Genomic DNA, 63,738 nt, shown 5'->3' with positions numbered 1-63,738 from the left:
GGATAACACAGAAAAGACAATGCAAGATACATGGTGTAGGGATAACACAGAAAAGACTATACAGAAACATGGTGTAGGGATAACACAGAAAAGACAATGCAAGATACATGGTGTAGGGATAACACAGAAAAGACAATGCAAGATACATGGTGTAGGGATAACACAGAAAAGACAATACAAGACACATGGTGTAAGGATAACACAGAAAAGACTATACAAGACACGTGGTGTAGGGATAACACAGAAAAGACAATGCAAGATACATGGTGTAGGGATAACACAGAAAAGACAATACAGAAACATGGTGTAGGGATAACACAGAAAAGACAATGCAAGATACATGGTATAGGGATAACACAGAAAAGACATTGGAGGACACATGGTGTAGGGATAACACAGAAAAGACTATACAAGACACGTGGTGTAGGGATAACACAGAAAAGACAATGCAAGATACATGGTGTAGGGATAACACAGAAAAGACAATGCAAGATACATGGTGTAGGGATAACACAGAAAAGACTATACAAGACACATGATGTAGGGATAACACAGAAAAAACAATGCAAGATACATGGTGTAGGGATAACACAGTAGAGTCTGTCCAGCAGATTGTTACAAGCAATGTCTGTAACAAGCAGGTTAAGGAAGGGCATCTCACTACTGTCCTGTACCCATGACGTTTTGCAAGTTTGTACGCATGATGGGGGCACAGATGAGGGCAAGGTGGTCTGCGCTGGGGATGGGGACACGCCTCCACCCCCCCCCCCCCCCCCCCCTGTGCCCAGGCCTGACTACCGGCCCTTTTACAGGATCGTAGAAACCATATTTCTGTTTGAGAAGTCGTTTAAAAGTTTATTCTTTAGTTAATGTCACAAACGTAGTCCCAACTTTAATGAAGACAAATGATGTGGCTTGCCGTGGTATGATCGTAAATCCTGTTCATAAAACGATAATTTATTTTGTAAACAAGATTTCTTGGCTTAAGGAAGCGATTAATGCTACAGCTTCCACACCGTCAAGATACTGTCGCATGATAGTCAACATTTCGTGTTCATGACGGCAAGATTAGCCTTTACGAAATTGTCATTGAAAAACCTGAAAGGAAAAACAACAACTTAAACCTATGCTGACAGACTGTAAACTTACTCTCGTTGTCCGTGTCTTAATGCAATAGATATGACATTAATGACGTAAGGACAGTACCATAATCATATCACGAAGTATATAACGCTAACACTAGCACGAAGAGGGACAAACTGCATACAAAAGCACTAAACAGCACGAAATAAGACGAACCCCCCCCCCCGAAATAACACGAAAGATTACGAAATCTTACGACAATCTTATACTGTGTCCAGCGCTATTTAAACAGCGATGTTCGCGTCATTCGTGATATATTTACGTATATGCATAACAAAATAAAGAGTCGTTTTGGACGCGAGCAGGATGTTGCATCTTCCTTTTGGAAACTGTAAAGGGAATTGCTTATATAGACATTTTTCGTCCACCATATTCCTCAAGGCCGTTAAACTCATCTTTATGCAGCCATCTGTGCTCATAACACGATACTTTCCGCTCGCAATAGATGGCTGGTTAGCGTCTCGATGGCTGTAATCCCGTGATGGGTGTAAGATAACGCAGTCGTTGTTTTGTGGGTGCCAATGTCGGTAAACTTCCGTATTTTTTTGTTTATAACCAAGCTTTTTGTGGTTTGTTTTGTCAAGTTTATGACACCTAGCGAGTGTCACTGAAATCACAACAGCTCGGAATAAAACAGCCTATTAAGTAATGAGTTTGGTACTATAGTCCTCTTGTACCCTTCTGCATTACTAGCATTTGTAATCAAAGGTTCGTTGAACCGCGGTTGTACTCACTAGCGTGAAAATCGTATACTCGAACTCATTGAATCTCGATGTATTGTACGCGTACCCGGGACCTTGTACTCACAGTGCAAGCCTGCTGTGAGTACTTCATCATTTTATAACAAATATAAACTGTAAGTCATTGGCTGTATTTTTTCGGCTAACCATACATCCATAGCTTACACTTATTTTTAACACTGACAAATATTGCTGTTTTATTTGGCAAAAGTACCATTTATCATTTGCTGTTCAAATCATTTGGAAAGTGTAATTCATAAAAACGGTGTGGAAACAAATTATTCGTAATGAACGAAATGTCCCATAGGATTATACAAAACTTATAAAACAATAACACGAATGTGGGAATTCTGTATTGACAGATCTGCATATAGATACACGAAGAATTACTAATTGTGTTTCTCGTCAAGCGTAATCATGTCAAAACTGTGAAATATGGTAGTTGGTTCTGAATAATTTCTCCTATTATAGCAGAAAACATCCCGCTGAGAAGTAAGTTTTTTTTGCTATATTGGAACCCTTAACTCTCCTCACTACACGGTTAAGAAACACCCCCCTGAATTACAACGTTCACCTACATTTATGATACCTGCAACACTCTTTACATTAGCTACATGCCCGTAGGCTGAAAGCAACGAGAGTCGCCTATGTAAATTTATTTGAATCATTCGAAGAAGAAACCTTAAGTAAGATATTTTCGTTTCGTTTAGTTTCCTTTCTCTTATGAAGTTTATTTTTTACTACCGCAAGCCTCTGTAGTAAATAAGCATCAGTGTCATAAACACAATACAATATAATGCAAGGAAATAAATGTAAAACGCTATGAGTTCATTGCTCTTTGTATGTCATCATATAATCTATCATTCAGGGGCGTGGGTGAGGGTGAGGGTGTACCTCACACACATTTCGTATTAGTATTAATCGCATACAAAAGCAAGTGAACATTTACAAAACCGTCGATCGTTTCCCCTAATCAGTTGGACAACAACTTGGCTGATTAGAAAATAAACATCTTGTTTTGATATAAAATTTAATAAGTGATTGTATAAGGATTCACAAAGAAACCTTAATGTTTAATTAGATGACAATCACACATGTTGACGACCTTTCTAAATGAAGGTAAATAAAACAATGACGATGGATGGATAGATAGATAGATAGATGGATAGATGGATAGATGGATAGATGGAGGGATAGATGGATAGATGGACGGACGGACGGACGGAGGGACGGACGGACGGAGGGACGTACGGAGGGACGGAGGGACGGACGGACGGACGGAGGGACGTACGGACGGACGGACGGAGGGACGGACGGACGGACGGACGGACGGAGGGACGGACGGACGGACGGACGGAGGGACGGAGGGACGGAGGGACGGAGGGACGGACGGACGGACGGACGGACGGAGGGACGGAGGGACGGAGGGACGGAGGGACGGACGGACGGACGGACGGACGGAGGGACGGACGGACGGAGGGAGGGAGGGAGGGAGGGAGGGACGGACGGACGGACGGACGGACGGACGGACGGACGGACGGACGGACGGACGGACGGACGGACGGACGGACGGACGGACGGACGGACGGACGGACGGACGGACGGACGGACGGACGGATGGACGGATAGACGGATAGATCGATAGATCGACAGATCGATAGATCGATAGATCGATAGATAGATAGATAGATAGATAGATAGATGGATGGATGGATAGATAGATAGATAGATAGATAGATAGATAGATAGATAGATGGATGGATGGATGGATGGATGGATGGATGGATGGATGGATGGATGGATGGATGGATGGATGGATGGATGGATGGATGGATGGATGGATGGATGGATGGATGGATGGATGGATGGATGGATGGATGGATGGATGGATGGATGGATGGATGGATGGATGGATGGATGGATGGATGGATGGATGGATGGATGGATGGATGGATGGATGGATGGATGGATGGATGGATGGATGGATGGATGGATGGATGGATGGATGGATGGATGGATGGATGGATGGATGGATGGATGGATGGATGGATGGATGGATGGATGGATGGATGGATGGATGGATGGATGGATGGATGGATGGATGGATGGATGGATGGATGGATGGATGGATGGATGGATGGATGGATGGATGGATGGATGGATGGATGGATGGATGGATGGATGGATGGATGGATGGATGGATGGATGGATGGATGGATGGATGGATGGATGGATGGATGGATGGATGGATGGATGGATGGATGGATGGATAGATTTCAATTCATTATCACCTTTTCCCTTTCATGGCCCTATGACATCAACACTGCACTCTAAATTTATATTTAGTTGTGTGAATAACAGGACTCGCCTCAACACCACAGTTTGATTGAAAGTCAGATATGAGAGGCAAAAGTGAATAATTCGTCACTTAATGTCAACAATATGTGTGTTTAATTATTTGTACCTCTTTCTCTCTCTCTCTCTCTTTGTTTTTACTGTCTTGATCATGTTCAGTTGAACGCATAGTAATACAAGACAATGATTTGATAATACCATTATATCTTCCGGAGTACTTGATAAATTATACAATCTCATCACAATACTCTGTGGCTTAAAGCAGACAGGTGTGTGTATGTGAGTGTGTGTATGTGGGTCTGTGTGATACTCTTCAAGTTATATACAGCTACAATACATCTCATGACGTATGGTAGATTTTAATTCATCTTTTTTAAAATATTTTTGTTACCACGCTTGGTATCTTTATTGGTAACATTTTTGTGCTAATTCGAACATATTTGAATACAATAAGGTCAAAAACCTTTTACAAGTAATGATAGGTGCATACAAAAACAATGATGCATCGAAATTAACTGAACAGTATAGTGCAATTTTTAACTGCTCGTAAGAAATAAAAGATTTTAATTCATCTCATTGACGTGTTTGTTCCCCTTTCGGTTATGTAGCTTGGACGAACATTTTAGGTAATATTTCTAAAATCATGTTCCCATTGTAAACCATCCGTGTACGAGTGAGATTTTGCATGTCTTCTAACGATATGCTACAGTAAATTCTAGAATAGCGTCATCGTTATATGTAAACAACAAGAACAGCATAATGTAGTATATGCAAATTACTTCTCTAACACATCTGTTATAGTTGTCGAAAAATGCTATCAAAACACCATATTGTTTCTTGATGGTATTAAACATTTATTTATGATGAAAAATACATTTTATTCATGATGAATAAACATTTATTATAATTTGTGGAACATTTTAACAATGCATTTGTTACTGCATTAGTCGTAACAACTTTGAGCCAAATTCAAGGCACGAATGTACAAAATATGTATCCTTGACATACATCTACACAATCAAGAAATTAAGTGGCATTTTATTCGCATAACAATATTTTATTCAACTCTTTTATTAAATATAAGGATTTAACATACATTTCGATCTGGCAAGTTTTGGCATGTGCCATTGCCCTTACTTCAAACGAAAACATTCATTCATCAAGGCCATATTTTCTTGACAACAGACCAAATTCCACCCTTTACGCAACCTCGTAATCAGAAGAGAAAACGGTGCGGAGCAGAGGGGGAGGGGGAATAGGGGATTGAGACACAGTGGCACATTTCCCTGACGATGTAAAAAGAACATCACCCTTCTCGGTAACATATGCAAATCGATCTAATAACCTTGTAGATTGTCGGTAAATGCTACCCATTTTCCTCCCCTGCGGACCGAATTCTTATCTATACCACCAGACAGCTGTTATATATCATTGTTGTGGTAGAGGCCTGTTGGCAGATTTACAACAACTGATGCAGCGTTGTAGTTTTCAACTAAAAGTTACACTTTTACTAACAAATATAAGATATGAATTCGAATCATCTTTACACAGCCAAACAAAGAAAGCGGACAGAAGAAAAGAACCCGTTAAAACCTTTGAAAAAATTGCATACTAATCTAGGATTTTTTTTTTAAAAAGGTCATTATTTTGTCAAAATATCTACTAATCGTGATTGATTTATGATATTTTTGGTTAACATTTTGCTTTGAAAGTAGTCTTACTCTAAAACATTATCAATTACAAATTTAAGCAGATTAATATTTAAATGTCCATATCTCCTGTTTTTCAAAAATATTAACCTTTTCACATTTTTGCAGACAATTTTCATTGACAATATTTTTCGGGAAATTAATGTTTAATTTGAACAGAAAGTTAAATCAATTTAAAACATCACTTTTTCAGAGATGATTATTTTTGTAATGTTTAATTTCAGATTTTGTAGAAATACAAAAAAAAAAATTTGACAAAATAAACTATCGGAAATACTGATTTCCAGAACAAAATTCCTTTGAAGAACGTTTTTCTCACATGCATGAACGATTGCCTATCAAGAATAGAAACCATTAAATACCCTTTCAATCGATCTCTCCATCTTCCAACAAAAAAAAAATCCTGAAGTACTAACCAATTTACCATTAACCAAAGATAAAATATACCAGCTATATTTACATTTAACAAAATAGGACAATATTTAACTGGTTTTGATTAGGTTTAAGTACTTTTTCTCTTATCTGAAGAGCATATTCAAACAGATCTTCAGAAACAAATCTTTATCCGATATAACAGAACAAAAAATAAACTCATACCTTTAGCGTTCTTCCTTGCTGTCTCATTAATATAAAACTCCGACGCCTTTCTTTCTATGTCGTTCCGGTCACGCGTGTCGTGTTATTATTTTTTTTGTATTTTCTTTTCCGAACACAATTCTTCTTTCGATTGTTAGGATAGTCCCTCCCGATGAAAGCTATACCGTGATAAATGAACAAACTGTCTGATATTTAGTGATTATAAGCAATTTTTGTGTGTGTAGGCGATGTATGTCATGTGACATACTTATTGACCGTTGATTGGTTGTATTCTTTTAAAGGGCTGATATAGGCTATATTGAATAAGATATTGTTTTTAACCGTTGGATTAAAAGACGATATATAGCGATGATAAATAACAAAGCGCTTTACCAAACTGAGTCATCAGGACCTCATTTGGCGGTGCTTCATATATGTCTATTTCTGGTAGCTAGGGAGTGAGGGGGGGAGGGGGCGTGCCAGTCAGCCACAGTACTCTGAATGCCGTGTAATCATAGAAATCACTGAGGTGTAATTGTTTGATAAAGTTGTGGTCATAAATTTCATTCCAAATCATTGCTATCAAACTATCATCTTTCATAAACCATACACAGTTTGTAGTTTGTTGTGCATGTATATGTAACTGTTAACAGTGATTTTATATTCAAGATTACTCATGAAAAGTGGGTCACGGTGGTGGAGGCTACCTTAGATGGGTCAGGACGACGTGGAAATATTATAGCGATATACCAAATTAAAAAAAAAGAAGAGGTACAGCGAATAAGACAATAGGTGTAACACATCCATTGTTCACGGCAACAGGGAATGAGACAATAGGTATACCACATCCATTGTTCATAGGTACAGGGAATATGACAAAAGGTATACCACATCCATTGTTCACAAAACAGGGAACGAGACAATGGGTATACCACATCCATTGTCCATACGTACAGGGAATGAGAAAATAGATATACCACATCCACGGTTCACAGGTAGAGAGAATTAGACAATAGGAATTCCACATCCATTGTTCGCAGTACAGGGAATGAGACAATAGGTATACCACATCCATTGTTAATAGGTGCAGGGAATAAGACAAAAGGTATACCACATCCATTGTTCACAAACAGGGAACGAGACAATAGGTATACCACATCCATTGTTCGCAGTACAGGGAATTAGGCAATAGGTGTACAACTTCGATTGTTCATAGGTACAGGGAATGAGACAATAGGTATACCACATCCATTGTTCATAGGTACAGGTATGGGTATAAAACATCCATAAGGAATAAAGTAATTATGGATTAAAATACAATTTATCTTAAACAAATGTGGAAGATAATAGCATAAGGTTAAAAAAATATCTAGTTTTTGTTTTCCTTTCCGTCAATAACAGAAATGATTGCTTTTATTCCTATATCACTACTAATTTGTGAAGGGAATATGGATACGCAAGAGCTTGATATCCTACGGCGATCAAGTGTCCATGTAATATAATATGCTAAAACAACGAGGTACATTTATTGGAGTTTTCCCAAATTCCCAGGTAGAGATGTCGCCGTAACCATTAGCCTTAAAAGCTTGACTTTTTCCCCCAACGAAACGGCTTAATTGACAAAGATACGATCTTCTCAGGTTATGTCTGCATATTTTTTACAAGTGGTCTAAAACAGAATAATAACAACAGCACACCCGGCCCTTTTTTGTGTGTGATTTCCTGACAAAGGGTTCACGCCGTGGTCTAAATAGAGCAACACACCTCACAGAATTTTAGAAAAGAAAAAGAAAACATAAAGAAAAAAGAGTTACTAGCAACGCTTAAAATCATCATAAGTGAGATTTGATATTTGTTTTTAGGCGTTTTCGTGCTAAAATCGGTGCAAATACGTTCAGACATCACGTGCATACTAGTAAATAATGTACTGAATCAATGAACGAACGTAAAGACTTTTTATTTGGTTGTTTTGAGATTCCTGGTCAATGCGTGTGGAAACTAGGGCGGCGCCAGATAAGACAAGGCAAACGCAATATTTATATTATTATGGCATTGATTCCTGGAACTGGAAATATGGAGCGGGAGAGGGGATGGGGGTGAGTGAGCGTAGAAGAAAATACACCGTCTTTATTCTCGACTGTCAACACTGGTTGTCAATTCTCCATTGGTCAGTACTGGTATACGTCATCGGTAAACAGTTTGTGTTTACGTCAATGCGCCCCCTCAAGTTCGTCATCTTGAAAGTGAATTGGTTTCAATTTGAATGTGGTCAATATTACATCACAGCATGTAAGTAAACCATTAATACAAAAATTATACGTTACCTCTAATAGAGATTGTCCATCACAAGTTGAAAATTGGATAATTGATATGTGAAATTATGCATTCAACACTACCCTTCACTACGTTCAAATAACTTTACGAAATAAATAATGCTATATATTTGCTATTTATATATCTATTTATATATATATATACATATACATACATATATATATATATATATATATATATATATATATATATATATATATATATATATATATATTTATAGGAGCGGCACGATAAATAAAGCTGTTACTAGCACACGAAACCCTTTGGTAACAAATTCCTGTACTTGCACTCTTGAAATAAGTATTGGCTGCTAGAAAATTAGACAAACTTCAGATTTGTTCCAATATCTTTGTACCAGCCTAAATCGTCCTGGTTAAATGTACTAAAGTTATTCTTATGAGTAGGTTCTAGATGTTCCTTTAAATATTTAAGTCTTCTGTAAACCGTGGAGATGGAATGAAGGGAGAGGAAGGGGTTGTTCTGATTTTTTTGTTCTCCTTTTTGATTGTAAAGTTCTGTATTTTTTTCAGGGGGAGTCACTACCCGACAAGCCATGTAAGTTTTTTTAGTACGCTTCCTTTCAGAATTTTTGTTCTTATCTCCTTCTATGTTATATGTTAACTTATGTTGTGATAGAACTAACATATATGGAAAAGGAAAAGAAAATGTAAGCTTGTTTTTAACACATTCAGCCGTCGTTGTTTACCATCTTTTTTTACGAAATAAAGAATATTTACAATCATACAAAAGATAAGAAAGATCCATCTATCCATGTTAAAATCATTGTGATATTGTCTTTACAAGGATTTCAATCTTGACCTCTTTTATCCTGAAAGACATTTGACCCTTACCAGTGATCTACATAATATATCTGACGTCCCCACTTCTTGTGTTCCAGTTCCTGTACAACCTGTACTCACTATAGGGAATCAGCATCATAGGCCTACCGAGTATGATATTTAATCAAGCGCTCTCTCTTCTCTCTTACATGCTATCATAATCGAAAAGATTCCTTTTGCTTCCGGTGAAGAATCAAATCCGAAGCCGGTCGGATTAGCGATTTCCTGCCATGTTTCGTTTGACAACGTTATGCAATTTACAGCATTGCACACCGTATCGTAAATGTTTGCCATTATTTATTTCGAATGCTCAGCAAGGTTCTTGCACAAATGCAAACCTGCCTATTAAGTAAAAATCTTTAAATTGACAGTTATATATACATGTCTCAATGGTTATTACTATTAGGCTAAACAAGTTGGATCTACATACCAAGAGTGAAGTTCAACAGAGATATATTTTGTTATCGTGTTGACAAAGGTTTCGACCATTAAACGGGTAATCATCAAGTTGGATCTACACACCAAGTGTAATAATATAATATGAGAAATATTAATAGCGCATAATCAGCAATACTGCTCAAAGCGCTTTACAAATGTCAATCCTAAAAACAAATAGTAAAAAAAATCCTTAATATTAAATATATAGAACCAATAAGGCACAACATGTAAAAGCCTTAAGCAACAATATAAAAAAAAACCTACTAAACGATCATAATTGAGCCCTAAACGCATATAGTCTAAAACAAATTCAGAAATATGTAAATAGTAAAATAGTTCAAAAAAAGGATACACAAAAGATTAAAGCATATTCAATAATTAAATATAAATAAGTATGAGAAACTATAGTACAATAAGACAAATATTGTAAAAGCCTAAAACAGATAGTAATAAACAACCAATACTAAACGATAAAAAATAGAACACTAAACAAAGTAAAAACAATTCTTAAAAAGAAAGGCTAAGATTTCAGTTAATAGATCCAAACGTAGTATGCATATTACTAATTAAATCACAGTCAACTACACAGAGAAAGCGAGTCTAAAATTTTAAACTTCACTCGAATCTATTGGCACCCAATGCAGTGATTCCAGTAGTGGTGTGACATGGTCTCTTTTCCTTTTCTTACAAACTATACGAGCAGTATTATTTTGAAAAAGTTCCAGCTTGTGAGTTGTAGAGTTGGGGAGTCCAAAGAGCAGGCTATTTCCATAATCCAGACGGGACGTGATAATAGCGTTGACCAATGTAGCAGTGGCATCACGAGTCAGAAGTGGGCGGATATGTGATATCTGGCGGAGATGCGAGTCGCACGTCCTAACAACACTGTTAGTATGGGGGATCATGCCTAATTCTGGGTCTAAAACGGCTCGTATGTTACGGGCTGATACACTTGCAGCAACCTTTGTAGTTCCTATAGAAATATCTGTGACGTGTGACAGCAACTTCTTTGTACTTCTTTTACAGATAATTATAAATTCGGTTTAGCATAATTCAACTTCAGGTGGTTGTCTGTCATCAATTCTAGTATTTCTGAGATCGCACTATCCAGTCGACGTAGCACAGTATCAGCATGATCATTTGGATCACATGAAACATATAACTGCGTGTCGTCAGCATACATGTGTAGGTTAATTCCGTGTTTCTCTGCAATTGCGAAGGGTGGAGATGTATACAATGGATACATGTATGGACCCAATTCCGAACCCTGTAGAAAGCCTGTTAGTAAGTCCTTACTAGCTGAAGACTTGCCACAACTAAATGGGTACGTTGTTTCAAATAGGACACAAGCCATGACTGTGCGGTCAGGGGCGTAGCGAGCGGGGGGGGGGGGGGGGTGTGGGGGTGTCACACCCCCCCAATAATTTGGTCGCTGTCGGCAAATTTTGGGTCTGTCGGCAAAAGGAGAAAAGGTGAAGAGAGCGGAAGGGGTAGAAAGAAGGAAAGCTGAATAGAGAAAAGGAGAACGGGAGCTTCTTCCGTGCCAAATTTGACTTAAAATATGCACCAGATTGCATCTAAGGACGTTTCAAAACTAAAAATTTTCCAAAGGGGAGGGGTAGACCCCCTACCCTTAGACCCCTCCCCCATTTCAGTCACCACTTCCAGATCCGTCGGCAAATCAAATTTGACTTAAAATATACACCAGATTGCATCTAAGGACGTTTCAAATCTAAAAAATTGCCAAAGGGGAGGGGAAGACCCCCTCCCCTTAGACTTCTCCCCCATTTCAGTCACCACTTCCAGGTCCGTCGGCAAATCAAATTTGACTTAAAATATACACCAGATTGCATCTAAGGACGTTTCAAAACTACACACTTTCCAAAGGGGAGGGGAAGACCCCCTCCCCTTAGACCCCTCCCCCATTTCAGTCACCACTTCCAGGTCCGTCGGCAAATCAAATTTGACTTAAAATATACACCAGATTGCATCTAAGGACGTTTCAAAACTACACACTTTCCAAAGGGGAGGGGAAGACCCCCTACCCTTAGACCCCTCCCCCATTTCAGTCACCACTTCCAGATCCGTGGGCAAATCAAATTCTCCACACCCCCCAACAAAAACCCCTTCGCTACGCCCCTGTGTGCGGTACCTGTGACTGCAAACGATTCAGTAAGACGGTGAAGTAAAATATGTATGGTGTCAAACGCTGAAAAGTGTGAAGTTCAACAAAGATTTATATTTGAGTTATCGTTTTTACAAAGTTTACAGACTTTGACCTCTGTTGACCCCAAATGACCATTGAACTTGTACTCATCAAGTTGGATCTACAAACCAAGTGTGACGTTCAACCATTGACTATTTGAGTTTCCGTGTAACCTAATATAACCGTTGACCTTCACACAAAAAAAATCAGAAAAAAAAATCGGTTTTGTAAACTTGATATGACAGGTCCACATAACAGTTATGGGGTTAATCCACCATGAACGTTTTTGAGTCACCGTGTTTCGAATGAGGTGTCACACGCACTCCGTCATCTTCGCGCAGATTCACATAGGTCCTCAAACCAAGTTTTATTTCAATCGTGACAGTTCGTTTATTATTTTTGTGTCACTTGTTGAATTCATCCTTTATTGTTTATTGTATGATTTTCATGAGCAATAAAAAAAAATGCAAGGTTAAATGCAAAAAAAAAAAAGTTTTATTTCAAACTTTGACCTTTGGTGACCCAAAATAACATTTTACCTCTTCATAAAATAATAGGCACCTTCTACTCAATGTGATACATCCACATGCAAATTAGGATATCTGTTGGAGATTCCCTTCTTCAGACATTGTGTTTATTATGATTACACATGTTGAGCTCCAGTGACCTCAAATGACCTTTAACGTTCTCAAAACGATATCCTCTTTGTACTCAATATGGGGTATTAAATTTATCGAAGATTCCCTGTGTGTTTACGAGCGAAGCTGCATTCTTCCTTATCTTTTTTAGTCCTATATGTTAAAACGAGGGATGATTCAGTTGCATCATACGGACGTCGTCCACCTGCCTTTCGAATTTGAAACGTTCACATCGGAAAGCGATTGATTATGATCCGAGTCTTCCAAAAGCTTTGCTCTAATTAATTGAAATATACAAATATATGTTAATAAATCAAGCAGAATAGGTGCATGTTTCCATACTCATTAAATCATTGTAAGTGATTAGTGATTAGTAATAACTCTACACATTGTACATTAGCTTAGTGAGTGTGCGTGAAGGACGACATATGTAGTGCAGTTTATTATTGTACACAAATGACTACATTAGTACTGTACCCTAGGGCTTGTACAAAAAGTAAGACATTAGTACTGTAGCTTATTGCCGTGTACATATGACGACTTTAGTACTGTGGCTTAGGGCTTGTATGACAAGGGTATAGCTTATTGATTGTACATAAAGAAAGATATTAGTACAGTAGCGTATTGACTGTGCACATATGGTGATATTAGTAATGTAGCTTATTGATTGTGCACAAATGATGACATTAGTACTTTAGCTAAGTGAGTGTACACAAAAGACAACCTTGTACTGTATATATCTTAATGAGTGTACCCAAATGACGACATAATTACACAAATGACGGCATTAGTACTGTTGCTAATTGATTGTAAACAAATGATGATATTAGAACTGTAGTAGTTTTTACAACACACAATATATTATTTTGTTACCTCTGAATGTAGAACATGGTTTATCAGTTCAGATAAGGAATCGCAGTATTAAGACTTACCCTTCCGTTTGGTCGGTCTGAAAGCAACAAATGGGTAAGAATATGATTACATACAACATTAACATGTAAAATCTGATCAACAAGAAGAAAAGACAGTTAGCATGTTTTATGTAACAAACACAAGGTTAAACACATTGAAACTGTGAATAGTGATCTGATTCCAGTTATTATATTATTCAGTTGTTTACATCATTCACTTTGCATTCAAAGTACACCTATACAGTGAATTCCAAAATCATTTAGCTTAAAGATCTTTCATTTTAACATTGTTGCGATTGCATAACTTCTTAAAATATGTGCTACCATGTTATCACAAGAAATTCACCATAGTAACCACACTATCTTGTTGTGAACACAGTTAAAGGCGATATCGCTCGTAGACTTTTTTTTGAGGGCGCTGGCATTATCGAGGTTTCAGCGAGGTTTAATGGGACCCCTATTAATCACGTGACCTCGGTTACAAATTTAGATCAGTGAATAGCACAGGCAAGCGTATGCGTAACAAGCCCGTACCCATGCACACAATGTTATAACACAGCATTTCAGATTACTGTATTGTTTACCGCAAAGGATTTTCGTACGCGATAGTTTGTTGTTTGTGTGCCTTTTGAGTAAAGAATACTGTACGATTTTCGTACAAATACATTCGATTAGACTAGAGTATAGTGACAATCATGGAAAAGGGATCAGGGCAAGGAGAATCGGGCGAAAGAAAACGACCTTATCCTGGAACGAGCGTAGGTTCAATTGGAGGAAAGCCATTGTTGCATGGACCTGACAAAAAACAGCAGTGCAAAGAAACAACAGCGACGAAGAGATGCCACGAAGATCTATCTTCTACGTTCCTATGTAAACTAGCAAATGGAGAAAGAACTCTACAAACATGTCCACGATTTGACTACTGTTAGCAACGCAGATTTCGCAGAACATTTGCTTCAGGATCACACAAAAAGGTAATGATTTGCTAAGCTAGGCTAAAACTGTATAGGGTAATACTAGTACATAGTAGTAGTACAGGGTATTGTCTTAGGTAACTGTCAGTATTGCGAAGTACAGAAAACTGCAAAGTTCGGACAACCCTAAGAAATACACGATTTCACCATGATAACCTGCAAGCGAGAGCCAATATCACTAAAAACTAGGAAGCTACAGTTATTTCCTCTCCAAAATGACCCGTGCGCAAGTATGTACGTACATATCTGTCAATAAAATGAAGATAATTTTTGGGGTATTTTAAGGCTTAGGTGTTCGAACTTCGCAGTGTCTATGCTATTGTATTTGTAACATAGGCCTACATGATTTGATGAGCCTAGGCTTTGTAACTAGGCCTATCATTCATTATTTTTCCAATGGACCTAGCGTATGCTAACCTTATCATACTTATCCTAGCACAAAATAGCAGTAAGTTGTATTACTGAGTCATCATCACTGTTTGTGAATGCTTGTCATGAGGATACTGTATAGGCCGTGGCTATTCTTACGACTAGTGGTAACAATTATTTATAAACTATTCTTACGACAAAGGCAAATTCATGTGCTGTAAAGTAAATAAAGCAACTGCGCATGTAGTAGGGGTAACCCTAAACATAACCCTAAACCTCAATCCTAACCCTAACCGGAAGTTATTGTTACTCCTCGTTGTAAAATTAGTACTCCTAATCACTGGTGGATCCAGGGCCTTTGTTTGGGAGGGGCCAAGGTGGCATTAGAGTGATATGGGGGAGGGGTGCCCCCCTCCCCTTTGGAAAATTTTCTATTGCTGAATGCCCTCAGATGCAATTTGGTGCCACAAAATTGTACAATTGTGATGTTAATTTACTTCTAAAAAAAATGTTTCCCAGGTGTAATTTTCTAAAATATTTATAAAACAAAGTTCCGATCATCTTTCTCAAGAAATTTTATTTCTCATAGGTTATAAATTTCTTACAACCAGCCTGTAACTGCAAACTGGTGTTAAACTGTAAATCCTCATGCTCATACATTTACATAGCTCCCAACTCTTGAGAAGGCAAATGCTGGTCCATGCCACGAATTGCCGTCCTGGGGAGGGGTATAATGGGAGGGGGTGTCCCCCCCCTTTTGAATTTTTTGGAATCCTGGTGATGCCTACATGTAAAATGGTGGCACTTAGAAAGGCTTTTGTCACCCAAAATTTTCTGAGAAATATGCATTTTTTTGTGTGTAACATCAATAAATTGAATAGTAGGTGATAATTCATTCTTTCCCGTTGCATGAAAATGTTCGCTGCTCGCCCCAATGAAAAGAAATATAGACTAATTTCAAGTTCAAATGATGCTGTAAAGGAGGTTTTATACTCTATTATGCTAAATGCTAAAGAAATGATGGTTGCTAAGTCAAAATTTGATGCAAATTATTTTATGTATACTTGACAATTACAATGCGGTTTTTTCGGACGCTTGTGCGGGTCAGCGGGTTAGGTGTTAGAATGCGGGTCTAATTCCCGCGAATTGCGGGTCAGTTGGGAGCTCTGCATTTAATTTTAAACCAGAATACGAAATGGTTTAGACTAGTCTACCACTGCTATTCCTCTCGATTTTTTTAATTTCCAATCATATGATTTAGCGGATGTTCGGAAACACTTTTTAGCTCACCTTTGGGGAGGGGGGGGGGGCATGGCCCCCTTGGATCCGCCAGTGCTCCTAATCATAAAAATAGCAACTGCCCATGCGTATCGGAAATTATTCTTACGACTAGTCGTAAGAATAGCCACTTTTTACTGTATACAGTTAAAAATTAAAATATCCTTCCTAAAGAAGACTGACAGGGACGGGGGGTCTTTAGTTTCACTCCTCATATTTATGCCATGGAAAGCTGGGCCTTCTCATCACCAAAAAGTAAACTGTTTTTGCCTCAACAAATTGATGGAAATATATTTTCTAACCACTAGGCCTAGGTGATCTGTTCATCCCCACCCCCTCCAGGTTCTAAATTGTTATCAGCTGTCCTTGTTTGAAGAATAATTCTTGTGAATGAGCATTTGAAGAAAAGCCTCACCTATGCCCAGTCATAATTAACTAGGCATATAACATAACCTATAGTATTAGTAATAAGTATCTGAATTTAGTGTTCATAGTAACTGTATTCCCTAATTTTGTAATATACACCAGTGAGGAAGGCCTACTGTGCTGTACAAGTACAACCACATGGACCTGCAATTTTTCCTATAAAAATAATGCATCTACATAAATAATTTAGAATCACTCCTAACTGATTCACATGTTTTCACACCGCTGCGTATGCAACTAGACCTTAGGTTTTTCTAAGGTCAGCCACAGCCAGCATATATGCAATCAAGTTTTAATGGTTCATTTGGGCAACAGGGTGTTATACTGTTATCTACTGACTGTCTGTCCATATTCCAGCAATCATGTGTACATTTCTGTGTTTGGGATTTTTGAAGGAACCCAACTGCTATGCAAGAAATTAGGTAAATTAGCCTCACAAATTGAGGGACCATAGTACATATAGCTATACCTATATAAACCTTTATATAGCCATGCCTGGAGGTAAGAAAGTACCAGTTTTTTTTTTGTGTAGGCTTGATGCTCATACTTTATGATGCTGTGCTAAGTTATCATATTTTTTTATATATAGTCAGTACTATGCTTGTTTTTGTTCAGCTTCTTGTGAATGATCTGATGTTTAGTGTTCAAAAATTATAATATCTATTAAATTTGGTGGCCGAAACTATCTCTTGTGGAGAGTAATCTAGCGTTAAATTAATGGTAGTCTGAAATCAAGCTATTCATGTAAACAGGAATTTTTCACAAAGGTGGGCTTATGTCATGGAGTAAGCTAGCATCTCAATTCTCATTCATGAAACCAACTGCTCACATAAACAGGAAGCTTACACAGTAGGTAAAAAATGAGTGTACATCAAACTTTGATCAAAAGACTGGACATCTTTTAGCGATATGAAACCAATCAGTTCACTAAGACAGGAAGTTTACATAGTAAATTTTACATTGACATGTGAGCTCAAGTTGTTGGGCAAGCAGTTGGGCACACAAAATTATCCTTACAATTCTTGAAAGGTACCGCGGTTTATGGATATGTTGAAGAAGAGTATGAAAGAATATCTCATCCTTATCTGGGTTAAAATCAATGTGGGTTAACAATATGTTATTATTGAAATCTGCCTAAGTGTTTGTTTGTTACTTTTCTCTTTCATACTTTTCCTTGGGTAGGTCAGATAAAAACATGTATGTTTGTAATGATTTAGTCATTACCAGATTCATTACGCATACAATTAAGCTTGGGGTGTACAGTAAAATTACTGTTTCAGTTATATGATTTACGGACAATTTTTTTTGTTTCATTGTATAGGTTTCAAATGCATCTTTTCCGGAAAGATGTTGAAAGTCAAACAGAGGCATTCTCAGCAGCTGTCACCACAGAAAGATCAGTTGACACTCAGAAAGGAGAAGGTAAATTTATATGTTTATCCTTGCATGAATTACAGACTGGAAGAGCAGTGCTAATCTTATCTGATCTGATGTGATCAGAAAAATAATACAATTTCATTCTCATTAAATTCCAAAAGAAAAGAAAAAAATGGTAGCATATTGCTCATCCACTAAAAAGCATACATGTGTATGAAAATTTATAAAAGTAAGTGGGCCTGATATTATCAGGATCTTCTTTAGAGGCAAACTGACTAGTAACAGTAAATTCAAGAGACACAATAGAGCCTGGAACAGAGAGGACATGGTGAACACAAAGAAAGAAGTTAATGGTGTATTGAACAAAAGGAGTCAGTGAAAGCAGAGGTATTTAGATAAACTGTGCTAAACTGCGTACAAAGCGAGGATTAAGTAAGGAGAGAGGGTGAATAAACTATAGCAGAATACAGAGATGGAGCAGGATAAAGTTAGTCATGTCCCTGTATATTGAGCCCATTCAGTTGAATGGTGCTAGGGCATTCCGTCCGCTCTCTCTATCTCTGCTGTGGTGTACTGTGTCTGAGATGGTTAAATACGAATTTAGTTACCTGTTGGGACATGTCTTTAATGGTATGATTGGGCAGCTGAAAGTGTTCCCCTACTGGAGTCTCCATTTTCATGGTATTGACTTGTGACTAGAACTGCTTCTTGAGGGTGGTCTTGGTTTCACCAACATACTTGTAACTTCAATGCCCTCTAAACTCAATGACACCATTTAAATTGAAATATCAGTTTCCAGTGCTGCATAAGTGTGATAAGTTCTAAACAAAAGGTATATTTTTAGTCACAGCCATAGAAGCTATAGCAGGATACTTGCAATCTAGTAACTCTTGTTTTATGTAATCTCTACAGATACACCTGATCCAGTTACTTCAACACCTCTCAAGAAGCCATCTGCCAATGTTCTGTCCAATGTCACCAGTAGGATTAGATATGGAGCAGCATGGGAGAGAAACCTCAGACTATACGAATACACATTGCCACATTTACATGATCCTGAACAAAAGAGATCATACGTATGGCAGGGACAAGCACTTTTCCCAGACATTTGTTGACAGGTTGTGCGACATTCACAAACGTTGGATTAGCAGCTATTGATACATCTGCATCACCAGATTGAGATAAATTGCTTTCGTCCATTTCGTTCGATAGTAGCTATAACTGTGAATCAGGAGCTTGGCCACCCTCTAAGTCAAGGTTGGGGAAATTCAATCAAGAAGTAACAATCAGAGAATGGCCAGCTTTATATTATTGTATATAGGCCTACACGCACAGAGTGTATAAATATCTGTATCGGTTTATTTATACTGGTGTTCATTTCCGTTGCCAGGAGGGGATATGATTTGAGCGTGGGGGAGGGTGTGGGGGGTGGGGAGGGGGTCCCATTTGAAGTGTCCAAACGATGCTAATGTTTACATCTATCTTCTTGAATCACATGTACCCCTATCGACACGATCAATCAGTCCTGTCTCTCACCTCCTCTCATGCACTGGTGTATTTATTTCCTGGCAAGATAACAGTTAGGCATAGTAAGGGTCAGAGGTCATCACAACTTAAAGAGTTGTGCGAGTCCCTGTGGTCTCTTACATCCTGGTAGCAGTAGAGAGAAGAAGCCTAATAGATCAGAAACCATAATCATCTTCTGTTGTGTCTTATTTTCCAGCATCCTTGAAACATTATATCCTTCCCCTTTGATTTGTTGATGTCATAAAGCCGTATTTATGTTGTGCATTATTTAATTCCAGTATTTAGATTGTATATTCTTGTGTATTTGACAGTATCCCAGTGATCTCAATTTTTCTGCTCTTGTTTTTTTTTTCTCTGTACTTTCATATCATATCTATCTCTACCCATAGCCTCCATCTCCACATTTTCTTTACTTTCTTCCTCCATCCCTTCATCTGTCTTTCACTCTTTCTTTTTTTGACCTCTTTCCTCCCCTCAGTTTACCCTGTATGTTTTAGTTTGCCGACTCACCGCCCCCCCCCCCCCCGCATCTCACCCCCAAAAAAAGTTCACAAGGTTGACAAGTCTCCCCGTGCTAGTCCCAAGCTATACACCCTTGTTGTGGTGACCGTTCAATATACTTGCGGATCAAATGGAAAGCCTCACCCCCACCCCTTATTCCCAGTGTAATGAATCCGCAAATGGAAGATTATTCAGAGTTGTTCGTGATGGTTCAATGATCTTATAGTCAGGCATAGGCCTATATGGTTCTCTTTGTCCTTCATTGCCGTCGAAGTTTGAAATGAATTAATCGTGCTAGGAACTTCTGGGCAATGTTTAATTTTCTGTGGCAAGAAAAAAAGCTTCCCCCAATCTCTCCTGGTTGACATATAGAGCCCGTACGCCTATATGGTCACACAATATTATAGATAAGTATGATCCATGCAGACAGCTAGTATATATATTTTTTAATTCAATCCAGTTTCAGTTAAAGTTTCGAGTTGTAATTCGAGTCAGTCGTGATGAGGTGCCCCATGGTGGAGCTGGGTAACCCACCCCAACCCCGTTGCCGACTTTCTGGCATTTCGTTGGGAGCCGTTCGGAACAAGAAGCAGGATAGTCAATTCTGGGAGTACAGTACGCTGGAAAGCAATACACTGACGTGATTTAGAAAAAAAAGTGTTTTGCTTTGACGGCCGATGCTCATCGAGACACTTTTCAATGGAAATAACTATTAGTTTATTGTTCATGTACTTATTCCCTTTTTGCCAATCCTTTCTAAAGAGGGTGGAGCCGCCCCTTATGGCAACGTATTTTCCTTCCCTTTTCCGTTCAAGTTTCGTTATTTTTTAATTCGGGTCAAAGGGGTGCAAGGACAGGGTTTACGTGCACCGGTTAGGAGGACAGGGTGTAGCTAGGGCAAGTGCTCTGTGATCGCCTAAAGGGCCCGTTGCCAGGAGTTCAAAAATAATTAAATATACATATTTATCTATATATGGTATATGACATAAAATGCTTTGACTTTCCCTCCTGATATATAACTAAAATTTATATCTAAAATACAATGTAAGCTGTGACTCTGTCTATGTATAATTAATACCTAAAGTGGCTGAAATACCAATTGTTTACACATGACGGACTTGACTTTACGTTTGATACCCAATAGTTTGTAATCACTTCAGTCATTTTTTTTCACTCATTCGCGTTTGTCTTTTTGTGACACCAGTCAGCGTGAATCAGACATAAAGCTCATAACTATTAGTTTCTTGAGCTGTTTCTTGACTTCGACTGCTCACCATGTAGGCCTAAAAGAGTAAAAGCAGGGAACTGCTAGAGTAGCAGCTCCCTGGTCAAACTATTACGCCTGATGCAAAGCTCGACCGTAACTTATACTGTACAGCCCATTAGTTGTGAAAAAGTTCTGAACGTAAAACAAAGCACAGAGTTTTGTATCACACAATACACACGAAAACGCGGCGTAATACCGCACACTACTGACCAGGGAGTTGTTCCATAACAACTCCCTGTACTGCCACAGACAAGAAACTATGCAGGAATTTCGCCAAGGCCACCGTTCAAGTAACCGAACCCGTTTATTGCTTACTAGCCGTAAATACGGGATTGGTGAGAAATTACGAGACAACAGGATGAACCGATAGAGGGTAGTATTGATATTATTTTTGAATCGGGTGGTGTGAAGGACAGAATTTACGAGGAAATTACGAGCGATCCCACCTTTAAGTCATGACCGTAGTAGCGGAACCAAGGTGCGGGGAGGACATGACATGTTGGTGAGGGCATCCCCAATCATGTTTACTCTTGGTCCCCCAGTCGGCTCCTCCTCCCTACACGGGAGTGTACGTTCATATTTTCTTAATGTCCATTGTTGAAGTCCCTTGTGGTAACACATTAATTTGTTTTGCAATTAGTACAGGTGATGTTCATGGGAACATGTGACACATAGCCAATTGCCAGTTAAAATGCATAACATATTTACTTCCTCTTACACGGCAGTCCAAGAACGGTGGATCCCATCTTAAAATGGGGGAATTTGACTAAGATTTTTCGAACTTTGTCCTCTGTGACGTCTAAGGCAAACTCAACAGCAACGGGCAGTGAGGTACGTAGGGAGCTATCATAAGGATGGGGAGTGGAATGGGAAGGGAGAATAACAACCGGTGGTCACTTTGGGTATCTCTACTTTTTATGCTTCGTTGGGCCACTGCAGATGGTAAACTTCAACATTTTATCTCGAAATTTTGACTGTTCACCCGCTTAACCTCGCTTTTGTTTATATAAATTCCACTTTCGTCTCTAAGTTGTAATACCTAAATTTATGTTTCTTATCATAAAATGTCGATCGTTTCGACCTTTGTTACCTCTTTGCTTGATTTCGTCCCATAGAATAAGAAATGATGTTATTTAACAATTTCAACTTTTTTTTTCTTTTTTTTTTCTATATTTCTATATTCTCTAACCTTCGACTACTATACCTCAAACTTCCAACCATTTCCTCAAACTGACGTCATTTAATCTCAAAACATCGAGTTGTTTTTAGTTTATGAATATTATTTGCGCTCTATGTTTTGGTTTGTCAAATACAGGTTTTACTACAGACCAAAAAGTGGGGTGGAGAATTAAGCCCACGACCAGACAACCTCACCAGGCCCTGCCGTCTCTGGGGTCATCAAGGTAAATAGTTGTCCTAAACTAATGATATTTTAGGGAAAGAAAATGCGGGAGAACGGAAAGCGTGTATTCATTGATGATACACTAAAAACCCATATTTTGTCCTACCCAAATAATATGGGTCACATAATTGTATAAACACATACAAATCCTTACATTTTACTCGTAAGTACAATGTTTTCTTTAATATTTTACCAAGTTTACCACAATATCTATAGAATCCTTGCCTGCTCGTAGAATAATTTGATAAATTAATCTGACGAAAAGTACAGGCATAATTACCACTTATAATGGGATACTAAATTTACCAGTTTACTTACCACTTCTTCATTTGCCTTCTCTTTCTGTAATACAAGTGTTAGACATGAAGTTCAATATTATCACGCACATAAACAGAACATGCAAAACTAACACGGAAAGAAAACGTGAAATGAAATATTTTCTACTAAATTGGAAGTGACCTTTATCTGTGTATTTATTTCCTTTATTACAGTTTGTTTCTTGTAAAGAAGATAATTTGAGAGTATCTGTTTGCCAACGACAATCACATAAAAGTGTAATACAGAACTTAAAACGTTATGTGTTTATAAGGGTTCTCTATACTTTGGGTTTGTTCATAATTAATTCTGCAAGAGGTAATAAATCATTCATAATAAATCTCAAACCACCAGCTTGGCTTTGATTGTAGAGAAGATGTCTATAAGATAGGAAACCATGGTAATGTGGAGAGTTATTACAGTATGGCAAACAAAAAGACATACCTCAAACTTCTTTAACTGAAAGACAAGATGTGAAACAACCGACAGGCTAATGTTGTCACTAAGTTAAAGATACAAATTTAACATAATATGATAAACTAATTACTGCTTAATTGCACCATAGTGATACGATTAATATCATGGGAATTAATCGCTCATTGTCTTAAAAATGCAAACATTGTCCTGTTTCTTAAATATCCATTCCTCTGTTTATTTCTAACTTAGTCTACAGTTAGCATAATTTGTAGGCAAGCATACCAGCTAATATACCAGACATGCAGTGACCGGAAGTGGAAATGTAAAGGCAATGTAACTTTTCCCCAAATAACAGAACCCTTTATTCGTTCCTTCTACTCATGATACAGCTGCAAAACACCATTGCCTGTCTATATAGATGAATATTCAGTGTAATACACTGATCGACTTGGCATAAGGTAATTCTAACACTACATTCGTGGTTTCTTTAGAAGACTTGGCCTAATTATAATATACTGATATACTATTAAATAAATTCTACACACATTTTAAGCCGTTTCATTAATAAATACGAAAAAATAGGCAATTGATTCTACTTCTTAACATCATCCTGATACATCCAGGTCATTGCTGTTCTGTCTAATATATCCTCTGAAAAGCCGTGGCGCAACCACCTCCTCCTCCCCCTCCCCAGAAGTAAAACGTAATTGCGCCACTCCTGAAAAATATGAGTCGTTGAACGGAACCAAGTGTTGTTGACTTCAACTGTTCACATGCCTGTTTGCACTGGATTGAAATATATTTTACTAAGTTATGTATACTTACAAGCCAATTATATATATAATTTTCTAGAGGACCTTGTGTTTTACTCTGTGTGAATAAACAAATAACAACATGATAAGTACACCTTACTTCCCTTGATATGTATGCAAGAAGACCTTAGCAAGAACTTGATGGGTGTTATTAAGACGTATCCCAGATGAATTTGACTACGTTAGTTCTTCTACTATGTAAAAGGTATATTAAAATAAGTCTATTTAAAATGATATCTTCATATACCATATGTTACCAGGACATACCTCCCACTGTCCAGTGTCGTAATTAATACGCTGTAATCCTGCAGCTGCAACACCAGGAATCCAAACAACTGGAAGAGACCGTAAAAAGTGTTTTCTTTAGTCTTGTATCTATGAAAACTTGAAGGTGTAAAACATTTAGTACTAGCCCGTGTTGTCATTTACATCCGTTTTGAAGACTATACTTGATAAACCTAGTAATTCCCGATTCAACAGATGAATTGTGCGATCTGTATTTGTAGCACAAGTAACAGTCTTCTTGACATTCGTTTAGTACCCCCTCAATTATAGTACTGGCGTCCTGTTCTCAACACATACTTGCTTTAATGATGTTCTTAATCGTGTAGTTGCAATGATTAACACAACTTCATTTAACGTCCTCAACATTTAATTGTAAAGATTAATTTATTGTTAGATTAATTTATTAAACTGCAGTCTTACCTGATGGTTTCTGCTGTAATGTGCTCAACTTGTTCTCAAATTCAAACGGCAGCAGAATTCTCTCAATCCTTTGAGAAGAAATTGTATTAATTCGTCAGTTTTTTTGCCATTAGATACACTAAAAGGTGTGCATTATGATACTCTTATTGTTAAGTCTGCAAATACGGGTTGAATTATTTTTTATCGTTTTCGTTCCATTTCACGTCTACTGCTGCCTGCGCAAATGAAGGAGCACATCAACTTATTTGTTTGGTAGATAAATCAATCAATTCGCTTATAGCAGTACATACTGTATGTAAGCACGAGATGGTTCGACGTATTGCTAAAATGTCTTCACATATAGTTATACTCTAACAGTAATTATTCCAACAAATAGGTAATTGAATAAATGTAATTCTTTCTCAGACGATATGAATAATAGGCGACTGTTCAATATAACAACGCTTACTTGATTTCAGTCGGTGGACTTCTGTGACACGCATATTGTAGGATACTTATCAATTTGGTTAAGTCCCATTGTTGCCATTTTTCGTTTTCAAAGTACAAACTTTTCAAGGTGTTAATCGGAGGTAAAACTGCTCCAGAGCTAAGATTAATAGCTACACCGTTATCTTCAACTGACATGAAGCTGTCTCGCAGTATAACCATTTCAATGTCAACCTATTGAAGAAATTAACTACATAATAAGTTTGAGCAAACATGAATGAGGAACCTTAAAACATTATCAACGTTATTTTGATCATTGACTAACTAGGATAGATCACAAGGTTTTTGCAAAGATTGGCTAACAATAATACAGTTTACAATTGATATAACTATAATAGGTGTGTCTGTCATATCGTGTGAAATAAATCCTAACATGAAAATCGAAAATTGAAACATGACAGTTGTCTCAAATGAGCTTAGTTAATTTATATTGATAATATTGATATGACGATGCTTAATGTGTGTTTTTTGCTTCATGATTCTTTTTAATTAAGTAATGCCTATAGGTCTGAGTTGAGATAGGTAAGTCCTTAACATGATGTGGGTCGGAAAGCAAACTGCTAATTGGCAATGGAGATGAATATCAGCCAAACAAAAATGCTTCATCTCTGTAACAACAAAAAACGTTTTCATTCATTTAATACAGTAACTATAAAAATATTTTTATGTTATATTCATATCTCAATCGCCGTAACTTGAAGCATTTAAAGTTTACAAATTATTCTTCACAAATACGCAACAAATTTACATATTTCATGATAGTTATTCAACATCACGTGTGTGATTTCGAAGTCCATTATTTTACCTAATTATTAATCAGTTAAATCGTATCTATATTACAAAGTGTTAATACACTTTGCAGTGTTCTTCTGTAGAGTTTGAAAATTTCTAAATGAAGTGGACACTAGTTGCAGGAAATTTTGTTTTAACATTTCACATATCATTGCTTCAACAGAAACAAGTATTAAGAAAAGTAAACAAGAATTTTAACTCACTGAAAGTCAAAAATAAGTGACGTCGCTGTTTGAAATATTGTTCAATGATCGAAACATCATGCATTTTTAAGACAAGACTGAACGGTTAACATATTTCACAATTTTTTCACTTGTAAGATGTATATATGAACCTAGTGGATAGTTTGGCTAATGTGAAATTTAAACAAAATAGAATGAAATAACGAATGTAACTATCTATGGATCGGTCACCTTTATTTTCAATGTCTCATATTTTCAGATCCTTCCACCACCTGTTATGGTTTGACAAAAGAACCTTAAGTACATCATTTCATTATTGCTTATTCACACTGAATCGAAAGTAAGGTAATTTAAATCAGAAAATTCCTTTAAAAAGTTTTTCACCTCGTCTTCAGATGCTTTCATCAACCTCTTTACTATCCCATCGTGTGTATATCGTGTTTGGTCCTCCGAAAGAATATCTGTCTTACACAAGGCATTAAAATGAAAGAAAAAGGTCGATTTATGAGTAACAGTCTTACAATCGTATTTAATTTTATTCTGGGTCAATAACTTAAATTTATACGCAAGTGCAGTACAGGAGACTTGCTAATACAAGCTGAGAACGAGTAGCTTCTTACATCAAAATTTAAAATTTAAAAATCAGCATAAACAGGTAGAGTATTTACATTTTGTTCATAATAATTAAACAGATGAAACTAATTTGAAAAATGTTGTTATTATAACAGGTCGCTTTCACCAAGATCTCTAAACATATTATGGGTCCGTTTGGCTAACATCATTACATTTACTTGGTTTAAGTCTGATTGTTACTATTATCACCAAAGCTACACCGCAAACTGCTCTAATTTGTAGTGAAACTATGAAATATAGTACTGCGTTCCCAATACAGTTAATTGAAAAACGACAAAAAGTGCACTAGAATGTTAGTGCTATCCAGGTTTGTGGCTATGAGTCCTCAAACATGGTAGAACAGGAATCGCCGGAATGCATTTCAAGAATTCTATACCAAGGAGAGTTGAGAGGTCATAAAGAGCATCTCAGAGAGGCTTAACCAAACGTGTACGGGGGATGTCATATGTAAGAGATGCCCTATTATTGCAATGGAAGACCCCCATCCCACCCCTCAATGGTACACGTTGGAGTTAACACAATGTCATATCAATAATGGGAACATGGACCAGCCATTGGTGCAGCTATAGGAAAAGTTGAAGAAGAAACTTAAAGGTTACATATTGCAATAGCTTCGAAGTATTTTAAGTATAAATCCATTAAGCAGAGATTCATAATACGGGGAAATGATTTCACCATGTAGAGTTATCTAAGTCAGCGTCGACAACAGTCTGATTGCAAAAAGAAACCCTGAACCGAATTAATTAAACAGAAGTATTTTAGATACTTCGGAGTAAGATTGACATTTGTGATTAATCAATAATTTACCTCTAGGTCGTCGGCGGCGGCGGCGGATGCTGCTGCGGCGTCTGCTGCTGAGGCTGCGGTAGAACACGATCAGAAGTACGACGATGCAACTCATCATCACAAATAACACAACAACAACAACAACAACATCCCAACTAGTTCGTCGTTCCTCCTCTGAAATACCAAGAAATAGTCAAAATATGAACATCAACAATTCCAGATACAAGTTGACATCATCTCCAGATAACAAATCAACACAGCTATAATAAATAGGTTCATAGTAGCCCAAACATGCATGTGAATGATATACAACGGTATGTCAAATCGGTATCAAGAACTATACACCGCATACAAAGTAAAAGTACATTACTTACTCGTTGATTTTATTAAACTCTGTCCCTTTATTTGCAACGCTTCTCTTTCAATTCCACATCAAAATAACAAATGCATTCGATCAGTTTATGTTTACTACGTTTACTGGCATACCACATACAATTTAACCTGCACATAAAATAGTTATGGGGAAGTTTTTGCATTTTAATGTAGTTCTTACCCTGAAAAGTTACACCAGTTGATGTAAATTTCGTTGTAACACCGTCAGTGCTGTAAACACACGTGTACGTGCCCAAGGTAGGATTTTCAACCGTGTTTATGACAAGAGAGCTATTTTGCAATGTGAATCCATCAGGGATCATAACTTCACTCATACCTTTAGTTCCAAATGCAATAATTTCTTCCGTTTGACCTACTTTTTTCCATACAAAGAATGACACATCTTCCCCGCAGTTTATAACCACTCTTTCATTAGGAGTTACAAGCAGAGGTTCGCTAGATGCTTCCAGTGTCCCGCTTTCAACCAGTATCGCAGATTCAGTGTTACCTACCTCAGACACCTCGCTTCTCGCTGCGCAGACGAATAAACGTAATGAGAGAGAGGTTTGTAACGAAATATCTACAACAGTATCGTAAGATTGTAATTCATTGACACTGGTTGCTAGAACTTTCGACTGAGAAGAGATCTGTCCATCCCGAGTGTTAGTTTTTAACTTCCATGACAAATCATCTAATACTGCACCTACTCGTAAAACATTACAACTTAAACTGGAAGCGGGGTTTAATTTTAAAAAGCATAATGATTTCTGGTCACATCCAGTAGCATCAATGGTTGGGTACGGTTCAAGTGGTCTGTCTGAAAATTGTGGAAAGAAAGACAAATTGAAGTAATATTGTCCAGCAAGAAAATATTAGGCTTATATATATGGATATGTTTTATGAATTTAGTTGGTTTCACAACAAAAGGTCGCATGGAAGTCGGTATTCTTTGTTAAAGATCTTTTTTACTCATGCAGTTCACACTAACCTGCTAATTTATTGTTAATCTTGGCGACCATACTTTTCGAATAATTTATATTTCAATAAGAAATTTCAACTGTAGCTTGTCCCTTACAAAGATATTCTATTTAGATTATTTACTGAAGATAATATAGTAGCAACTGTAGTTAACAAATGACATCCAGTCGCCACGTAGACACCGTATGATATTCAAACATTCATAGCTTCATTTTAGGGCATTAATGTGCTGCAGTGTGGTTGGACCGTTAGATATATATACTCCCAATGCAGCTGGCTTCAGCGCTAGTACTATTTCAATAATATATATTTTTACACTGTTGAACCATTGTAACTCTATTAGTAAGCTACTAATCACGTGAGACTACTTTATCATGTGTATGGTTGTACACCGACAGTTTCTCACATGTTCTCATCGTTCCAGCGTTTGTATGATAACATTAAGCAACGTCTATATAGTATGAACATGACTGAGTGAGTATATGATTAAATGTATGGACGAATGGATTGACGAATGAACGAACAAACCACCGTTTGTCAGCTTGTAAACCTTTACGTTAAAAGAGAAACAATGTATGGAACAGGATAATGAAATATGAAAGGAGAATGTGAAGATCATCGAGGAATAATTGGCCAAACTAAAGTCATATAATTTGCATCATGCTTTTCTTCTCAACAAGCACGAACGATTTCAGAAAAGAAATAATCTTCAAATAGTAGGAGTAAAATCGGTCATTGTCTCGTTTGTTCTCTTATTGGAGGATGACTTGACGTTGAATAATTTGCAGGATCAAGAAATAATCAGTAAAATTTCGGAGTATTGGTCAGGGTCTTTGGAAATTCAAACTTATTTCCGATGCGTTCATTACTGAAAAATTAAACAATTCTTTTAAATGGGAAAATACTGAACTATTGAATTATGATTCCTCCTGCTCAAGAAATACTTATAGAACACTGCTTACTCGTAGTTACTCGCCATGCTATTTCAATCAACTGTTTTAGTTAAATGAATTTTCGAAACGTTAGTAGCAATGTTTTATCGTTTCAATACCAGGATACTGCTTCTTTCTTTTAATGTGGAAGATTTGGGGGGGGGGGGGGAGGGACATGAAAACATGCTTTGACGGATTGAGAATTCACTTCTAATTTCTTGTAAGGTGTCAAAACTACTACTTTTGCCGGATTTGTTTCAACATTTAACAATATCTTGGTTATTAAGTTATTGTCTTATGAATCAATATCCTTATTTATAACTTCTTTATTTTCAACAGGAAACTAGTTTTCTTTGTAAGAAAATCGCTGAAGAGCGACCACCTGTTAAATGGTTATATGTGCAAAGTATAAGTTTTATGTTTATAAAAGTAGAAAGCAATATATGACTCCGAGAAAGGCTCATATAAAGTATGAGGAATTAGGACTTTCCTTTTAACATTGTAAAATGTTATATGAAGGATTATTTGAATATATCTGTGTTTGCAAGTTTTCCTCTATATGAATGCCTATAGATAATGTATTGTCTGCTTCTTTGTTATATTTGTAAACACACCCACCACAATAAACTGATGCAAATGAACATGAATGTTGTTATCAAAGAAATCGACTTACCATAGACAACTACACGAACATCTTCAAAGATAGGATCTTCATCTATAGTGGCCAATGTCGTTACTCTGTAAACATGATTATGTTTGGTGGAAACTTTGTTGATTATAAGAGATCCATTGGGTTGAACACCGTATTCTCCGGACTCATGTCCAGGCCCAGATACAATACCTTCTGTGAGGGATATAAATGGCCGATCATTGCTAGTCACACTGGTTGAATTAAACCAACCTGTTCCATATAAATCACCAGGATAGTTGCAGGATATCGTACCTTTCTTTCCTAATTGCAGATATTGCGGAGACTGGCACTTATCTGATGAAACAACCATGCCTGTAATTGAAGGAAAAAAGACGTTTACAATGTTTCATACCATATCCATTTTCCCACTCAGACCGAGTTTCAAATGTATAAATTGGTAAGTCAAAGTAACATAGAACTATCATATATATGCAAGCGTTAATAATTTTGACTTGCATTCAACTACTGTTTAAAAATATCATCCAATTGCACCCTAAACAAACCAAAAAATTTCATATTACATTTACATCAGTATGCCAGAAAGTTCCATCATATTTGCGAATGTCACCAACCTCCCCCCCCCCCTCTATTGGGCGTGTGCAAGTGATGTGATAGTGTAAGTACTACTCCAGACATAGGAAACCCTAATACCTCAGTGCAGGTCTTTCATTCACTTTTTGTATCTTCATGTGAACATATAACCCTTCCCTTCCCCTTACATCTATAACCCACCACAGTCCCCTCCCATTCCCCCTCTCCGAGATAAATCCGTTATTGAATCTTACCATTCAATATGAGCCAAATGATAGCAGGGATCATGAAATGGATTGTGGTAGACATCTGAAAAAGGAAGAAGTGACACTTCATTGAACTGACATAAGATGATCGTAGGCTCCTTGCCACCCGCTGTTGATGAGGCCACCATTGCTTCTTACTCATAGGTAGACCATTTGTCAAAAGAAAATCACGAGCAAGGCAGCAAGAAAACCTGTTTTCGATAGAATATGAATGTTCAAATCCTCCTTTTCACTGTCATCGTTTCCTGTTATACTTTTTTTTCTTTGGTGCTGCAACCAAAAAATGAGCTGTTGAGCCGTCACTCATCAGCGAGGTTATATTCATTAATGTATGGTCAAAGAAACCTTTAGTTGCGAATGGTCACTTATCGACTTTGGTAGACGGAAAAGCTGGATTGTAAAGTAATTAGTTTAAATCATTTGTATCAGGGTGAAATCAATAGTTCTGACATATTGAACAAAGGGGGCATTTCATGTCAAATGGACATATTGATGGTGAAGTCTGTAGTTGAATCTTCTCCTAAAATAACACCTTTCTTGTATGATTGGAGCACCATGAAATTATGAAAGTGTGAACATTTCAGTTGCATTGCTTCAAAATTGTCCGATTTATGCCCATTTGAAATTTTGCAAGAAACTTTGTCGGCTATGTGGCATTTCCTTAATTTTCCTCAGTAATTGAACATCCCAGTACCCTCTCATTACAGAAAGCGATAGAGCTTAACCCATACAAAACGTAATGCAAAATTGAGGTTGTTTCAATACTGTTTTGTGGAGTTGTTTTAAAAATGCCACAGTATCCAATTTTCGTATTCTTTTCCTAAAATGTGCCATTGTGGGTGATTAAGCCCTCCTATGGTATTACTTCAGGATACTTGAGTGTTTTTTAAGGTTATTGTGACTGATCCAGTCAATATAAACACACGCTCACAATGATTTCCTGTGTTATACTTTTACATTATGTAACTCCGAAGATGATAGATTGTGTTGCAATCCAGTACGATGAAGGGTTGTAGTAGCAAACTAATCACATAGATAACAATGTGAGAACTATGAATATCACTTACCGGTACTTGTTCTGTAAGTATATAGTTCTTTCTATACACTAAATTTCAGGTTCTAGTTTTATCCAACTAATTTATGAGATTGTAAAGTTGCTCTGAAGTGGAAAATCTGTCGTATTTGACAACTGTAAATTTAATATTGGTCAGGTTGAAAGAAGCTAATTTTGTATTCTAGAAGAGATCTAATATTTGTACAATATATTGAGGAGGTATTGACATTGACCGTGTAACATGATATAACATTGAATTACAATTGCAGGGCTAAAAGTATTTGCAATGGCAAAACATTACAGTGAAAATATCAAGCTTTGATTGAGTTTTGGTTGAATTGAGTGATTTACCATTATATCATTAAATACTAGGCACATAAACTCCAAAAATATTTGGTGAGGGTCGAGCAACAGCGATCAGTGATTTGACACAGAATGATAGAGAAATGAAACAAGCTTTTTGTCCATACTAAGTCAACGGATATTCATTGATGCCCAACTTACTGAACTAGGTATAGCACCGTGTCTCTTTAACCTTAACCCGCGATATCATTATATTGCAAGGGTCACCATTTACAATGAAACTTGCCCTTCACCAACTACCTATGTTTATTTTACTTTGGTGCCTTTACAAATGGGCTAACCATTTATAGATATCACAATAACATTTCGCTCAGTGATATAATGTTCACTCAATGTAATGGAATCACGGTATAGGCGAATCCATTTAGCCCGCATTGTAATAGTTATTTATACTAGTGTAGTGGTTGAAGTATATTCAGTTGATTCTGTACATACTTTAGGCATAGGCTAGTTCATATATTAAGTTAAACCTTCTGAAAGAGCCTTGTGAAACGATCGTATGCTGATTGTATGATGCAGAACTTAATGCTACATTGGGTTACAAGTATCATGTAACGTTCGTTTATGTTTGAGAGGGAACCTTTCACAATGAGATATGTAAATCACCTAGTGCTACACATACATTCGGGAAATTCCACTTGGTATTTTTAGCACTGCCTCGAGACTGCAGCTATATTGATACTGTTTTGGGTGTTGTTCAGTTCGATTTGATATGCAAAATCTACTACAAAAAAGAACACTGTTGAAAATCAAAATTTCAGCATTGGCCAAGTTTTTGGTACCAAACCAGGTCATAAATTTAAACTAGCCTCTTCATTTAACAAAACAAAGTACAGTACGTAGCAGAAGCAATATGACTAGGCTATGAGGAATTGCATATGAAATTCATGATAATACACGGTGGCATAGCTACTGTACATATTGCCACATTATGAGTCATAAAAATGTAATAAACATACCATATCAAAACTGCACAAGGTTTACCAAATTACAGCGTAGTACACAACGGACCTTTTATCCAGTTGTAGAAAGGAACCTTCACTCGGTTAATCTAGTCGAGGACACAAGCTTACTTGGACTTCCCTACAAAATACTACAGCGTACGTCCATGTAAAAACGAAACTTACAGCTATTGCCTACTGACATTAACCTACAATTCACTATCTATCACCAAAATAAAAAACAAACAAATAGTAACATCAATTCCATACCTTCAAAAATCCCATTCTATTGTACACTAGGCTTCGTCACTAAGCTTTGTGTACTAGGTTTAGATAGTATCGTAATAGCATATGTTATTTCGGCATTCCATACGAATGATCTCTGAAACGCTACGCGTATCGTGGTGTTGATATAGGATGTGCTACTTCCGTAAACAGGATGTGATGCAAGGAGGTTCTACATGGAACCTCCTTGCTGCAACCTTTATTTGAACAGGTCTTGCTACTACTCGTAAGTGACAATGCTACTCTTGAAAGTTGGCTCTACTACTATTCTAAACAGGCGACGCTTCTACAACTTCAGGCGGCGACGGTACTGTAAATTGTTGGCGCTCCTACTACCCTAAACGGAAGGTGCTTCTATTCCAAATTTGGAGTCGCTACTACCCAAAACAAGAGTTGCTACTAAGCTGTAACTACGTCAAGATTCCAAAACAAGTCTCCTTACATGCTTCATTATTCCCTTTAGGGATATGTGTTCTAATGGTTTAGCTGAATTAAATGTTAAATGTTGCCGCACTTATATGGCTCTGATTGGAAAATATAATTGCTAAACCTTTTGTCAAGCTTTGGCAAACTTTAGTACATTGATCATTAATCTGACTTTCGGTTATTAGTGTATGTGGTTTGATTTCTTAACAACGGGTCTGCTGGTTGGGTGACCTTCTGCTGAGGTCACTCAATTAGCAATTTTCCTCATCAAGATTTACTCTAGAGAACTGCCATATATAGGGTAGTTGTGACAAACTGCTTTTGTGGAAATATTCGATAAAATGAAGTGGTAATATATGAGTATGGTTTGGGTAATGTAGCGAGAAGTTATAGCCCCTTTAGGCATGTGCATACGTTTCTCTTGATCTTAAATGTAACTACTTACTTCCTGTTCCCAGTATATTCACCCAGACCCACATCAAAGTCGTACGCCCCACGTTGGGCGCTATGTTATGTTAGGGTTCTCCGGCTCAGTTAGTACAGGGCTCAATTATTAAATAGGTAGAACTGCAGATAACGATAAACACCATATATATAATTTTAGAATATAAACTTTATTTTTCCACCCCCCCCCCAAAAAAACACAGCATTTAATTAAGTCATAACTTCCTGAGAAGGGATGAGAAACTCTCTGTGACATGTGGAATATTTACTTGTAATTAATAAGGCACATAGAAGAGGGCTATGACTAACCGCATCTGTATACACATGAGATGCAATAGGTTGTCATCTGTGGTCAAGCATGATGATTTCACGGAATTAAGACAAAGGACGACTATAACATGGGTAAGGGATGAATAAACTCGGGAACAGGAAGTAAAGCAGTTACTCTTAAGACAAAGAGACAAGAAGTATAAGCTCTCTATAGTTTGCATTAGTTTTTATTTGGTTTCAAGTTACATGCAGCTTTTATTAAGCGTTTATCATTTTCTTCTTTGTTAACCCCCCCCCCCCTCCCTCAGCCAATGATTGTACGCAGAATTTTACCCTGTTTTGTTTACTAGGGCCAGCTAGATTGATATGAGCCGCACATGTGTTTTGGTGTTTAGCGCCCTCATATTTTGCTTCCCGATAACATCAATTGTGGAGGTTGACGGTGTAGCCAAGTCTCGTAAATAATATACCATAGTTAACTGTATCGGTGTGTAACGTCGGCCTAGTCTACCTGATCAATATACAACATATCGTTAGGCTTCGCCGAGTAACACTGAACAGTATGTGTATTGTACAAGTGCGAAACGTGCACAATCGCAGCTCCGCAACCCTTAAATTTTCTCTTGAACTCGTCCAAATATATGCATAATTGCAAAATAAAAATCAACATGAAAGAAGAAATAGATAACTTCCCCAAACATATAACAACCCCACTCCCCTCAATAAAATGATTATGCTTTTAAGCAACATATATTTCACTTAAAAATAGTGGACATGCTGTTTCTTTTTTTTTACAATGTGAATGCTTTACTAAAGAATATTGAAGTTCAAATAGAACAAGACACCATCATAGATGTAGGCATATAAACGTATTGCAGCATTTTTAACAGTCTGTCACAGTACATTGTTGTCTACTTACAAGTAGTTTTTTGGGGGGCTATAATACTAAATTGTTTTCATTTGTAAATAAATCTCTATTTTATAACTCTCAGATGCCTTCGGTGATGTATGATGACTAACATGTGCATACTTTAAGTTTGTCAAGAAATACAATTTATCACTTCATAACCTCAACAAAAATCATCCATAACGGTACTGTTGCCATGGCTTCGAGAGTTAGGGATTGTGGCATATTTGCAAAAGTACCTAAAATGACCGAACTGGTTGAGGTCGAAGCTTGCCCCCCCCCCCCTCCTCACACTCGAACTCTTTGCTCCCGCTGCCCACTCATCCCCCAGATGAACAAATGTGGTTACGCCACTGCCAAAAGGGTAGCAGCAACACATACTGTACAAACGTACACACAGTAAAACTGACTATGAAGGTGTTATTTATAAAATGCACTTATTTGTCAAGTAATTGACAAAATACCACTGAAAAGGTTGTGGTTAGACGTTTTTCATGTACGTTAGCCAAAGGAGGTTAACAAATACAACAGAGATTAGTAGCGCCAATGCGACCTAGCCAACATATCCATACACAGGTATGGAATTATAGGGCTAATAGTAACATTGAGGATTTACTTACCTGGTGTTTGTGGCCTTTGAGGTGTGTTCCTCGGCAGTTCGTTACGTCTGCTAGATGAGGAGATTCCTGTAAAACTAGGAAGTCTTAATTAATCTGTAGCGTTCTCATCATTCCTCTGCTCAGGCTAACCAATCGCAGTCATCAAGTTATAGTTTAAAATTTATGAAGAAATTATTTTTAAATACATACATTTTACGTAGTATTCCTTGCTCTTTGGAAAGTTTCTTATCAAGTCCAATTTGAAATAGAGAACTCTCTGTCAAAAGTTACAAAACAGTGACAAAGCCTATAAATATAATATATTTTGTATGGCTAGTTTCAATTTCCAGTTCACAACCATCAATCAGCGAGAGCGCCGAGCTGTTAGACGCTCTAAGAGCAGCTCTTTCTTGTTGCTGTAACATGGATTACACTTTTTGTAGTGCGGTAGAAGTCTATTAGTGTCCTCTTTAACCCTAGCCAATCCCTTTTCCACTTATGTTATGAATACCTGAATTAAAGAATAATGTGTTAATGTGCAAAGAGGTAGAGGAGATTATTTTTTACCTGTTCTGCTTGGAATATCATCGGAGTGTATGAACTTAAATACAACTAAGTCGAAGGCTCTCAGAACCATGTCCAGCCTGTCACAATTGCTAATAATAGTATGATGATGTATTGCTATATAAGATTTACTTAAAATTTATAATATGTTTATTTTACAGAAGATCATACATGGACTATATTTAAAGTATTAAATCTAATGTTGCAATGGTGCTGGGATTTCATCCTCTCCCCGTAATCTTTAATTTTCAGCCTTGTTCTGTTTCTGAAATTTCTCATAATTGTTTAGAATACTGCAGTTCCTTCCCTTAACATAACAAATTGGTTATTTACTGTCGTTCTTTTCGATCGATAGAATTTATACATAGGCGCTTTAATCATTAGCAACGAATCCCGCGATGATTTAGGAGTAGTTTAAGGCCGTCTTGAAAAATTCAATTGGTTTCCCTTTTTTCAGTGCAATGTACATGCGACACGTTTTTTTCAAGCTCGCATAATATTTCCGTGATTTATTAGCACTATAAATACATACATATTTACATATATACGTATATATATATATATATATATATACATTATATATATATATACATTATATATATATATATATACATTATATATATATATATATATATATACATTATATATATATATACATTATATATATATATATATATATATATATATATATATATATATATATATATTGTTATGATGCAGCATGTTACTTTAAAGGTTAACTACGCGCTAATTGAAGTTATGCAATTCTTAAATGGTGTATTATTATGCTAATTTGTAAACGAAGAGCACAATCAGTGCAGTTCTAAGCTACGGTCGAGTAACCTCACCGAATGTCATATTAGTTTTCAAGGAGTGGCTCGCTCTTTTCTCCCAGTGGCACCAACCTGTACGTCACGCCACGTAAAACAACGATGTCTGCATAGCCCTTACAAAACCTACCTTTTCCGTTCCGGCCTTTCTTCACCATGCCAACCACGCTGTGTGTGACTTACTCTTAACTCTCTTTTGGATACCATTCTTCTGAACTTATTATTTACCTTAGCTGGTCCTGTTCTCTATACCGGAGCTGTTATTTATACGAAAAGCGCCTTCCGGAAGCTTCCAGACACACCCGCACTACGGTTACAGACTACCCTGGGATTTGACACCCCGACGGAGAGCGCAGCGGTAGCCGAGGTACCTTGCGTGCGCGCTAAGTTAACTTTAAGTATTAAGGTATGTAAAGTATTTATGCTAAGTTATATATTTTTGTTACCAAGAGACACGCATTAGATTCTTTTAAAACAAAACCTCTCTCTCCACCCACCTCTCTCCACCTCTCTCTCCACCTCTCTCCACCTCTCTCCACCTCTCTCTCTCTCTCTCTCTCTCTCTATATATATATATATATATATATATATATATATATATATATATTTATAAATATATAGTGGAAAGTGGAACGCAGCTACATAATGAATATCGACAAGGTGCAACACTTTTTCTGAATATAGAGGATGAAACTGTAATGGCGTCGAAAATATGAGGCGCAATAATTGATTAAGATTAAATTTGTCTCAATGTTGTGTTTGAACACAATTTATTAAATTGTTAAAAAGTTAACACGACTTTTAATCAATTATGTTTGAAGTGTAATGCTAGTTCACATCAAGCTATATCATGCATACAATTTAATTTGTGGGGTTTCTAAAACTTTAAAAGGTATGGACTAAGATTATGCGTCCTACATATTCCATTTAAAATAAGCGGCACGATAAACAAAACTGTTAGTATCACACGAAACCCTTTGGTAACAAATTCCTGTACTTGCACTCTTGAAATAAGTATTGGCTGCTAGGAAAATTAAGACAAACATCACATTCGATCCATTACACTTGTACCAGCCTAAATCGTCCTGATTAAATGTTCTAAAGTTATTCTTATAAGTAGGTTGTAGATGTTCCTTTAAATATTTTAGCCTTCTGTAAATCGTAGAGATGGAATTCTGGAGGTATTTAGCCTCCAAAATGGGGAGCTTTGCAATAGTTGGATGTTCTTGCGGATAATTTTATTCCAGTGATATAACTTACTAGAAGGGGTTATTTATGTTGAATTTGTAATTTCTTGCCAGGTGTTTTCTATTTTTTAATTGTGCCATTTGAACTGATATGAACACCGAATCATAACCTCTACTGAAGAAATACGTTTTGTATTTTGTTAGACGGTTATTGATTAATTATGTTATCGGCAATTATTGCTTTCACTTGTTATAACTGGGGTGGGAGGGGGGGGGGGGCTGGTGAGTGAAGGGAAAGGAAGGAGAGGAAGGGGTGGTTCCGTTGTTTCTTGGGTCTCTTTTCTAAATGTAAAGTTCTGTATTTTTTTCAGGGAGTGTCACTACCCGACCAGCGCTATAGGTTTTTTAGTACACTTCCTTTCACAAGTTTTGTTTCCTATCTCCTTCTATTTTATATGTCATACTTATCATGCGATAGAACAAAAATTATTGAAAAAAAGAAGGAAAATGTAAGCTTGTTTTTAATTCAGCCATCGTTGTTTATCATCTTCTGTACGATACGAAAATAAAGAATATAAACAATTATACAAAAGGATAGAATGATCCATCAATCCATCTGTAGACTATGGTGATATTGTCTTTACAAGGATTTCAAACTTTGACCTCTTTTAGCCTCAAATGACATTTGACCCTTACTAAGGGTAATTACATATCTAACATTCCTACTAATTGTGTTCCAGTTTTTCCGCATCTTGTACTCACCATAGGGAATCAACATCCTAAGCCTACCGAGTATGATATTTAATCAAGCTCTTTCTCCCTCACATGCTATCATAATCGCAAATATTACTTTTGCTTCCGGCGAAGAATCAAATCAGAGAGCCGGTTGGATTAGTGCTTTCCTGCCGTGTTTCGTTTGAGAACTTTATGCAATTACAGCAGTGCACACCGTATCGTAAATGTTTGCCATTATTGATTTCGAATGATCAGCAAGGTTCTTGCACTAATGCAAACCTGCCTATCAAATACAAATCTTGCATTTTGCAGTTTTATATAAATGTCTCAAAAGGGCTTCAGTTTTACCGATATTAATATCAACAAATAACCTTTGATCTTTACCAATTTCAAAATAATTCTTGTGCTCACGATTACCATCGCATATATTCCATTCACCTTCTGAAGATATTGTTTTTACGAAGTTCTGCTCTTAGTTTTGTAAGATGTTGGATAAAGCTTCCTTTCCCTTCAGAAAATAACAGACACCTTCTACTCAATATGATACATCCACATGCTAAGTATGAGATCTGTTGAAGATTACCTGATATTGTGTTTATTATGAATATACATTTTGACCTCCAGTGACCCCAAATGACCTTTAAAATTCTCAAAAACCTCTTTGTACTCAATATGGGGTATTAAATTTATTGAAGATTCCTTGCGTGTTTACGAGCAAAGCTACATTCTTCTTGATATTTCTTAGTCCTATCTGTTAAAACGAGAGATGATTCAGCTGAATCATGTGGACTTCGTCCTCCTGCCTTTCAATTTTCAAACTTTCACATCGGATGGAAATTTTTCATAGTCCGAGTCTTCCAAAAGCTTTGCTCTAATAAAATGAAATATACAAATATGTGAATAAATACGACATAGTAAATGCATGCTTCAACACGCATTAAAACATTGTATCATAGCTCAGTGATTAGCAATTACTCTAAACAATATACATAAGCTAAGTGAGTGTGCACAAAGAACGACATGTGAAGTACAGTTCACTGATCGTAAATAAACGACGACAATTGTACTGTATAGCTTACTGACTGTACACAGACGAAAATTGTATTGCAGCTAACTGATTGTACACACATAACGACATTAGTACTGTATAGCTTACTGATTGTACACAGACGACAATTGTATTGTAGCTAACTGATTGTACACACATAACGACATTAATACTGTATAGCTTACTGATTGTACACAGACGACAATTGTATTGTAGCTAGATGATTGTACACAACGACATTAGTACTATATAGCTTACTGACTGTACACAGACGACAATTGTATTGTAGCCAACTGATTGTACACAAATAAGGACATTAGTACTGTATAGCTTACTGATTGTACACAGACGACAATTGTATTGTAGCTAACTGATTGTACACAAATAACGACATAAGTACTGTTTAGCTTACTGATTGTACACAGACGACAATTGTATTGTAGCTAACTGATTGTACACACATAACGACATTAGTACTGTATAGCTTACTGATTGTACACAGACGACAATTGTATTGTAGCTAACTGATTGTACACACATAAGGTAATTAGTACTGTTTAGCTTACTGATTGTACACAGACGACAATTGTATTGTAGCTAACTGATTGTACACACATAACGACATTAGTACTGTATAGCTTACTGATTGTACACAGACGACAATTGTATTGTAGCTAACTGATTGTACACACATAACGACATTAGTACTGTATAGCTTACTGATTGTACACAGACGACAATTGTATTGTAGCTAACTGATTGTACACACATAACGACATTAGTACTGTATAGCTTACTGATTGTACACAGACGACAATTGTATTGTAGCTAACTGATTGTACACAACGACATTAGTACTGTATAGCTTACTGATTGTACACAGACGACAGTTGTATTGTAGCTAACTGATTGTACACACATAACGACATTAGTACTGTATAGCTTACTGATTGTACACAGACGACAATTGTATTGTAGCTAACTGATTGTACACACATAACGTCATTAGTACTGTTTAGCTTACTGATTGTACACAGACGACAATTGTATTGTAGCTAATTGTTTGTGAACAGATGACGACAGTTGTATTGAGGTATACTTGTAGTTGTTAGAAATTGTCTACAACACATATTATATGATGTTGTGACCTCTGAATCTAGAACACGGTTTATCAGTTCGGATAAAGTACATAATTGAACCGCAGTTTAAAGACTTACCCTTCTGTTTGGTCGGTCTGAAAAGCAAAAAAATGGGTAAGAATATTATCACAAACAACATTAAAATATGGAATATGATCAACATGAACAAAGACACCTAGCTTGGTTAATGTAGCAAAACACAACATTATAAACATTGAAACCGTGCCTAACGATCTGATTTGAGTTATTCTATAATTCACATTGCATTTAAAGTCAACACATACAATGAATTATAAAATTATCTTACTTAACTTTCAGCTTAACAATGTTGTAATCGCATGAGTTTAGGATCGGTGTTCTACCATGTTATCATATAAAATTCACCATAGTAACCTAACTACCTTGTTGTGAACATATCTACCATTTAAAGTCATAATCGTAGTGGCGGCATCAAGGAGGCGGGGAGGGCATAGGGGTTGGGGAGGGCAATGAGGGCATTCCCAATCATGTTTGCACCCAGGCCTCAGTCGGCTCCCCTCCCGTCTACGTTTATAGTTAATACAAATCAGTTGTTAAAGTCATAATTTGTAACCACCCCCATCCCCCGCATAGCAAATACATAGCAGGTATTTATTACTTGCCTACACAGCAATTTACATCTTAAACAACTTTACTAAGTCAAAGGCAAACGTAAGAGCAACGGACAGTGAGGTACGTATAGGGGCGCTATCAAAAGGACGGGCAGTTGGATGGGAGAATTATAACCAGTTGCCAGTTTGGGTATCGTTGCTAGACTAAGTTTACTTTTGTTGATGCTTCGTAAGGCCACTTCAGATGGTATACTTCAACATTTTATCTTTTAAATTGTGACTGCTTTACCCCCTAAACTTCGTTTTTGTTCATATCATTTCAGTTTTTTCTTCGGAGGTCTACTTGTCTACCCAACATTTCTGTTTTTCATCTCAAAATGACAATCTCATCGACTTTTTTTTACCTCCTGTTTGATTTCTTACCAAAGAATAAGAAATTATGTCTCAAGTTATATTTAAAAATTTCGACTATTTTATATCAAACTTTTATATTCTAAAACTTTTGACTGTTTTTTTCCCTGCAAATTTAAACGACTTTACCTGAAACTTTCAAACATTTCCTCAAAAGTACGTCCTATAATTTTCAAACCGTCGACATTTGGTTATTTCAAAATATCTACTATCTCCTCCAACATTATGACTTATGGGGTATGTGTAACAAGCAAATAATCGCTTGACTATGGTTAATGTTTTAAAAAAAAAATTCTCGGAAGTCTACTAGTTAAGGTTTTAAATTTAACGTACAATAAGGCTGGCATTAAGTACGACAGGGTGGTACTAAGTGTAGTAGTGTAGCCGTGTAATTTTGAAAAAAAAAATATATTTTGGAATACGTGTGTGTAACAAAACAGATCATTCGAAGATTATTTTTCATTTCCAAGTACGGTTTTAAAACGTATTTATTTTAAGACAATACCGATGCAGCTATGCTTCTTGAGTAAATATAAGCCTGATCAAATATTGACTGGTTAAAGCCAATTTTTTTCTGAAGATTTTTGCTCGATTATTATTTATTCGAACCGTATTTTAGCAGTGCCGAAGGGGGGGGGGGGGGGGACTACGTCCCGCCAGCCCACCATGCAACTGCTATCCCTATGGTCATTAAGGTAAATATTTGTCCTAACCTATTGTGGTGGAAAGGAAAAACGAGAGGGCGGCAAGAGTGTTTTGATTTTTCACTAAAACCCATATCTCGTCCGACCAAAATATTATGGATCACATTATTGAATAGCAGAAAGTGGTATACACATTTCCAATTGTATAAACATATACAAATCCTTACATTTAACTCTGATGTTCATTCTTTTGTTTAATAATTAGCAAGTTTACCACAACATATATTGAATCATTGCCTTTTCTTATATAAAATGATGGAAGATATAATGGGATAATAAATCTACCTTTTTCCTTTTTACTTACCACTTCTTTATTTGCCCTCTTTTTCTGTAATACAAGTGTAAGGCATGAAGTTCAATATTATCACCCAAATACACACATCGTGCAAACCTAGCACGGAGAGAAAATGTGCATGATTCTTTTTCTCCCGAAATTGGAAATGAACTTACTTTTTACATCTCGTATTTTGTGAATAAGCTAATTGTACAGTATCTGTTAGCCAACGGCAATCACACAAAAGTTTAATACAGAACGTAAACGTTATGTCTTCATATTGCTGTTCTGTATAATATATCTTCTGAAAAGCCGTGATGCAACCGCCCCCACCTTTCCCAGAGGTAAAACAAGATTGGACCAATCCTGAAAATGTGAGAGTCGTTGTATGGAATATGGTGTTGTTGACTTCTACTGTTCACATTTTTTTTTTTGCACTGGGTTGAAAGATATTTTATTAAGTAATGTTTACTTACGATCGTTTCATATTGATGATATTCCAGAGGACGTGATCCAGTACTCTGTGTGAATAAACATAAAACTCATGATTAGTCCATATTATTTAGCTTGATATGTAAGCAAGAAGACCTTCGTAAGAACTTGAATTTGACCATGTTATTTTGCTTGTACTATGTAAAAGTGTGTTTAAAATTGATATCTTCTTATAACAAAATGTTATCAGGACATACCTCCCACCGTTCATTTTCGTAACTCATTCTCAGTACTGCAGATATAACACCAGTTTGCCACTCGACTGAAAGAGACCGTAAAGGAGTTTCTTTAGTCTGAACTAAGAAAACTTGAACATGTCAAACATTTAGTAAAAGATCGTTTTGTCTATACTGTATTCGGACTCCTTTAGTACCCCCTAAATTTACTGGCGTCCTGTTCACAACTTATATTTGTTAAAACTCCCTTTCACATGGGACTGTGCATGTAGTCAACTGTAGGTGTATTGCCTATATGCTAACAATAGGAAGAGAACAAGTCAAGGAAGATGCATTGATCTTTAGAGAACGTAATTTTTAAATTTGTTGATAATTTGATATCTATCCGAGTTGTACTCAGGTTTACATAACAATCCAAACTTATTTTAAAAGTACTACTAGAGCTTGAAATAAACAAAAATTTAACCCATAACTAGAACCTGAAAAAATATATGACGAAAATATCAACTGAACAAAAATGAAAGCAATTTGCTTGGTTGCGACCCTTTAGGATTAAACAATGGACTGGGACTGTGTTTTTTCAGTCATGAGGTCAATAGAAATGTCAATATAATCTGTTAAACTGATTGTTAATCTCAACTGACTCGCTCCTCTACCAGTCGTTAAATAAGTGGCTTTTAGGAATTTAGATAAAGTCGTGAACAAATCTCCACTTGTCTCGAACCTGTTGAACACAGGATATTGATAAACGCATTAGTCGTTGTTCTTAATCGTGTAGTTCCAATCATTTACACAACTACATTTCACCTCATCGACAGTTACTTGTAAAGATTAATTTGTTAAACTGCATTCTTACCGCATGGCTTCTTTTTTAACGTGCTCAACTTGTTCTCAAAGTCATACGGCAGCAGAATGAGTTCAATCCTGTGAGAAGTAATGGTAGTAGTTCGTCAGTTTGTTGTAATTAGATACACTAAAAAGGTCCATTAATCTTATTATTAGGTCCCCAAAGAAGTTTTTCAAGTATTCTTGTCTTTAATATCATTTTTTGTTTCCATTTCACATCTGATTCAGCCTGCTCAAACGAAGGAGCACACCACCGTATTTCTCTGGTAGATAAATCAATCAATTCGCTAAATATATATATTATGTGCAAGTAAGCACGATATGGTGCGACATGTTGCTGAAACGTCTTCACATATAGATATACTCTAACAGGAATTATTTCAATAAGTTGGTAAATTAAATAAATGTAATTCTTTCGCAGACAATCTGAATAATAGTCGACTGATCATTATAACTATGCTTACTTGATTTTGGTTGGTTTACGTCCGTGACATGCATATTTCAGGATATTTATCCATTCGGTAATGTCCAATTGCTGCCATTTCTTGTTTACAATTTCCAAGTTTTCCAAATTGTTAAGCGGAGGTAAAACTGCTCCAGAGCTTAGATTAATAGCTTCACCGTTATCTTCAACTGACTTGAAGCTGTCTTGCAGTTTAATCCTTTCAATGTCAACCTATTCAAGAAATTAACTACATAATGACTTTGAGAATCATGAATGACGAACCTCAAAAAATTATCAGCATTAGTTATCAGGATGGATTACAAAGTAATTCGAGGATTGACCAACAGGAATATAGTTTACAATTGCTATATCTATCTTAGGTGTGTCTTATCGTGGAAAATAAATCCTAACATGAAAATTGAAAATTGTAAGATGACAGTTGTCTCAAATTAGCTCAGTTTATTTATATTTATGATATTGATATTACGATGCATGGTGTTCTTGGCTCCATGGTTCTATTTAATTAAGTAGCCTGTAGGTTTAATTTTAGATTGGTAAGCCCCAAACATGATGTGGATCGGAAGTAACAAATTAAAAGGCAATGGAGATCAACAGCAACGAAAGGAAAATGGCTCACCTCTGTGCCACAAAAAAAGTTTTCGTTCATTTAACACATTTGTTTTACATCTTATTCACAACTTAACTGCCTTCACTTTAGCATTTGAAAGTCCATTATTTTACCCAATGTATCGAAACATCAGGAATAAGGACGACATGGTGAAACGGTCAACATATTGGACAATCACTTGTTAGATGTGCACATTAACTTATTGGATAGTGTGTCTAATGTTTTATTTTGAAATTATAACAAGATAAAATGAAATAATGAATGTAACTCTCTACGTATCGGTCACCTTTATTTTCAATGCCACTTATTTACAGATCCTGTCATCACCTATCATGGTTTGAAAAAAGAACATCAAGCCTAGACACATCAATTCTATATTGCTTTTTCAAACTGAATCGAAAGTAACGTATTTCTTTTATAAAAAAATCACCTGTTTAGCGGATGCTTCCTTCAACCTCTCCACTATCCCATCATGTGTATCTCGAGTTTCGTCTTTCGAAATTGTAATTTTCTTACACCACGCTTTAAAATAAAAGAACAACCAGAATGCAAAATGCATATGGGTTTCGATGATGTAACATTCAGCTCTTTTCTGCATGGATCTGACGTAATGTATAGTGAGGGTGTACAACATACTTGATAATAGTAATACAGTGAAAATCAGTGCGATGTGACAAACAATACATTCACAATGACACATGCTGTCCTGAAATGACCATTGACCTCAACAACAAGCTTCTTGCACTTAATGTAATAGATACATCAACATAATAAATATGACATAAGTCTTTGTTGAAATATTGTGTAAAACGTGAGTTCAAAATATGACTCTGGTGAACGACCATTGACCTCCGCCCACAACATTAAGGCTTCTTGTACTCAATGTGGTACAATTACATACCAAATATGCGATCTGTCCAAGCTTCCCCACGATATTATGCTTAGGAAGATGTGTTAGTGTGGAGAGACAGGTAATAGGGTAGTGAGGTAAATGTTTGGCATTTGCTGACTTCAAATGACCTCCACCAATAGCCATAATAGGCTCCTTAAATGTAATATGGTACATCTACAAACCAAATATAAGATATGTCCTTTCTTGCAATATAATGTTTATAAGGCTGTCACGGTTTGACCTGTTGTCCCCAAATGACCTTTGATCTACACCAAAAACTTTAGGTCTTTTTTTTAACTCAATGTGGTACGTCTGCACACTAAATAAAAATTGGTCCGACCTTCTCTTCTTGCGATATCGTGTTTACAAGGTTTTGACAATTTGACCCCTAGCGACCCTAAATGACCTTTGACCTCCACAGAAAACAATAGGCTTCCTGTACTGAATGTGGTACTTTCTACACATTAAATATGAGGTTTGTCCAATCTTCCTTTCATGAGCTATGGTGTTAACAAGGTTTTTACAATTTGACCCCTAGTGACCCTAATCAACTTTGACCTCCACAGAAAAAAAAGGCTTCTTGTGCTCCATGTGGTACGTTTACACACCAAATATGAGGTCTGCCCAAGCTTCCCTTCTTCAGATATTGTGTTTACAAGGTTTCCACATTTTGACCCCTGGCTACCCCAAATGACCTTGACCTGCACAGAAAACGATAGCCTTTTTGTACTCAATGTAGTACATCTACACATCAAACATGAAGTTGGTCCAACTTCCCGTTTTGAGATATTCTGTTTACAAGCTGGGCGTTACAAACGCATACATACGCATACATGCACACATACGCCATTATGAATGCAAAGGTTACGATATTCATCGAGACCAAACATCGATATATGAGTAGCAACATTATACTCGTATTCTATTTCATTCTGGGTCACTTTAAATTAAATTTATATGCAGGTGGAGTACAGAAATCCATGTAATACATGAATTAATCAACTAAATGTAGATAGCTTAGATACCTTTTAATTCTTCTTTTGTCACCTTTTCACCAGGATTGAGTAGTTGCTGTTGTGTTGTACTCATTAGTTGTCTGGAATTACGCTCTACTGCAGATAAGATATATACTGTATTACTTATCGGACTAATGCAAGCTGTAGTTCTAACAGCGAAAATAAAAGTATTAATATTAAAAGACACAAGCTTCAAACGGTATACGTTAGGTAAGATAATATATAGTTATGTACATAACTTGACGCCTGAGATCTGTGGGATGTGAGTCATTCGTTTTCACGGAGACTGCATTGACAACTTGAACTCTGATCTAAAGAAATGACCTGCACCTCTCTTTATGTAAAGGTAATGATGCATACATACAAAGTGATCATCTCATTGTTATAGTGCTGATAAGAATACAGCAAAAACATGACTTCTTCTCAATCGGTGGGACTTAAAATACTTTGTAAACGGATCTGCTCTGTTAATTGCCTAGTTTTATGTCAGGATGTTCATGTATAGTAACGTTTAAATAGCACAATCTATATATTTAATCTATTCAATATATCTAATACTTCTAATTTCTCTATCTTTTTCTAATTTCTCTAATCTAGCTAACCTATCAAATCTATCCGATCTATCCAATTTATACGATCGATTTCATATATTTAATCTATTCGATCTATTTCATCTATCTGATCTATTTCATCTATTTTATCTAGTCCATCTAATTCACCTATTGCATCTGTTTCATCTATTTCATATATTTAATATCTATTTCATTCATTTAATCTGTTTTATCCGTTTAATTTTCCGTTTTATCATCCGTTTAATCTATTGCTTCTGTTCATCTATGCTATATATACTATTTCATCTTTTTGGCTATTTCATCTATTTATGCTATTTCATCGATTTATGCTATTTCATATTTAAATCGTTCATGTTGATAACGTATACTTTGTTGACTAAAGTCTGATTTTGGACCGTGTGTCTTAACGAAGAAGTTATGCAGCCATTTTTTCTGGTCAATAGCATAAAATAATCTATGCTTTTCCATCTATTTATCTTATTTTATATATTAATGTTATTTAATGTGTTAATCTTACATGTTGATCACGTACCACGTTGACTAAAGTATTGACTAAAGTATGATTTTGGACTGTGTGTCTTAACGAATAAGTTATGCAACCATTTTTGTTCTGGTCAATAGCTTAAAAAAATCTATATGCTATTTCATATATTTATCACGTGATAGAACATGAATCACAGGAAAACATTTCCCGGATTCTATACCAGGAAGGGTTAAGAGGTCATAAAGAACATCTGGGAGAGGCTTAATCAAACGTATATGGGGGATGTAATATGTGAGAGATGCCCTATTATTGCTTTGGAAGGCCCTCATCCCGCCCCTCAAGCTAGTGTACGAGTGGTGCAATCTGCAGGGGATGCCCTAGCAATGAAAGGTCTTCCGCACTATAGTTTACGGGGGCAGGGGGTGTAATCTGCATGGGATGCCCTATTATTGCAATGGAAGACCCTAATCCCACCCCTCATGCTACTGTACGCGGTTGCAATCTGGCTCCCTTGTTATAGTGTACTGGGGGTGTATTCTACAGGGGATGCCCTACTATTGAAATGGAAGACCCTCCTCATGATACTGTACTGTACCTGGGATGTTATCTGCAGGGAATGCCCTATTTTGTAATGGAAGACCCCCACCCCTACCCTCATTCTACAAGTCGGAGTTGACACAATGTCTTATCAATGATGGGAACATGGAATAGCCGTTAATGGGGCAAGGAAAGGCTGAATCAGATATTCAGGAATCACTTATTTGCAATGGCTTCGAAGTATTTAAATATAAATTAAGCAGAGATACCTGATCGGGAAAACATTTCACAGTCTAGAGTTATCTAAGTAAGCCTCGACAACAGCCTGAGTGCAAAAGAAACCAGAACCGAAAATCAATCAGTCAATTAAGCAGGAGTCTATTAGATACTTCAGAGTAAGATTGATATTTACTGATTAATCAGTAAATTACCTTTACATCGATAGAGGACGACTCCGATGAAAATCAATAACACCAAGAACACCAAAATCACAACAACAACAATCCAACCAGTTCGTCGTTCCTCCTCTAAAATGCGAAGAGAAATAGTCAAAATATGAACATCAACAATTCCATATACAAGTTGACATCATCTCCAGATAACAAATCAACACAGCTATAATAAATAGGTTCATAGTAGCCCAAACATGCATGTGAATGATATATAGGGGTTTATATCAAATCGGTATCCAAAACTATACACCTTATAAAAGTAAAAGTACATATAAGTTATTATTAATACTAAGTCACTTTATCAGCAAAACTTCTCCTTCAATTCCAAATCAAAACAAGAAAAACATTCTATAAGTTCAGGTTTACTAAGTAAACTGGCACAACACATATACTTTAACCTGCAAATAAATAGTAATTGGGAAGGTTCGCACTTTAACTTAGATCTTACCTTGAAGAGTTACATCAGTTGATGTAAATTTCGTTGTTACACCGTCAGTGCTATAAACACACGTGTACGTGCCCAGGGTAGGATTTCCAGCCGTGTTAATGACAAGAGAGCTATTTTGCAATGTGAATCCCCCAGGCATCATAACTTTACTCATACTTTTAGTTCCAAATGCAAACATTTGTTCCGTTGGACCCACTTTTTTCCATACAAAGAATAACACATCTTCTCCGCAGTTCATAACCACTCTTTCATTAGGAGGCACAAGCAGATGTTCGCTAGATGCTTGAAGTGTCCCGCTTTCAACCAGTATCGTAGATTCACTGTTACCTACCTCAGACACATCGCTTCTTGCTGCACAGATGAATAAACGTAATGAGAGAGAGTTTTGTAACGAAATATTCACAACAGTATGGTAAGATTGTAATTCATTGACACTGGTCGTTACAGCTTTCGACTGCGAAGAGATCTGTCCATCCCCACTGTTAGTACTTAACTTCCATGACAAATCATCTAATACTTCACCTACTCGTAAAACATTACAACTTAAACTTGAAGCAGCGTTTAATTCTAAAAAGCATAATGATTTCTGGTAACATCCAGTAGCATCAATGGTTGGGTACGGTTCAGGTGGTGTGTCTGCAAATTGTGGAAAGAAAGACGTATTAAAATAATAATGTCCAGCCAAAAAGTATTAGGCATGTTTATATGGTCTTTTATTAATTGTGTTGGGTTTACAAACAATTAAAGGGCGCACGGAAGTCGTTATTCTTTGTTAAATATTTCAATAGGAAATGTAAGCGTTAGCTTGTTCCTCACAAAGATATTATAGTTAGATGATTAACTGAAAATAGTATGTTACCGACTGTACTTACTAAACGACATCCAGTTGTCAGGTGGACACTACGTGTTATTTCTACATATTCATAGCTTCTTTATATGGTCTTAATGTGATGCAGTGTAGTTAGACCGTTAGATATATATACTCACAATGAAAGTGGCTTCAGTGCTAATGGTTTTTCAGTAATGTAACTTCTTACACTGTTGAACCATTGCAACTCTATTATAGTAGGCTACTAATCACATGAGAATATTTTATCTTGTGTATGGTTTGTATGCGGACAGAGTCTCACTTTTCTCTTTTTTTCATCGTTTGTATTATAACATATGAGTGAGTGAGTAGATGAATAAAGGGATGGATTGATGAATGAAAAAAACAACACCGATGACTTCTTTTATTGTCAGCTAAAGGGAGATATGATAGGAGAATGTGATGATCATCGAGGAATCCATTACCAACCTTTATTCGTTATAAACGCAAACGATTTCTGAGAAGAAATCTCCAAATAGTAGGGGTAAAATTGATCATTGGCTGGATTGTTCTCTTATTAGAGGATGACTTGAGGTTGAATATTTACATGAGCTAGAGAAATGTACAGAAAAGGGTTCGGAGATCAAACGAATAGGCATGTATCTAAAACTTATGCGAGGGATTTATCTGAGTTATGCTTATGACGTGTTTCGTTGGGCTCTATCAAGAGCCAGTCGAAATGCTGAACCTATTATGGGTTTTTTTCTGTGTATTCCACGTTGCATTGTGCTCTATCTCTTCCCTCCAAACTCTGAACTCGGTCCAGTTTTTCAACAGATATGCATATTGTTGTCAAAGAAAACGACTTACCGTAGACAACTACACAGACATATTCAACGATTGGATCATCTTCTGTAGTCGCCAATGTTGATACAACGAAATAAGTATTATGTTTGGTGGAAACTGTATTGATTACAAGAGATCCATCAGGTTGAACACCGTATTCTCCGGACTCGTATCTGGGTTCAAATACAAAACCTTCTCTGTGGGAAATTAGTTGTCGATCTTCGCTAGTCAAATTGGACGAGTTGTACCAAAATGTTCCATATAAACCACCAGGAAAGTTGCAGGATATTATACCTTTCTTTCCCAATTGCAGATATTGCGGAGTCTGGCACTTATCTGATGAGACAACCGTGTCTGTAATTGAAGAAAAAAGACGTTTACCTTGTTCCATGTCAAATGAAAGTTGTAGTATATTTTTCCCTCAGACCGAGTTCCATTCTCCAGTCCAAAATGTATAAATTGTTAAGTCTAAGGAACATAGAACCATCATATGAAATTGTAATGAATTTTGCCTTGCATTCAACTACAGTTAAAACAATGCCATGCAATTGACATCCTTACCCAAACAGAATAGCATCTCCACATTGCATTTCCATCAGTTTGCCAGACACATTCACCACATTTACAAAGGTCACCACCCCTAACCCTTACCTGACAATTCGTCCCTCCCAATGCTGGGCGTATGCATGTGATGTGATTGAGTAAGTACTTCTCCAGACATATAGGAAGTCTTATTACCGGAATGCAGGTCTTTCATTTCACTTCTCGTATCTTTATGTAAACATGTAACCCTTCCTTCTCCCTTACATATATAACCCACCGCAGTCCCCCAGTCGTTTTTTCATCGTTAGTATAATAAACACATGATGGGGGGATGGGGATGAATAAATGGATGGATTGATGAATGAACAAACTCCCGATTGACTTCTTTTATTGTCAGCTAAAGGGAGACATGTCTGAAACATGATAACGAGATATGATAGGAGAATGTGATGATCATCGAGGAATCCTTTACCAAGCTTTTATTCGTTATAAACGCAAACGATTTCTGAGAAGAAATCTCCAAATAGTAGGGGTAAAGTGGTCATTGGCTGGATTGTTCTCCTATCGGAGGATGACTTGAGGTTGAATATTTACATGAGCTAGAGAAATGTACAGAAAAGGGTTCGGAGATCAAACGAACAGGCGTGTATCTAAAACTTATGCGAGGGATATCCCTGTGTTATGCTTATGACGTGTTTCGTTGGGCTCTATCAAGCGCCAGTCGAAATGTTGAACCTCTTACTGTTTCTTTTTCTGTGTATTCCACGTTGCATTGTGCTCTACCTCTTCGTTCCAAACTCTGAACTCGGTCCAGTGTTTCGACAGATATGCATGTTGTTATCAAAGAAGTCGACTTACCGTAGACAACTACACGGACATATTCAACGATTGGATCATCTTCTGTAGTCGCCAATGTTGATACAACGAAATAAGTATTATGTTTGGTGGAAACTGTGTTGATTACAAGAGATCCATCAGGTTGAACACCGTATTCTCCGGACTCGTATCCGGGTCCAAATACATAACCTTCTATGTTGGAAATTAGTTGTCGATCTTCGCTAGTCAAATTGGACGAGTTGTACCAAACTGTTCCATATAAATCACCAGGAAAGTTGCAGGATATTATACCTTTCTTCCCCAATTGCAGATATTGCGGAGTCTGGCACTTATCTGATGAGACAACCGTTCCTGTAATTGAAGAAAAAAAGACGTTTATCTTGTTTCATATCAAATGAAAGTTGTAGTATATTTTTCTCTCAGACCGAGTTCCATTCTCCAGTCCAAAATGTATAAATTGTTAAGTCTAAGGAACATAGAACCATCATATGAAATTGTAATGAATTTTGCCTTGCATTCAACTACAATTTAAAAATACCATTCGAATGACATCCTACCCCAAACAGAATAGCATCCTCCACATTGCATTTCCATCAGTTTGCCAGACACATTCACCACATTTACAAAGGTCACCACCCCTAACCCATACCTGACAATTCGTCCCTTTCAATGCTGGGCGTATGCATGTGATGTGATTGAGTAAGTACTTCTCCAGACATATAGGAAGTCTTAATACCAGAATGCAGGTCTTTCATTTCACTTCTCGTATCTTTATGTAAACATGTAAACCTTCCTCCTCCCTTACATATATAACCCACCGCAGTCCCCCAGTCTCTTCTTTCATCGTTTGTATAATAAACATATGATGGGGGATGGGGATGAATAAATGGATGGATTGATAAATGAACAAACCCCCGATTGACTTTTTTATTGTCAGCTAAAGGGAGACATGTCTGAAAAATGATAACGAGATATGATAGGAGAATGTGATGATCATCGAGGAATCCTTTACCAAGCTTTTATTCGTAATAAACGCGAACGATTTCTGAGAAGAAATCTCCAAACAGTAGGTATAAAATTGGTCATTGGCTAGATTGTTTTCTTATTAGAGGATGACTTGAGGTTGAATATTTACATGAGCTAGAGAGATGTACAGAAAAGGGTTCGGAGATCAAACGAACAGGCGCGTATCTAAAACTTATGGGAGGGATTTCCCTGTGTTATGCTTATGACGTGTTTCGTTGGGCTCTATCAAGCGCCAGTCGAAATGTTGAACCTCTTACTGTTTCTTTTTCTGTGGATTCCACGTTGCATTGTGCTCTACCTCTTCGTTCCAAACTCTGAACTCGGTCCAGTGTTTCGACAGATATGCATGTTGTTATCAAAGAAGTCGACTTACCGTAGACAACTACACGGACATATTCAACGATTGGATCATCTTCTGTAGTCGCCAATGTCGATACACCGAAATAAGTATCATGTTTGGTGGAAACTGTGTTGATTACAAGAGATCCATCAGGTTGAACACCGTATTCTCCGGACTCGTATCCGGGTCCAAATACATAACCTTCTATGTTGGAAATTAGTTGTCGATCTTCGCTAGTCAAATTGGACGAGTTGTACCAAACTGTTCCATATAAATCACCAGGAAAGTTGCAGGATATTATACCTTTCTTCCCCAATTGCAGATATTGCGGAGTCTGGCACTTATCTGATGAGACAACCGTTCCTGTAATTGAAGAAAAAAAGACGTTTATCTTGTTTTATATCAAATGAAAGTTGTAGTATATTTTTCTCTCAGACCGAGTTCCATTCTCCAGTCCAAAATGTATAAATTGTTAAGTCTAAGGAACATAGAACCATCATATGAAATTGTAATGAATTTTGCCTTGCATTCAACTACAATTAAAAAATACCATTCGAATGACATCCTACCCCAAACAGAATAGCATCCTCCACATTGCATTTCCATCAGTTTGCCAGACACATTCACCACATTTACAAAGGTCACCAACCCCAACCTTTACCTGACAATTCGTCCCTTTCAATGCTGGGCGTATGCATGTGATGTGATTGAGTAAGTACTTCTCCAGACATATGAAGTCTTAATACCGAAATGCAGGTCTTTCATTTCACTTCTTGTATCTTTATGTAAACATGTAACCCTTCCTTCTCCCATACATATATAACCCACCGCAGCCCCCCCCCCCCTCCCTCCACTCTCCGAGATAAATGCGGTACCCGGTACTGGATCTTACCACTTAAAATGCACCAAAGGATAGCAGGGATCACAAAAAGGTTTGTTGTAGACATCTGAGAAAGAAAAAAAAGACATTTAATTGTACTCCTGACATAAATTGAACGTGGGACATCATCAAAGAATGGAATCAGTCCTGGTATTCAGAATGGCCCTCCATAGACCTGTGGGCACGGATTGCTGTGGAATTATGTAAGATGATTTTTAATCTATAATCTACGGATGAGATTTCTGTTGGTTTTCTTATTACAAAAAATAATGATAAAACAAACCCATTTATGTTATACTTGCTATGTAACACTACAAAGACATACACCTTAAAAGGACATATTGATGGACATGCAGATGTGCAGAACAGAGACAGGCATTAGACTCAGAGATGATGGTAGGGAAGGGGGGATCCTTCGATTTGGGGGCTAGGGGATTGAACCCTTAACTCCATACGTTAGGTCTAAAGGCAATGTAGTGCTTTACAATACTTTTGACTTATTTTCCTTGAGTGTCTTGTTCCCGGAGGAGGGGTCTATTAAAGAAAATTCCCCGCCTAATCATTTACCCCCGATGGACTTTGGGGTTTGGGTGCTACGCTCTCCCAACCCCACCCTTCAGTCTTGTCACACACCAACGATAGGATAACCGTTGCTTCCCGCTTATAGGTCGACTATTTGTATAGTAAGTCACGAGCAAGGTAGCAAGAGAACCTTTTCTTCGATAGAATTTGAAACTTCATATCCTCCATATCACTGTAATCACTTGTTTTCATATGTTTTTCTTTGGTGCTGTTTTTCACTAACCTCCAGTTAATTTACAAGGAAATACAATAAAATCAAATAAGTGAGGTTATATCCAGAAATTAATGCTCATAGAAAATGTGAGTTGCTACGAAGTGCAAAATATGTCGTCTTTGACAACTGTATAGTTCAAATGGGTCAGGTTGAAAAAAAAGATTTTGTATTGTAGTAGAGATCTAATGTTTGTACAATACATCCAGGAGGTATTGACAATGACCGTGAAACATGATATGAGCTTGAATAGCAATAACAGGACTCAAAAAGCCTGTATAATGGCAAAACATTACAATGGAAATCTCAAACTTTGATTGAGCTTTGATTGATTTGAGTAATTTAACATTATATAACTATAAACTAGGCAAAATAAACTCCAAACACGTTTTGTGAGGGGCAACAGCCGTCAGTGATTTGACACGGAATGACAGAGAAATGAAACAAGCTTTTTGTCCATACTAAGTCAACAGATATGCACTAATGCCCATCTTACTTAACTAGGTATAGCAACGTGTCTCTTTAACCTAAACCCGCGCTATCATTGTATGATCGGAGACACCATTTACAATGAAACTTGTTATTTACCAAACATCCTATGTTTATCTTACTTTGGTTCCTTCACAAATGGGCTAACAATTCCAAGATTTCACAATAAATTTAACTCAGTCATATAATGTTCACTCAATGTTTTCCAGTAAGACGGCGTTTGCAATAGTGATTTATAGTTATGAGTCATGTAAATGAAATAAACATACCATATCAAAGCTGCAAAGGATTACCAAATTACAGAGTAGTACACAACGGACCTTTAATCCAGTTGTAGAAAGGAATCTGCACTCGGTTAGACTACACAAGCTTACTTTGACTTCGAAACAACCTAATGCAGCATACGCTTATGTAAAAACAAAACTTAGAGCTAGCCTACAAGCACTAAGCTAGGCTACGTCTCTTTGTGTACTGGGTCTAGACAGTATCGCCTTCCAATCTAGAACCATCATTACCGGATAGAAATAACGAGATGTTAATGGTACAAAGTCTAATCAAACCAAAATCAACACAACGATACGCGTTGCACAGATCATTCGCATGGAACGCCGAAATACCACAGGATCTGAAAGTACCCAAAACAGGATGTGCTATACAACCAAGGAGATTCTGCCTGGAACCTCCTTGCTACAACCCATAACAGGTCGTGCTACTACTCCTGACTGAAGATGCTTCTGTAAAAAGGTGGCTCTGCTACTATTTTAAACAGACGACGCTACTTCAACTTCAGGCGGCGATGCTACTATAACTTTGCGGCGTTACTACTACCCTAACCGGAAGGTGCTACTATTCCAAATTGGAGTCACTACTACCCCAAACAAGAGTTGCTAATAAGCTGTAACTACGAAATGATTCCAAAACAAGTTTCCTTGAACTATAATCATTAAACGCTTCGTTATTCCTTTTGGGGATATATGCTCTTACCGTTAAGCTGAATTTAATTTAAAATGTTGCCGCAGTAATATGTCACTTGAAGGGTAAATATCTTTGCAAAACGTTTTGTCAAGCTTTGGCAAAATTTAGAACATTGATCATTAATCTACCTTACGGTCATTGGTGTATCTGGTTTTATTTTTTTTTCGGCAAAGGGTCTATTTTTTGGGTGACCTTCTAGTGAGGTCACTCAATTAGCAATTTCGTTATCACGATCTACTCTAGAGAAATGCCATATGGGTAGTTGTGACAATCTGCATTTGTGGAGAACGATAAATGAAGTCGTAATGTATGGGCATGGTTTGCGTAATACATTATAGAGTTATATCCCATTTGTATCACTTCAGGCATGTGCTTACGTTCCTCGTAGTCTTAAATGTAACTACTTACTTCCTGCTTACTGGAAATTCACCCAGACCCACATCAAAGTCGTACTCCCCACGTTGGGCGCCATGTTATGTTAGAGGGCTCCGGCACAGTTAGGTCAGGGCTCAATTATTAAATAGGTAGAACAGCAGATAACGAGAAACTTCAGACATAGATATAAATGTAGAATATAAACTATTTTTCTTATTTCCCCTCATCCCCTCAAAAAAAAACTACTGCATTTAATTAAGTCATTACTTCCCGAGAAGGGGCGAGAAACTCTCTGAGACATGTGGAATATTTGTTGTAATTACTTAGGCACATATATAGAAGAGGGCTGGGACTAACCTCATCTGTGTACACATCAGATGCAATAGGTTGCCATCTGTGGTCAAGCATGATGATTTCACGGAATTAAGACAACGGACGCCTATAACTTGGGTAAGGAATGAATAAACTTGGGAACAGGAAGTAAGTTGTTAATCTTAAGACAAAGATACAAGAAGTGTAAGCTCTCTTGCTCCTAGATTGCATTTTGTTATATGTATTTTTAAGTTACATGCAGCTTTTAGTACTGGAAGCAATCGTTTATCATTTCTTCTTTGTTACCCCCCCCCCCCACCAGACAATGATGGCACCCATAATTTGGTGTGTGGTCCTATGGTAGTCCTCAGGTCCTGAAAAAGAATGCAAAATGTCATCGTAGAAATCGAAATCTACCAAATAACGTTAGGATTGTGCACAAGTTTGAGCTAGGTTAATCCTATTTCTCATGCATAGTATATCCTCTCTGGGAGGGAATTTAAAGTACTCACTCTCTATATCAGTATTCAGGCTAATGGGTGGGCCCAATCAGTTGGTTCAATGACTTTGGTAATAGCACATATGTGTTATTGCATATATATGCTCTCTATTCTATCAAGTTCTAATTCTATTGTATGTTCCTTGGGCAGATAACCTAATCCCTCATATACTTCTGCATATTCCTCACATATGTGAACATACATGTTACTCATGTTTTCACAGTGTTGTACAGGACTACTCTGAACCCTAAAAAAACCTCATACTTAAGCCTATGTTATCACATATTTGGAGATCAATCAGTGGATCAACGTCTCTCGGAACGACAGCAAACGATACAAAGTGAGTTTAACATTTGTGTTTAAATTGGGCACACATCGACCCAAAACTAGTATCGGAGTCTTTCATATGCTAGGTTATCACATATTCGGAGATCCATCAGTGTATGAACGTATCTCGGAACCACAACAAACGATACACAGTGAGTTTCACAGTTTTGTTTAACCTTGGTCACACATCGACCCAAAATTGGTATTGGAGTCTTCCATATGCAGTTATTTTTTTAGAATTGAGTATATTGTGCTATTAAACAGGTAAACTGTTTACTTGAACATCTGGGTCAAGTCTGAACCCGATGTCTGTGCGACTGAACTTAAACAGCACAGACCATTCTTTGAGATATCGTCTATAAAGAATTCTTCTTTGTCCTGGGTGCTGATATCCACTACGTTGACATTTGTTTTATTTGATCTACAACACGTTGCATAATAGTACATCTTTTGGTAATTGTTGCACTGGTTTAACATATGACTTTTAGGAGCACGACTTTTAGGAGCCTTTGAATTTAAGCTAGTGTGCCATTTATTAGCTCAGGATATTTTGTTTACTTGGACCAGCTATATTGAAATGAGCCGCCCATGTGTTTGGTGTTTAGCGCCCCCATTTTTGTTTCCCGATAACATCAATTGTGGAGGTTGACAGTGTAGCCAAGTCTCTTAAAATACTATACCACAGTTAACTGTAGCGGGTGTGTAGGCTCGGCCTGGTCTACCTGATCACTATACCACATATCATTAGTATGTGTATTGTACACCTGCGAAACGTGCACAATCGCACCTCCGCAACCCTTCAATTTTCTCTTAAATTCGTCCAAATATATTCATAATCGCAAAATAAAAATCAACATGAAAGAAGAAATAGATAACTTCTCCAAAATATAACAACCCCACTCCCCTCAATAAAATGATTATTCTTAAAAAAAAACAGATATTTCACTTAAAAATAATTGACATGATGTTTCTATTTTTTTTGTTTAAATGTGAATGCTTTACTGATGAATATTGAAGTTCATATGGAACAAGACACCACCATAGATGTATGCCTATAAACAGGTATTGCAGCAATTTGAACAGTCTGTCACAGTACATTGTTGTCTATTTACAGGTAGTCTGCTTTTTCTCTATAATATTATATTGTTTTTATTTGTAAATTAATCTCCATTTTGTTACTCTCAGATGCCTTCGGTGATGTATGATGACTCACATGTGCATACTTTCAGGTTGTCATGAAATACAATTTATCACTTCATAACCTCAACAAGGATACAAACACTTACCACAAACATTTTTTCACTAAGTCTTTTGCAACAAGGCCTCTGTCGTGTTGCATCTCAATCTTCTTAAATAGCGGTTAGGACTAAATGTGCAAACAGCAAGAGCAGACTGTCATCTCAGTCACAACAACACTGTTATCACCGTTACTTGAGCAGTGGCGGAGCGTCCATACAGTCAGGGGGAGGCGAATGCCCCCCCTCCCCTGACGGACTCAAATGGACTGCTGGCGCCCTTTTCAGCTTTTTACTACTTCATACTTATTCGCGATTATTGACTTTTTTATTGCGCTCTCATCTACCTATTGACATTTGTCACAATTTGTTGGTGTAATTTTCTGACAAAATGGCGATGACACCTATTTATTTTTCGTTTATCTGCAAATTAGCAAGGCCCGGAAAGGGTCATTTCCTGCGATCTAGGGAGTATCTTTACTCAAAAATTTTCTGTACGCTCCGCGCCAACCTATGGTGGCGCTCCGCTTAGATAGTGTCGAAAGCGCATCTACAGACCATTCTTGCCCCCTGACCAATACCCCTAGCTCTGCCACTGGTTGAAGTTTACTTTCCTATCCATCAATAGGATATAGCATATGCGCAGGTTCTATTGTTGCTTTAATACAATACGATGATGTAACGACACGTCAAAGCTCCTTGTGTGTCGTTAGCGTTAACAAGTATTTTCTCTAATCAAATTTTTTAACTTGGGTTGATTCTTTACATTATATTAGACGCTTTACGGGAATTGTTTGTTAGATAAAATCTTATAAGGGGTGTTTCTTGCTTGAGTTATGAACAACGTTAAGGGGGAACTCTCTCATGTTGCCCGATTTTGGAGGCCACTGAGTAGGACGTCTAGGTCACGTTTTCCAGGGGCCAAACATGTTAGGTCTGGGTAAATCTTAACCAGCACGCATGTCGTATTTTATCGTGTTTTATTGGTTGGTGGTTGTAGACTGGGCGTGGCTTATGTTTCTAATAGGGTTAAGTGTAGGTTCACACATTGTAGGTAAAGGAAGTAGTTTCTGTTTAAAAGCAACTGCTGGCTCGTACCAGGGGGTTGGTTCCCTGCTCGGACTAGGACAGGGAGAACGATTTTGATCATGAGTTAGGAGACGAACGAGTCATCTATTGGCGCAAACAGCGGTGGGCCAGCGCAGGAGGTCGGATCGGACAACGAGTAAACTAACCTTGAAGACCAGGTTCTACATTCCTTCTGTTCATCTGCGCCGCCGTTCACCATCCCGCCAACTGCGCCGCCGTTCACCATTCAACAAAGTATTTGTAAACATTACATCTATATCTACAGCCTTCACAGCCAACGATGACCTCCAACGCTGCGGACTATTTCCAATCTTTTACGGGGATGTTTACTTTTCTGGCTGGTGCGTAACTTAAAGGGACAGTCTATCTAGTTTTAGCTGTTTTCCTCCAGAGCCGAGATGTGCATGGTACAGCTAAACAATCAACTATTTATATAACTCCGCCCCGAGACCCGCCATTAGTAATGTACTGTGTTGTATTTAACTTCATCAACTTCTGAGCATGTGTTTAAAGCTGGTTTCATATTTAATAATTGCCTCTGTATTGCACGACCACCGTGCACCATCTTGACATGTATATAGATCGTAAATAAAGGGTAAACTTTAATATCTCCTGTCGACAGCCTCATTCCTGTGTTCCCGCATTTCCACTCTTCCTTGCGCACACCACCGAGGACGGCGCGTTACATTGGTGGCA

At 37.1% G+C, this 63,738-nt stretch overlaps 4 protein-coding genes across 7 annotated transcripts; 1 reads left to right on the top strand and 3 right to left on the bottom strand.

Moving 5' to 3' along the window:
- Positions 1 to 9,534: 9,534 nt before the first annotated feature.
- On the bottom strand, positions 9,535 to 27,489 carry LOC139983239 (uncharacterized). Of its 2 annotated transcripts, XM_071996659.1 has the most exons (9): positions 27,104 to 27,489; positions 25,708 to 25,919; positions 25,260 to 25,327; positions 24,822 to 24,889; positions 24,568 to 24,612; positions 23,770 to 23,784; positions 23,329 to 23,352; positions 13,911 to 13,927; positions 9,535 to 13,255 (listed from the first exon to the last, which is right to left on the bottom strand). In XM_071996659.1, exons 1-9 carry the CDS (start codon positions 27,122 to 27,124, stop codon positions 13,165 to 13,167), a joined length of 561 nt encoding a protein of 186 aa, XP_071852760.1. In that variant the 5' UTR covers positions 27,125 to 27,489; the 3' UTR covers positions 9,535 to 13,164. The 2 variants fall into 2 exon arrangements, with proteins under 2 accessions (XP_071852760.1, XP_071852761.1); XM_071996660.1 differs by lacking the exon at positions 23,770 to 23,784 and having other exon boundaries at positions 27,104 to 27,485.
- On the top strand, positions 14,272 to 19,671 carry LOC139983240 (uncharacterized). Its single transcript, XM_071996661.1, has 3 exons — positions 14,272 to 15,097; positions 18,258 to 18,358; positions 19,226 to 19,671. Exons 1-3 carry the CDS (start codon positions 15,012 to 15,014, stop codon positions 19,426 to 19,428), a joined length of 390 nt encoding a protein of 129 aa, XP_071852762.1. The 5' UTR covers positions 14,272 to 15,011; the 3' UTR covers positions 19,429 to 19,671.
- Positions 27,490 to 27,857: 368 nt separating the features above from the next.
- LOC139983236 (uncharacterized) lies at positions 27,858 to 34,648 on the bottom strand. 3 transcript variants are annotated; one of them, XM_071996653.1, is made up of 5 exons: positions 34,537 to 34,625; positions 31,897 to 31,951; positions 31,094 to 31,423; positions 28,692 to 29,327; positions 27,858 to 28,312 (listed from the first exon to the last, which is right to left on the bottom strand). In XM_071996653.1, the coding sequence occupies exons 1-5, from the start codon at positions 34,549 to 34,551 to the stop codon at positions 28,092 to 28,094; spliced, it is 1,257 nt and encodes a 418-aa protein (XP_071852754.1). In that variant the 5' UTR covers positions 34,552 to 34,625; the 3' UTR covers positions 27,858 to 28,091. The 3 variants fall into 3 exon arrangements, with proteins under 3 accessions (XP_071852754.1, XP_071852755.1, XP_071852756.1); XM_071996654.1 differs by lacking the exon at positions 34,537 to 34,625 and adding an exon at positions 34,285 to 34,530; XM_071996655.1 differs by lacking the exon at positions 31,897 to 31,951 and having other exon boundaries at positions 34,537 to 34,648.
- A 6,678-nt stretch (positions 34,649 to 41,326) lies between these two features.
- LOC139983808 (uncharacterized) lies at positions 41,327 to 59,630 on the bottom strand. Its single transcript, XM_071997590.1, has 16 exons — positions 59,613 to 59,630; positions 56,960 to 57,014; positions 56,101 to 56,430; positions 54,723 to 55,052; positions 53,346 to 53,675; positions 51,668 to 52,303; positions 51,199 to 51,294; positions 49,184 to 49,270; positions 47,697 to 47,788; positions 46,658 to 46,869; positions 46,204 to 46,271; positions 45,369 to 45,433; positions 45,156 to 45,200; positions 44,710 to 44,733; positions 42,779 to 42,795; positions 41,327 to 41,384 (listed from the first exon to the last, which is right to left on the bottom strand). Exons 2-16 carry the CDS (start codon positions 57,012 to 57,014, stop codon positions 41,327 to 41,329), a joined length of 2,445 nt encoding a protein of 814 aa, XP_071853691.1. The 5' UTR covers positions 59,613 to 59,630.
- Between the last annotated feature and the right edge of the window lie 4,108 nt (positions 59,631 to 63,738).

The sequence above is a fragment of the Apostichopus japonicus genome, chromosome 16 (genome assembly GCF_037975245.1).
Source record: "Apostichopus japonicus isolate 1M-3 chromosome 16, ASM3797524v1, whole genome shotgun sequence".
In the NCBI taxonomy this organism is placed as follows: Eukaryota; Metazoa; Echinodermata; class Holothuroidea; order Aspidochirotida; family Stichopodidae; genus Apostichopus; species Apostichopus japonicus.
This window is presented reverse-complemented; position numbering and strand designations above follow the sequence as displayed.

Excerpts from the sequence above, each read along its gene's own strand:
- LOC139983808 (XM_071997590.1), bottom strand. The coding sequence starts at position 57,014 with ATGTCTACAACAAACCTTTTTGTGATCCCTGCTATCCTTTGGTGCATT. Across the intron at positions 47,789-49,183 it reads GACAAAAGAAGAATTAAAAG|CGTGGTGTAAGAAAATTACA; the intron begins GTATCTAAGCTA and ends TTTATTTTAAAG. Across the intron at positions 45,201-45,368 it reads ACGAAAATGAACGGTGGGAG|AGTACTGGATCACGTCCTCT; the intron begins GTATGTCCTGAT and ends TTATTCACACAG.
- LOC139983240 (XM_071996661.1), top strand. The coding sequence starts at position 15,012 with ATGATAACCTGCAAGCGAGAGCCAATATCACTAAAAACTAGGAAGCTA. Across the intron at positions 15,098-18,257 it reads AATGACCCGTGCGCAAGTAT|GTTTCAAATGCATCTTTTCC; the intron begins GTACGTACATAT and ends TTCATTGTATAG. Across the intron at positions 18,359-19,225 it reads TGACACTCAGAAAGGAGAAG|ATACACCTGATCCAGTTACT; the intron begins GTAAATTTATAT and ends TAATCTCTACAG.
- LOC139983236 (XM_071996653.1), bottom strand. Across the intron at positions 29,328-31,093 it reads TGTTCGTGTAGTTGTCTATG|ACAGACCACTTGAACCGTAC; the intron begins GTAAGTCGATTT and ends CACAATTTTCAG. Across the intron at positions 28,313-28,691 it reads AACTGGTGTAACTTTTCAGG|AGGAGGAACGACGAACTAGT; the intron begins GTAAGAACTACA and ends TTGGTATTTCAG.
- LOC139983239 (XM_071996659.1), bottom strand. The coding sequence starts at position 27,124 with ATGAAAGCATCTGAAGACGAG. Across the intron at positions 24,890-25,259 it reads ATTACAGCAGAAACCATCAG|TTGTTTGGATTCCTGGTGTT; the intron begins GTAAGACTGCAG and ends GGTCTCTTCCAG. Across the intron at positions 24,613-24,821 it reads ACGACACTGGACAGTGGGAG|AGTAAAACACAAGGTCCTCT; the intron begins GTATGTCCTGGT and ends TTATTCACACAG.